The sequence below is a fragment of the Pecten maximus genome, chromosome 13 (genome assembly GCF_902652985.1).
Source record: "Pecten maximus chromosome 13, xPecMax1.1, whole genome shotgun sequence".
NCBI lineage: Eukaryota > Metazoa > Mollusca > Bivalvia > Pectinida > Pectinidae > Pecten > Pecten maximus.
In genome coordinates, this window is record NC_047027.1 from 26,009,100 (window position 1) to 26,065,596 (window position 56,497).

The following is a 56,497-nucleotide window of genomic DNA, read 5'->3' on the forward strand; positions in this document are numbered from 1 at the left end:
CTCCCCTAAAAAATCCCTTTATGTTTCCCTCTTCTCTCCTCCCTTAAACATCCCTTTATGTTTCCCTCTTCTCTTCTCCCTAAACATCCATTTATGTTTCCCTCTTCTCTCCTCCCTAAACATCCCTTTATGTTTCCCTCTTCTCTCCTCCCTAAACATCCATTCATGTTTCCCTCTTCTCTCCTCCCTAAACATCCCTTTATGTTTCCCTCTTCTCTTCCCCTTAAGAATCCCTTTATATTTCCCTCTTCTCCTCCCTTAAACATTCATTTAATTTTCCCTCTTCTCTCCTCCCTTAAACATCCCTTTATTTTTACCTCTTCTCTCCCCCTTAAACATCCCTTTATGTTTTCCTCTTCTCCTCCCTTAAACATTCATTTATGTTTCCTCTTCTCTCCTCCCTTAAACATCCCTTTATATTTCCCTCTTCTCACCTCCCTAAACATCACTTTATGTTTCCCTCTTCTCTCCTCCCTTGAACATTCATTTATGTTCCCTCTTCTCTCCCCCTTAAACATTCATTTATGTTTCCTCTTCTCTCCTCCCTTAAACATCCCTTTATGTTTCCCTCTCCTCTCCTCCCTAAAACATCCCTTTATATTTCCCTCTCCTCTCCTCCCTAAAACATCCCTTTATTTTTCCCTCTCCTCTCCTCCCTAAACATTCCTTTATTTTTCCCTCTTCTCATCTCCCTTAAACATCCCTTTATAATTCCCTCTTCTCTCCTACTTAAACATCCCTTTATATTTCCCTCTTCTCTCCTCCCTTAAACATCCCTTTATTTTTCCCTCTCCTCTCCTCCCTTAAACATCCCTTTATTTTTCCCTCTTCTCATCTCCCTTAAACATCCCTTTATAATTCCCTCTTCTCTCCTACTTAAACATCCCTTTATGTTTCCCTCTCCTCACCTCCCTTAAACATCCCTTTATGTTTCCCTCTTCTCTCATCCCTTAAACATCCCTTTATGTTTCCCTCTTCTCTCCTCCCCTAAACATCCCTTTATGTTTCCCTCTGCTCTCCTCCCTAAAACATCCCTTTATATTTCCCTCTTCTCTCCTCCCTTAAACATTCATTGATGTTTCCCTCTTCTCCTCCCTTAAACATCCCTTTATATTTCCCTCTTCTCCTCCCTTAAACATCCCTTTATATTTCCCTCTTCTCTCCCCCTTAAACATCCCTTTATATTTCCCTCTCCACTCCTCCCTTAAACATCCCTTTATGTTTCCCTCTTCTCCTCCCCTAAACATCCCTTTATAATTCCCTCTTCTCTCCTCTCTTAAACACCACTTGATGTTTCCCTCTTCTCTTCTCCCTTAAACATCCCTTTATGTTTCCCTCTTCTCTCCTCCCTTAAACATCCCTTTATGTTTCCCTCTTCTCTCCTCCCTTAAACATCCCTTTATGTTTCCCTCTTCTCTTTTCCCTAAACATCCCTTTATGTTTCCCCTCTTCTCTCCTCCCTTAAACATCCCTTTATGTTTCCCTCTTCTCTCCTCCCTTAAACATCCCTTTATGTTTCCCTCTTCTCTTTTCCCTAAACATCCCTTTATGTTTCCCTCTTCTCTCCTCCCTTAAACATCCCTTTATGTTTCCCTCTTCTCTACTCCCTAAACATCCATTTATGTTTCCCTCTTCTCTCCTCCCTTAAACACCACTTTATGTTTCCCTCTTCTTCTCCCTTAAACACCACTTTATGTTTCCCTCTTCTCTCCTCCCTTAAACATCCCTTCATATTTCTCTCTTCATTCCTTCCTTAAACATCCCTTTACGTTTCCCTCTCCTCTCCTCCCTTAAACATCCCTTTGTTTCCCTCTTCTCTCCTCCCTTAAACATCCCTTTGTTTCCCTCTTCCCTCCTCCCTTAAACATCCCTTTATGTTTCCCTCTTCTCTCCTCCCTTAAACATCCCTTTGTTTCCCTCTTCCCTCCTCCCTTAAACATCCCTTTATGTTTCCCTCTTCTCTCCTCCCTTAAACATCCCTTTTTTCCCTCTTCCCTCCTCCCTTAAACACCACTTTATGTTTCCCTCTTCTCTCCTCCCTTAAACATCCCTTTGTTTCCCTCTTCCCTCCTCCCTTAAACATCCCTTTACGTTTCCCTCTTCTCTCCTACTAAAACATCCCTTTATGTTTCCCTCTTCTCTCCCCCTTAAACATCCCTTTATAATTCCCTTTTCTCTCCTCCCTAAAACATCCCTTTATGTTTCCCTCTTCTCTCCTCCCTAAACATCCCTTTATAATTCCCTCTCCTCTCCTCCCTTAAACATCCCTTTATATTTCCCTCTTCTCTCCTCCCTTAAACATCCATTTATGTTTCCCTTTTCTCTCCTCCCTAAAACATCCCTTTACGTTTCCCTCTTCTCTCCTACGTAAACATCCCTTCATGTTTCCCTCTTCTCTCCTCCCCTAAACATCCATTTATGTTTCCCTCTTCTCTCCTCCCCTAAACATCCCTTTACGTTTCCCTCTTCTCTCCTACGTAAACATCCCTTTATAATTCCCTCTTCTCTCCTCCCTTAAACACCCCTTCATGTTTCCCTTTTCTCTCCTCCCCTAAACATCCCTTTATGTTTCCCTCTTCTCTCCTCCCCTAAACATCCCTTTACGTTTCCCTCTTCTCTCCTCCCTTAAGAATCCCTTTATAATTCCCTCTTCTCACCTCCCTTAAATATCCCTTTATGTTTCCCTCTTCTCTCCTCCCTAAAACATCCCTTTATGTTTCCCTCTTCTCTCCTCCCTTAAACATCCCTTTATTTTTCCCTCTTCTCTCCACCCTAAAACATCCCTTTATAATTCCCTCTTCTCTCCTCCCTTAAACATCCCTTTATGTTTCCCTCTTCTCTCCTCCCTTAAACATCCCTTTATGTTTCCCTTTTCTCTCCTCCCTTAAACATCCCTTTATGTTTCCCTCTTCTCTCCTCCCTAAACATCCATTTATGTTTCCCTCTTCTCTCCTCCCTAAACATCCCTTTATGTTTCCCTCTTCTCCCCTCCCTAAACATCCATTCATGTTTCCCTCTTCTCTCCTCCCTAAACATCCCTTTATGTTTCCCTCTTCTCTTCCCCTTAAGAATCCCTTTATATTTCCCTCTTCTCCTCCCTTAAACATTCATTTAATTTTCCCTCTTCTCTCCTCCCTTAAACATCCCTTTATTTTTACCTCTTCTCTCCCCCTTAAACATCCCTTTATGTTTTCCTCTTCTCCTCCCTTAAACATTCATTTATGTTTCCTCTTCTATCCTCCCTTAAACATCCCTTTATGTTTCCCTCTTCTCACCTCCCTAAACATCCCTTTATGTTTTCCTCTTCTCTCCTCCCTTGAACATTCATTTATGTTCCCTCTTCTCTCCCCCTTAAACATTCATTTATGTTTCCTCTTCTCTCCTCCCTTAAACATCCCTTTATGTTTCCCTTTTCTCTCCTCCCTAAAACATCCCTTTATGTTTCCCTTTTCTCTCCTCCCTTAAACATCCCTTTATGTTTCCTCTTCTCTCCTCCCTTAAACATCCCTTTATATTTCCCTCTTCTCACCTCCCTAAACATCACTTTATGTTTCCCTCTTCTCTCCTCCCTTGAACATTCATTTATGTTCCCTCTTCTCTCCCCCTTAAACATTCATTTATGTTTCCTCTTCTCTCCTCCCTTAAACATCCCTTTATGTTTCCCTCTCCTCTCCTCCCTTAAACATCCCTTTATATTTCCCTCTCCTCTCCTCCCTAAAACATCCCTTTATTTTTCCCTCTCCTCTCCTCCTTAAACATTCCTTTATTTTTCCCTCTTCTCATCTCCCTTAAACATCCCTTTATAATTCCCTCTTCTCTCCTACTTAAACATCCCTTTATATTTCCCTCTTCTCTCCTCCCTTAAACATCCCTTTATTTTTCCCTCTCCTCTCCTCCCTAAACATCCCTTTATTTTTCCCTCTTCTCATCTCCCTTAAACATCCCTTTATAATTCCCTCTTCTCTCCTACTTAAACATCCCTTTATGTTTCCCTCTCCTCACCTCCCTTAAACATCCCTTTATGTTTCCCTCTTCTCTCATCCCTTAAACATCCCTTTATGTTTCCCTCTTCTCTCCTCCCCTAAACATCCCTTTATGTTTCCCTCTACTCTCTTCCCTAAAACATCCCTTTATATTTCCCTCTTCTCTCCTCCCTTAAACATTCATTGATGTTTCCCTCTTCTCCTCCCTTAAACATCCCTTTATAATTCCCTCTTCTCTCCTCTCTTAAACACCACTTGATGTTTCCCTCTTCTCTTCTCCCTTAAACATCCCTTTATGTTTCCCTCTTCTCTCCTCCCTTAAACATCCCTTTATGTTTCCCTCTTCTCTCCTCCCTTAAACATCCCTTTATGTTTCCCTCTTCTCTTTTCCCTAAACATCCATTTATGTTTCCCTCTTCTGTCCTCCCTTAAACATCCCTTTATGTTTCCCTCTTCTCTACTCCCTAAACATCCATTTATGTTTACCTCTTCTCTCCTCCCTTAAACATCACTTTATGTTTCCCTCTTCTCTCCTCCCTTAAACATCACTTTATGTTTCCCTCTTCTCCCCCCTAAACATGCATTTATGTTTCCCTCTTCTCTCCTCCCTTAAACATGCATTTATGTTTCCCTCTTCTCTCCCCCTTAAACATCCCTTTATGTTTCCCTCTTCTCTTCTCCCTAAACACCCCTTAATGTTTTCCTCTTCTCTCCTCCCTAAACATCCCTTTATATTTCCCTCTTCTCACCTCCCTAAACATCCCTTTATGTTTCCATCTTCTCTCCTCCCTTAAACATCCCTTTATGTTTCCCTCTTCTCCTCCCTTAAACATCCCTTTATGTTTCCCTCTTCTCTCCTCCCTAAAACATCCATTTATGTTTCCCTCTTCTTTCTCCCTTAAACACCACTTTATGTTTCCCTCTTCTCCTCCCTTAAACACCACTTTATGTTTCCCTCTTCTCACCTCCCTAAACATCCCTTGATGTTTCCCTCTTCTCTCCTCCCTTAAACATCCCTTTATGTTTCCCTCTTCTCCTCCCTTAAACATCCCTTTATGTTTCCCTCTTCTCTCCTCCCTAAAACATCCCTTTATATTTCCCTCTTCTCTCCTTCCTTAAACATCCCTTTATGTTTCCCTCTTCTCCTCCCTTAAACATCCCTTTATGTTTCCCTCTTCTCTCCTCCCTAAAACATCCCTTTATATTTCCCTCTTCTCTCCTTCCTTAAACATCCCTTTATGTTTCCCTCTTCTCCTCCCTTAAACATCCCTTTATGTTTCCCTCTTCTCTCCTCCCTAAAACATCTCTTTATGTTTCCTCTTCTCTCATCCCTTAAACATTCATTTATGTTTCCCTCTTCTCTCCCCCTTAAACATTCATTTATTTTTCCCTCTCCTCTCCTCCCTTAAACATCCCTTTATGTTTCCCTCTTCTCTCCCCCTTAAACACCACTTTGTGTTTCCCTCTTCACACCCTTAAGAATCCCTTTATGTTTCCCTCTTCCCTCCTCCCCTAAACATACATAAATGTACCTTTATGTTTCCCTCCCCTCGTCTCCTTAAACTTCCCTTTCTGTTCCCTCTTCTGTCCTCTCTTAGACATCCTTTGATGATTCCCTCTTTTCCACTCTCGTAAAAATTCCTTTACGTTTCCCTCACGACGCTTTCCGTAAACATCCCTTTGAATGTCTCACCTGTTCACCCCTGTGACGGGGATCATTAAGACAGGTACTGTGATCAAAGATTAAATTTTAATAACGACAACTAACCATTAAGTTATTTAACCACGGGATTTTAGCTATAGGGGTCGTTTAGATGGCTAACTTTCCGTGTAAGAATATCGCTGTTTTACCTCAGCAGTTTTTATACATACTGTAAACGTACATATTTTAGCGGTAATTTTATTTTAGCGCTTTTCGCGCTGGAAGCCTTGCGCTAAATTATGATTGCGCTAATTACTTTTTGTACGTTCTATTACTATAGAAAGTTATGTGGATGCGCTAATTCATCATTGCGCTAACTCGCTTAAATCTGCAAATGCGCTAAAATTTGACTGCGCTAAAATAAGTACGTTTACAGTAATTATAATGGAGTTATTACTGTCAGGTGTCAGAGTAGAGTGACTTTTATGTCGTTCTGGGTATTTAGATATTGTTAGGTTTGAAAAAAACACCTCTTTTTAGAGGTTTGAGTGAGTGGTAGTATTTATATTCTGCTTTCCTAGGTTTATGGTGCAAAAACAAACAAACAAGGCATCGAAACAGATTCAGATCTTAAACTCCTGTTCCAACATCTTACATGTACACTGGAGAACAGCTTTCTACAAGATTTTCTTTAAAAAAAAGAGTTGCTATGATCTTCATGTTGAACATGGCACCTTGAAACACGAATTTTTGTTTGTGGTATTCTCATACATGATGTTCCAATGCGAGGAAACGAAGAGTAAACGTATTTTCGTATGAACTGTACGTTTTATTCTCCCCTCGATTTTAATGCAAGGAGATGATAAAAAGTTGAAGTGTAGTTTGAATACAAACGCTTTGGAGATACATAAAACCAAGGTCATAAAGGGGCAGACGACATGAGACGATCATGCGGTTTCTTCCCAGGCCTGAATCTATATGTTAAACACGCGTTTGACGGCACAATACATTTCACCTCATTGTCAACATCCAGGTTTGAATGGCGACAAGACATTTCAAGGTCAGAATGTATACCACGGTGTCAACTTTCAAAATGCATTTAGTTTGTATTGTGCTGTAATGACGGCTACGGTACTACGCTACGTCATAAAAGCGCATACCATTGTACGGCCTCATAGTTCACAGCCTACAATACTATCAGCACTGCACTGACTTATCATTGTCACGCTTTTTGCTTTGTTTGAAAGTCATTTTTTACATCTTTAAGTCTTTTAATTTTCGTCTTATCTAGCCACCGGGCTGAATCAATTATTTGATATGTACTTTAGATTTTTTTTCTTACAAAAACAAAGCAGTAAAGGGCTTGCGCAAAACACAAACAACATATCAGTAACATTAAAAAATAACTTGCGAGTTAGTTACATTAGAGCCAAAATGAAATACACTGCATCACAAACAGAGGTTTCATCCTTCTATGTCTCGTCAGTGATGCTAGGAACGATATACGTATGATGTGTCCCTCTAGGATTCGTCAGTGATGCATGGAACGATATACGTATGATTTGTCCCTCTAGGACTCGTCAGTGATGCAAGGAACGATATACGTATGATGTGTTCCTCTAGGACTCGTCAGTGATGCTAGGAACGATATACGTATGCTTGCTTGCGATGTTAGTTACATTAGAGCCAAAATGAAATACACTGCATCACAAACAGAGGTTTTCATCCTTCTATGTCTCGTCAGTGATGCTAGGAACGATATACGTATGATGTGTCCCTCTAGGACTCGTCAGTGATGCATGGAACGATATACGTATGATTTGTCCCTCTAGGACTCGTCAGTGATGCAAGGAACGATATACGTATGATGTGTTCCTCTAGGACTCGTCAGTGACGCTAGGAACGATATACGTATGATTTGTTCCTCTAGGACTCGTCAGTGATGCAAGGAACGATATACGTATGATGTGTTCCTCTAGGATTCGTCAGTGATGCAAGGAACGATATACGTATGATGTGTTCCTCTAGGACTCGTCAGTGATGCTAGGAACGATATACGTATGATGTGTTCCTCTAGGATTCGTCAGTGATGCAAGGAACGATATACGTATGATGTGTCCCTCTAGGATTCGTCAGTGATGCATGGAACGATATACGTATGATGTGTCCCTCTAGGACTCGTCAGTGATGCATGAAACGCTATGCATATGTTTCGTTCTAGACTCGGAAGTGATGCTTGGAACACTCCACGTGCTTCATCCCTCTAGGACTCGTCAGACATGCAATAGAATAACAATATAGAATATCGCTGCAGTTGTTGTCCTTTTCAAATAGACTGTCCTTCGATGACCTGAATATTTTAAACCGCAACAACAAAAATGCTCAAACAAACCATTGCGAGTATAAGTATGCAGACAGGGGGACCACAAACGCAATAACATCCTCAACGGGGCGTTATATAATTGATATGATCAGTAAATCTATCCATAGTCTACACACAGGATATAAAGAAGTTATAGAGATTCTAAGGCAAAAGGAATCTTTGCTGACGTCATAGTCTATGTAAGTGAGATACCTTTCAAAACGAGAGGACAAAGGGTGCACCTCTATATGGCTGTCAAAATGTCTTTATTATTGAATAAACAGCGACACAATCACGATTCTACATATCTAGTGAATAAACATTTTCAGCAAGTGTCAATCTGAAAGCAAAAAAAAAAATGTTGGCGAATATTTTGGTTAAACATTGAAGTTTCACCTTAAAAGTATATTTCTGTACAGTTATCTTCGCTATTTTTTAAAATCTGATTAAAACGATAAATTAGCACATATTCTTAGACGATTTTCACGAAATCTTTTTTCGGTGAAGCTTTTACTATTTATAAATGAGGCCCACTGAAATGCTATCATGGTTTTGTAGACGGATTGGTCGGTTTCTGCCAACTCAAGCTTAAAATGTAGAATTGCAGAAAACAGCGAGTTAAAGGTAGTGCTGGTCACATTGTCCCAAATAGGATCAAAGATAAATTGTCAGATAGCTTCTGTTTAAGAGGTCCCAGTAGTAAGACGCATGTAAGGACGATACAAAGTCAACATAGCAAATTTCAATATAACTTGGAAATAGACGTAGAGCTGGTTCGTTCTCCTAGGACTCGTCAGTGATGCTAGGAACGCTATGCATACGTTATGTCCTTCTAGGACTCGTCAGTTATGCTAGGAACGATATGCGTATGATGTGTTCCTCTAGGACTCGTCAGTGATGCAAGGAACGATATACGTATGATGTGTTCCTCTAGGACTCGTCAGTGATGCTAGGAACGCTATGCATATGTTTCGTCCTTCTAGGACTCGTCAGTGATGCTAGGAACGCTATGCATATGTTATGTCCTTCTAGGACTCGTCAGTGATGCTAGGAACGCTATGCATATGTTATGTCCTTCTAGGACTCGTCAGTGATGCTAGGAACGCTATGCATATGTTATGTCCTTCTAGGACTCGTCAGTGATGCTAGGAACGCTATGCATATGTTTCGTCCTTCTAGGACTCGTCAGTTATGCTAGGAACGATATGCGTATGTTTCGTCCTTCTAGGACTCGTCAGTTATGCTAGGAACGATGTACATATGTTTCGTCCTTCTTTGACTGGTCAGTGATGCTTAGGACCTTATGTGGCCATAGATGGCAACCAAACACTCGACACAAGTCAAAAGAAATGTAAAAACCGATATGGGGATGCAAAAGATCCTTCGTTTCGACGAGAAATATATTCCATAATGTTCAATATAACTTTTCAATTGCACAAAAACGTAAAAAGCAGGTAACGATAAACGTCGGGGATTTAAATAAAAATTCACAAGCAATGTCTACCACCTGTAATCTCAAAGGGTGGTACAAAGGACACACAAGTTGAATACAGTAGAGACAAAATGATTGGATTGCCTCATACAGCTGTTTCTTCCTTCCTTGATAAAGACCAAAGATGCAAAAGACAAAAAAAGAAAGACGCTTAACACTGGAATATGTTAAGATATATAAATATATATTTTTTTTGGGGGGGTGGGGGGGGGGGGGGGGGGGGGGGGGTTGAAGCACCACGGAAGAAAATATACATATTTCAGAACAGAATTTTGATTTTGTTAAGGCTAAGGCACAGGAATGGTAACTGTTGTTTCTAATATGTTTCATTTAGTATTCTGTTTCTCCTATTTTGTTTGACCTTGGAGTTCGTCCTCAGATAAAAGCTTAACGTTTGGTCCCCTAAGCGAGTTATCAAATATTACAACTATCCGATGATTCCCGAAAGAATTTCAGCACGTGAACGGAATACATAACTGACCCAACCTGTTTTCGGTATAATTGACAGATAGAGATGTCACGCCATTGCACACTCGGCAGATATGCAGTGTAATACCAATATAGAATATCGCTGCAGTTGTCCTATTCAAAAAGAATGTCCTTCGATGACCTAAATATTTTAAATGGCAACAACAACCATAACCGAACAAACCATTGCGAGTATAAGTAATTATCTATTATTATTATATATCATTGATATGATCAGTAAATCTATCCATAGTCTATACACAGGATATAAAGAAGTTATAGAGATTCTATAGAAAAGGGAATCTTTGCTGACGTCATAGTCTATGTTTAAAACTGAGAGGACAAAGAGTGCACCTCTATATATTTACCATTGTATGGCACTGCCACTATATAAACCTGCCAATTCAGTTGCGAGTTCACCAGCTTATGAACTGCCAACTGAAATTTGAATTTGAAAATTTCAAAAAAAAATCGCACGACAAATAAAAAATCGCAGATGGTAAATATATAAGCATTGAACGGCTTTCAGTTGTCATTCATATTCAATATGAATGCCAACTGAAAGCCGTTCAATGCTTAAATGGCTGTCCAAATGTCCTTATTATTGAATTAACAGTGACACAATTGCGATTCTGCATATGTAGTTAATACAGTTTTCAGCAAGTGTCAATCTGAAAGCAAAAACAAATAATAATTTGGGGGATGGTTTGGTTCAACATTAAAAGCTTCACCTCAAAAAGTATATGTCTATACAGTTATCTTCGTTATTTTAAAATATCTAATTTCACTTGAAACAATAAATTAGCAGAATTTTCACGAATTTGGTTTACCGGTGAAGCTGTTACGATTTTACAATGAGACACACAGCAATAGTTGACAGCAATGGTTTTGTAGACGGATTACTTGGTTACTGCCAACCCAATGTTATTGAAGAAAATATCTACTTCAAGGTCCTGGTCAAACTGTCCCTCCCAGGATCAATATAGATTCTCAGATAGCTTTTATTTTAGAGACCCAAGAAGTAAGACGCCTTTAAGGACGATACAAGGTCAACATAGCAAATTTCAATGAACTGGGAAATAGAGTTGGTTCGGCCTTAAATAACTCGTCAGTGATGCTAAGATATGTTCGTATGCATTAACGTCATAGACGAGTCATATATCCTTTTTAACTGCATTCAAAATACATGTTTTTAATGTCAAATGAATTGCATCAGTTTCTTAATAATATTCCATGTACATGTATTCTGGAGCTGAAGATCTTGGATGAGTGCCAGAATTGAGTGTTTAATCATGTCTCGAAACTCTTATCAACTTCATTCACTAAAAGGCTGCATATCTCTTTTAGTGCCCACATTCATCATCATATAGCTACATTATATTTTCATAACATAAATATGTATTATCATTTTCACAGGATGTGAGTATACAGTCGCTTTACCATATTGTTTTGTGATAAATTGAGCTTTAAAGTGAAACCTGTCTAATCCGACACTGTACCGTATTTCCGTGATGCAAGGTGTAGTCAAACAAATACCTGACTTTTGCGAAACCCTGTCTAATCCGACCAAAAGTGTCACTCCCACATGGTGTCGGATTAGACAGGTTTCACTATATTTCCAATGCAATCGTTTGTACCTTACCTACTACATTAAAATTCAGATGAGAGCGACATCAAACAGTTTAAGTGTGCATGATGAAAAAATCCCGTGTAAAACTTTCCAATTGACCGAGAGGGTGGAATTTCCCCCACACGTTTGACATTCAGACTGGGAATATTTTTTTCGTTTCCTTTATTGGGCTTTGATTACATCCAAACAATCAAGAAAAGACATTGTTACAATTGAGAAACAAAAAATCAACACTTCCTAAATTCTGTGTGGGTTATTTTGATAGAGGTTTGTGTGTAACGAGTGAAGGATTGACGAAGGAAAGTAGTTATAAAGAGTCATGTAAAAGTAAATATAACCCTGGAGACGAGATATCTCCCTAGAGACAAGATATTACCCTAGAGACGAGATATCTCCATAGAAACAAGATATTACCCTAGAGACGAGATATCTCCCTAGAGACAAGATATTACCCTAGAGACGAGATATCTCCCTAGAGACAAGATATTACCCTAGAGACGAGATATCTCCCTAGAAACAAGATATTACCCTAGAGACGAGATATCTCCCTAGAGACAAGATATTACCCTAGAGACGAGATATCTACCTAGAAACAAGATATTACCCTAGAGACTAGATATCTCCCTAGAGACAAGATATTACCCTAGAGACAAGGTATTACCCTAGAGACGAGATATAACCCTAGAGACGAGATATAACCCTGGGTATATTACCCTAGACACAGGATATTACCCTAGGGATATTACCCTAGAGACAAGATATTACCCTAGAGACGAGATATCACCCTAGAGACAAGATATTACCCTAGAGACGAGATATTACCCTAGAGACAAGATATTACCCTAGAGACGAGATATCACCCTAGAGGCAGGATATAACCCTAAGGATATTACACTAGTGATAGGATATTACTCTACATATATTACCCTAGAGTCATTACCATAGAAACAGCATAGGGACAAGATAATACCCTAGAGATATTTCCCTAGAGACAAGCAATTTCCCTAAAGATATTACCCTAGGGATATTATCCTAGAGACAAGATATTACCTTAGAGACATTACCCCAAAGACAAGATATTACCCTATAGTAATTACCCTGGAGATGTTACCTTAGATACGGGATGTTTACGTACATACATGAATGAGTATATCAGATACCTGTGACGATGATGACAACACATACTGAAGTATCTGATATAAACTTCAGTGTTGTACTACTATAAGACCCACAATGACATACTGAGGACACACAAACTTGCCTGGTATATATCGGTAACGACTTTAAACAAACATTTTTAATATCGAGTCATTCTAACATCTTGGAAGAATTCCAAGAAATGTGTTCTTAACCCTGTTTCAAAATTCTGGTAAGCTTACTCAGTCAAGAGGTTTGCCGTTACACTGGAAAATCTGAGTTGCGCCGATCGAAGATACCAACACGTTCAAATTTAAATGGGAACACCGACATGCCATTATAAAAATAGCATATTCATCATAATCGTAGGTTGCTAAATTCTAGACCACATAAATTTGGCTCTCTGCATGTTTGAATAGTCAGGACGGGAGAACTGAAGGATGATATGTTTCTAATATACATAAATTCTTGTCTTTTGCATAATTCTTACGTAAGAGATGAATACCCTCAAACGCTTTAAAGTATCCGATAAAACTACCCCCTGTGTCCTTTGATACTTAATTAAGCATGTGTTGATGCATGGAATGCAATTTTATGCGTTTTATCATATAAACAACATCTGATGTACACTCGTATATCTACCCTCAATGAAGGCCCTTTACTGCATAATTATGTAACCCGAGAGAAATTGTCACTGCAAGTTTTTAATTTCTTAAACCCGCCATACTAATTAATATTCATCCAAATGTTTGAAAAACATAGTTAAAAGTAAATCTAAATGTCTTTCATCTTTAGGTAATTGTATTTTATCTCGTTGGCAAAATGCTAAATCTGGGTTTGTACAAAATCCTAACTTTTAAAGCATTTCTCCTATCGAACTCACCCAAGATATCTCCCTTCACAAGACATTTAGATCAGAACATTTTCGAAACATCAATACAATGTCTTCCAATCATGCTATGTGATATCAACTGTTTTAAATTTGTTCATACTTTTGCCGTGGTCATTTGTGGTTGACCTTTTGGCACGTTTCCTTTTCGTCTAGGCGGCCCGGGTTCGATTCCCCGACCGGACGTGAAAAGGTATGGGGTCACCAGCCTGGCCACGTTGGTTTTGTCCGGGTACTTTCAGTTTAAACACAAATCTCATTCCATTCGTCTAATAATTACTTAATGGTATGCCTGCTATTAAAATTCAATGTGTTTGATGCCGACTGGTTTCTGCACATGTCGAAATACTAGTTACTGTCAAAATAGATTTAAAAACCGGTCTTTCATGTCAATGTCACTGTGGCAAACCAGTCGAATAATTACATACAGACAAATTATAGGCTTTAAAGTTACCCACAATCAGTAGATAACGTCCTTGCTATAGAGGAAGGTGTAGAGACGCGAGTGTCATGTTCGTCAATGACTGGATTGTTCATGCACAACGCATTATTACCTATACAGAAGCGAAGACCAGTATCAGTGAATAAAATATCATGACGAGTGAAAATAGAATGCTGTGTCTTATTTTTGATTTGTCAAAACAAATATGCAGCTTCCCGGTTTTAATGTCACACAACAAGATCGCAGCGTCCAACATATAATGTGTCAAAACAAGAATGTAGCGTCCAACATTTAATGTGTCAAAACAAGAATGTAGCGTCTAACATATAATGTGTCAAAACAAGAATGTAGCGTCCAACATATAATGTGTCAAAACAAGAATGTAGCGTCCAACATATAATGTGTCAAAACAAGAATGTAGCGTCCCGCATTTAATGTGTCAAAACAAGAATGCAGCGTCCCGCATTTAATGTGTCAAAACAAGAATGTAGCGTCCCGCATTGAATGTGTCAAAACAAGAATGTAGCGTCCCGCATTGAATGTGTCAAAACAAGAATGTAGCGTCCCGCATTGAATGTGTCAAAACAAGAATGTAGCGTCCCGCATTGAATGTGTCAAAACAAGAATGAAGCGTCCCAAATTTAATTCTTAAAACTGAAATGCAGCGTCCCAATTATTTGCCACTTATGGTAGACCTACGTATAAACATTGTTATATTTGTAATGGTCCATCTGTTCAGAAAAACGTCAATAAGTCATGATAAATGGTGAGAAACGAATGCAGAGAAATAACATCAAATTCACTTCAACCGAAAATGCGTAATACTAAATGAGCGTACTTCAACAATGATGAACAGATAAGATAGACAATTCAAATATTTACTTCAATAAACGACTAGATCGATAAGATCAAGCCAAGACCGTTTCATATGCATGACATCATGACGTCGACATGACGTTTGTACTGAAATTCGCTGCCAAGTAACTCTTGAATATCAAAACAAGAGTTTTCAAACACACAAGAAAATGAAAAAGAAATTACAAAATTCCGTAAAATTACAAAAAAAAATTAAAATAATAAGAAATTACTTCAAAGGACTATGAAATCGGTATAGGAAATCTGCTTCCATTATTGCGCGTCCCTTAGTAATTCGTATTTAAGTAGGCCTACATACGTATCATATATCTTTTTTCGGTGAAATCTTATATATTTCTTCCGTGTTGAGGAGAACAACCAAAAAATAAACAAAAATATTAATCATTTCAGTTCTCGGTCACACCGAGGTAATTACACTGATATTATAGAATGATTCGTGTGGACGAATAAACATCTACTGTATCGTATACAATGTCGTTTGTACGTCACCTTGTGTTGATTACAGGACGACAACGTCACGCGGTCTCTATTGTTGATATCTCCCGTAACTGGAAGTAAAGTTTGTCCTCGTAAATAACTTTTTTCTCTCCATTCTTTACTGTTGCTCAGCTATCCAGAAAACACACGAACATTATAATTTGTGTGATTTTCTGTAAAAATAAAAATGATGGAAATAATAAAAGATATACAATACAGATAGGAAAATTAGTATTATTCTTTAACATATACACTGAAATAACTTCGACTACATACCGGCATTTCCTTTAAACTTTTTGTTGCGTGTTATTAAGTGAACATATTTACATGCATAAGGTTTTTCACACAATCAGCCTGTTACCCAGTGAATTTGGCCATTGGATATTGTTGTATATGTCACTTGTGTAATATACCATGGAGCGTTTTCATTGGCTGTGCCAATGGGAAATCGATTGTGACGTCATCCTTTGGACAATGACATTACGTCATGAATGGGCAACGTCTCAAAATTGTATTTTTGCTCGCCAAGACTCACAACAAAGACCCCAATCGACGCAGAAACAAGAAACCGCGAAGAAAAGTATGGTTCTAAAAAACAAAAAGCCCCATTTAATCAAAATAACCTCAATTTGTTTTTATTGCATTTGATATGTCTCGCTGGAGATCTTGCCCTAGAGTATTGGCTTACGACGTGAAAGAAGCAATGACCTTCCCCTGACCGACATGTTTGTTTCATTATTATTATACTGATACGATTCTAGCTTTACCAAAGAAATGAAACAGTGTCCTGTTGCGTTAGGAAGTTTGAGGTTATGATCTTCCTGCTGGTTTTGTCTTCACCATCCCGGTTCTTATCACGAGAACATGACATTACATGTTTTGGTGTTGTTGTTTTCTTGTTTTTTTTTCCTTATGAATGATTTCATCAACGGAGCAGAAGCTGCTTATTCTACTAGAACATCTGCTCTTTCCATATTAGTTGCCGCTGTGTCAATCAAAATATAATTTGTTATTATATTTTTCCGTCAGTTTTTTGTTTTTACTGTTTTCCGACAACACCCCCTTCTTGATTTAACAGTGACTTTCAAGCTTCGCATCACAAGGAGGAGCCGATTTCTTTATTTAGGTCGTTAGTTTCGTCATGGCGTCCCTTTAAGCATTGAACGGCTTTCAGTTGGTATTCATAGTCAATATGAATGCCAACTGGACAGAGGCAAATTCCATGAAGCGCGCTAGCGCTTCATGTTGAGTTTGCCTCTGTCCAGTTGGCATTCATATTGACTATGAATGCCAACTGAAAGCCGTTCAATGCTTATATTTACCATCTGCGATTTTTTATTTGTCGTGCGATTTTTTTTTTTTTTGAAATTTTCAAATACAAATTTCAGTTGGCAGTTCATAAGCTGGTGAACTCGCAACTGAATTGGTAGGGTTATATAGTGGCAGTGCCATACAATGGTAAATATAAAGTGATGTTCGCCAGTACGTAATGAATCGGTACAGACAATAATAATTTTGAAATAAAATATTAAACATTATGAAATGTATTGAATGAAGGTTCTTTTTCACCTTCCCGTCCGAATTTTGACATTTCCCCCGATTTTTAGTCGCATCCTACGTATCAACACTTTGGGCCCTTGGCGAGTTCTAGAAGGACGACACAGCTGTATGATGTCCCTAACATCACTGACAAGTCCTTGAAGGACGACACAGCTATATGATGTCCCTATCATCACTGATGAGTCATTGAAGGACATTACAACTGTAAGATGTCCCTAACATCACTGACGAGTCCTGGAGGGACGAAACAGCTGCATGATGTCCCTAACATCCCTGACGAGTCCTTGAAAGACAATACAGCTGTATGATGTCCCTAACATACCTGACGAGTCCTTGAAGGACAATACAGCTGTGTGATGTCCCTTACATCACTGACGACTCCTAGAAGGGCGAAACATCGGTAGGATGTGCCTAGCATCACTGACGAGTCCTAGAAGGACGAAGCAGTTGTATTATATCCCTTAAATCGCTGACGAGTCCTAGAAGGACAAAACAGCTGTATGATATCCGTTACATACCTGACGAGTCACAGCTGTGTGATGTCCCTAACATCACTGACGAGTCCTAGAAGGACGAAACAGCCGTTTGATAAGCTTATAATTTAGTTTGGCTCTACTGTTTAACTCAATTTATATTGAAATTGTCCAACACCTCATGTGTCTCTTTACCATCCACTTTATGGGCGTGTACAACGTAGCCTGAACATATCCATTATATACGGGATACCTACTAACTCATTCTAACAATGGGCAAGATTTGAACAACAACAATGGAAAGGCGGGTTACCCCGGTACACACCTATACTAGTTTATCAGAAACTCATCAACCAATACCCCGTCTGACCTACTTTCCACCTCACTAGATAATAATTTTAGTCGATAGGTTTTTACACACACGTACAATATGTACCCGCTACGATTAACATTGAAGTTTAATGGGGAAATCTGTATAGCGTACTTTGACCCCAAAACTTAGCAAGGTCAACGATCTAGTCATGTCCATCACCTGTTCTATAATGTCAACACAGCGATGGAATCAGATTCGTATTGTTATAAATTAACGCAAAGATTTTTTTATCTGAATGTTTTTTTTTCTCTTAATCGTTTGTTTTGTTGAATAAAAATGGACAATTCATAAGAAACATTTTAATTAATGTTATAGTATTGACAGCAAAGACTATTTTCTGCAGTACATACAGGTGAATGTTCGCGTGTCACAACAATTTTTTTGAAATGATGCTGGTGTGCGTTGGTTAAATAAAGAAGGTGATGATGATTCATTTAGTTAGGTATAATCATTTGAAAGTTTATCGTCACAACTGAAGCAGAACATTTTAGGTATGTTTCAAAGTCAAGCATGCATCAGCATGACGAAAAGCTCACAGTGTAAACATATTAAGTGATACAAGATTTGAAAAGCATCACAAGAAAACCTTAAGGAATTAGACCTTTAATACTGATATGTATTTTCACAGGAACGTCTTCATTTGATTTAATGATGCGTATTTAAACAGGTTTTTGTTTCTTCAGGGAAATATTTACATTTTCACTTCGCTCCGCCTCAATGAACATAGAAAACTCAGATCACTTCATTTCCCGTTGAAGATTTTGGGTCGCGTGCTTCTGTTCTGAGAGACGAATCACTTTCTTACCGGCGTGTGAATACATTCACTGAGTTTACAATGGCGATCGAGTTCTGTACCGCCTCAGACTTGAATGCACTTTTACTTTGTGAATTGTGTTACATTGTTATAAACGTATATGAACACAAGTGGAATAGACGCTTTATGTGCTAATAAAAATGCCAGTATAATGCAGACAGTTTAGAAAACAGGATATGACAGAACACTGACACTCTCGATAGCACCGAGCTCATGACCTACGTAGCGCAGTAGGTCTAACGTTAGCTGTATCTCGAATGCCATGCTTAATACCGTTTCAGTGGTCACAGAAACTAAACCTCAATTTAAACACTATTTAACAACACAAAACAGACTGGTAGCAGAAGTATGCTATATCGAGAACAGGGACACATCATTGTCGTAATTTGACTCAATCTAAACATATGGAGGACACAAGTTTCCGGCCGTCGAATACCGCCAATTTTCAAATCAATGTTTCTTAACTTACTTTTATTAGAATCTATATCCCAAAACGCCAGTACGACAATGAAATCCAATATTTCAAGAACACCATGTACATCACCAGCTAACCTGCGACTAAAATCCACATTGTTACACTTTTTCTCGAGCTCTGAATATCCCGGCTAGACTGCATCACATCATTTGTTTAACCGACTCCCTGTGTCTCGAGTGACCAAATCACACACATATTATACTGTCAACACTGCACTTTAAATTCGTATTTATATGGGTATTGCTAAGTTTTTATTATACAATATCATAAATATTTGTTATAAATGAATATTTTACCTTCGCAGTTCACTTCATTTGCACGAGGTTCACTTCCCTTCATCAGTCCATGCAAGCAACAAAATTGACAATCAATCCTTAAATAACTGCTTGTCTGTTCAGTGACAAGAGAAAATGTTGGATATAATGATGAGTTAGATTTGAAAGTCATTAACCCGAATGACTAAACTACATGTAAAAAATTAATTGATTTTATGTTTTGGAAAAGGGGCCGCGATAGCTCAGTCTGTCAGAGCACCAACCACGTAACCAAAGAGTGAATATCCGATTTGGAGCGCCGGTCACGTAACCTCAGTGTAAAGATCCGAGTTAGAGCGTCAGTCACGTGACCTCAGAGTGAAGATCCGAGTTACAGCGTCGGTCACGTGACCTCGGGGTGAAGATCCTAGTTAGAGCGCCGGTCACGTAACCTCAGTGTAAATATCCGAGTTAGAGCGTCAGTCACGTCACCTCAGGGTGAAGATCCCAGTTAGAGCGTCGGTCACGTGACCTCGGGGTGAATATCCGAGTTATAGCGTCGGTCACGTCACCTCAGAGTGAAGATCCGAGTTAGAGCGCCGGTCACGTGACCTCGGGGTGAATATCCGAGTTATAGCGTCGGTCACGTCACCTCAGAGTGAAGATCCGAGTTAGAGCGCCGGTCACGTCACCTCGGGGTGAAGATCCGAGTTAAAGCGCCGGTCACGTCACCTCGGGGTGAAGATCCGAGTTAGAACGCCGGTCACGTCACCTCGGGGTGAAGATCCGAGTTTGAGCGCCGGTCACGTAACGTACCTCGGGGTGAAGATCCGAGTTAGAGCGCCGGTCACGTGACCTCAGGGTGAAGCGCCGGCCACGTAACCTCAGAGTGAAGATCCGAGTTAGAGCGCCGGCCACGTAACGTACCTCAGAGTGAAGATCCGAGTTAGAGCGCCGGCCACGTAACCTCAGTGTGAAGATCCGAGTTAAAGCGTCGGTCACGTCACCTCGGGGTGAAGATCCGAGTTGGAGAGTCAGTCACGTCACCTCGGGGTGAAGATCCGAGTTAAAGCGTCGGTCACGTCACCTCAGTGTGAAGATCCGAGTTAGAGCGCCGGTCATGTAATCTAAGGGTGAATATTGGATGTGCGTGATCCGACCCTACCTACCCGTGTCGTTTTTTTTGTTGATCGGGACGCTCAGAAACAGGCTGGTCTGTGTCGTCGAGGTTATGTCAATCGGCAAGACACTATACCGGTAGTTGCTCTGGATCACATGCGACATGCCTCCAATATGTTTCTCACTGAGGTGGTAGGCACCAACTACTACAAGGAGACCCCAACTCAAAATGACCCGGGCTGTTCACGGGGCGATAAACCGAGCAAACAAACAATATTGACAGCCGCACATTTCTCATTTGCATATGAAACCCGGATAACATTCAATGATGACGTAATGACCCCCAATTGACCCCGGCACATCATGAAGGAGTGTACATGAAACATATAAGAAATTAAAAAAACAACAACAATTATTAATTGTGTTTCCGTATAGATAGATTCAGTTAACTGATACCGTACCTCCTAACCAATAAACATTTACTTGCGACAGCAAAACCACAATAAGCCGTCAGAAATATTTTAAACACACTGAAGTTAAGCTATAATGATATTTATTCCTAATCAGACACTCGCGTCTACCTGTGTGGGTTGTCCGTAAGGAACACATTGTTGGTTGATGTCGCATACGCTTCATCAATTTGTATCAAGCTTTAAGTGTATAATACTAAGCGTATACATCTAGTTCGAACACTATCTGAATAGCAGGGCTAACGAATGAAAGCCTTCCATATGATACGTAGATCTTTAAAGTGAAGCCATGCCTGTCTGAAAGGATTGCCATTTTATGTGTCTCGCCCATATGTGCCCATACCTATTGGAAAGATTTTTGACTTTTTTTTGTGTGTACGTGTGTGACTGAGTGCGACAGGGTATATATATACCCGGACGTGTGTCATAAACCAGATACTCGAATCACGCCCTGAGAGACGGCGGAGAGGTACACGGATTTATTATAACTAACATGACATCGAAAGAGGTAGGAACATTTTATACTTTTTTAATGTACAAGCTGTTCTTTGGAATGTTTAATTTTTTTAACATAGATATTTAATATCTTTTATTTTTTATTGCTCAAATTGAATTAGAAACTCTACGCTAACCAGCAGGCAGTTTTCGGAATGTCGACAGCTATCACTATGTACTAGTATCTATGGAAAAATTCGCTGTTTGTAAATGACAGAAAAAAACAGTTATAGAGGAAATTTTCTATACACAATAACTATTGCAAGAACTGATAAATAAATTCATTTCGGAATTAAGAATTCTAGACAAACAAATGAAAAATAAAACTTGTATTTAAGTTTAGATACATAACGTTAGTTTACCTGAATACGAGAGTACAATAGCCCCCGGCAAACAAAGGCTGGCTGTGACGTATTACAATAGATTTACATAACTATCTGTCATATTAAGATGTCAGGTTCATATATATTTACGGTAGATATGCAACCTAGACGAGAAATGGGATGTATCATAATGATACATGTTGTTACATAATGACATTCATTACAGCATGAACAGCATACCATATCCTAAGCTACAAAAGAAAAGGCAAAACATGTTTGATTTAATTTCCATAAATTTATGTTTTGACATCTTTTCATATCCTTTTTTACAAATAAGAACAATTACAATATTTCTTTTCCTACGACTCATGCAGGAGTTTTGCTGTAAATGTATCAATATTTTTGCTGTAAATGTATAAACATGTTTATGTTAGAAGGATAAAAAGCTAAATGATCATTTCATATTCACCATGTGACGTACAAAATGTAACTGTACTCTTTGTATAACAATGGTTGTTTTGTCCTGCATTCCCGAGTTATTACCAAAGACCGTTTGATAAAGTAAAAGGAAAATGAATCTAATTCTAAATTAGAAAATATCACCCTGATAAAATTTATCAGTATGTAAACTACAATGGTTATCATTGTATATAAGTACGGGTAAGTCAAAGCGACCACAAAGTCACAGGACAAAATAATTCTTCACTGACGCATTGCAATAAAACTTCTTCACATATACACTATACCAGGTATTGAAATCCTGTATAAAATCACATCTTCTATGACTACGCCCAAAAGAAAATAAATTTTGCAGTAAATCTTTTTTTTTTTATATTTTGACATGAAGTATTCATTAAGTTATGACTTTGTGAACAGTAGTTTATATATTTTTATATCAATAAAAATGTCGCTATGATTTATCTATGTAATAATCAATTATAAAATCCCCACCTGCATTTTTAACACGCCGAACGACGTATTCAATAGGTAGCTCTGGGAGACCGTGTTAAGAAATGTAAGAACACTTTGTTTGTATTCATGGAAACTTGACTTCTCTCATATTTTTTAATTTTGCTAAGGATTTGGGATAGGTAGTTAACAATGCCGCTTTGTTCTGTCTACGTAACATGTATGTTGTGGGAGGCATCTACAAAATTCATGCCGACCTTGTCTGTCCTCTAAAAGTGACTCCCTACAGTAATGGCGGATGTGGTGTGGGTGGAAAAACTTTTCCTTTTTTACCCCCAGACACATCCATGTTACGCTTCATTTACGCGCAACTCGGTTTGGCTAACACGCATTCATTTAACCCGATAACACATCTCCACACATTCAATAGCAATGCTATCGGCGATCGTAGACCTAGGTAATATGCATCAATATACGTTTTTCTCAACTGTTGCTTTATGTTGTTTTTATTTCTCTCTCATGGCTATCCGTCTCATTCGAGCTTGTTTCTTCATGTTGGTTTAATGGTATCCCTTCGTTTGTATTTCCCGTTATCTTCTCACATCTGACCTATTTTTTCTGTCTTTTCCTTACTTTTCCATCCTTCCCTTCATAGGCCATCACATGACCTTTTTTTCTGTCTTTTCCTTACTTTTCCATCCTTCCCTTCATAGGCCATCACATGACCTTTTTTTCTGTCTTTTCCTTACTTTTTCATCCTTCCCTTCATAGGCCATTACATGATCTATTTTTTCTGTCTTTTCCTTACTTTTTCATCCTTCCCTTCATAGGCCATCACATGATCTATTTTTTTCTGTCTTTTCCTTACTTTTTCATTCTTCTCTTCCTAAGTCATCACATGACCTTTTTTTCTGTCTTTTCCTTACTTTCTCTTCCTTTTCTTCCTGACCTAGTTTTCATGTAATGGATCCTCTCTCAAACGACATCAGTTGTAATGTAACATGACCTAGTTTTTATGTAATGGATCCTCTCTCAAACGACATCAGTTGTAATGTAACATGACCTAGTTTTTATGTAATGGATCCTCTCTCAAACGACATCAGTTGTAATGTTTTACAGTAACATGACCTAGTTTTTATGTAATGGATCCTCTCTCACACGACATCAGTTGTAACGAACATGACCTAGTTTTTATCAAATGGAGATATCCATTCGATTCCCTCTCCCATAGCGCCCGTTATAACATGGTCTAGTTTTTATCAAATTGTGATGTTTCGTAGATTCTCTGTCACATTGTTAAAATACGACCTAGTTTTTATCAAATGATGATATTTTGTCCATTCTCTCTCCAATGACTCCCGTTATAACATGACCTAGTTTGTATCAAATTGTGATATTTGGTCCATTCTCTCTTCCATAGCGCCCGTCATAACACAAACAATTTGATTCTTTCTCACGTGGCACAATCGTGATATGACCCATATACAAATGTATGAATCTGTTTACTGGTGTTGATTTCATTTTCGTTATTCCTCCCTGAAATATTTGATCTGTCTTCTCTCTCTCCCATGACGACAACCATTTGATCGACATGATTCCTCTCTACTGTATTGAAGATATCCTTTCCTTTATAATAAGGCCCCATTTATTTTGATCCTGGTTGTGATAACCTTTCTTTTCTCTCTACAATGACATTGGTCGCCATGTGACCTAGTTTATTTCGTTTGTTATTGTTTCCTGTTTGTCACTGCTGTCACGTGATACTATATGACCTCTAAATCGTCTACAGATTGTCTCTCTTTTCTGTATTTCTATAACACTTTTGGTCATCAAACAAAATAGTTTTGTAGCATTTCCTTATTGTCTCCGTAATCACATAAAATGTTTCTTCTTCTTGTATCCTCTTGTATCTCCTACTACACATGCAATCGTATGGTTCTTCTGTTAGAGTATCTCAAACTTGATCTATTTATGACTATGACCCCATCAGGGCAACTGTAGGTAAACCAATCTATGTGACCTGTTGATAGGGTCGTTTGATGGTAGTCTCCGAAGGGTCAGTCACCCTCACATTTAGTCCGGTAAATACAATTATGACACCGTACCCAGGTGGGCTGAAAATCAGTCTTTTCTGTTCCACATGGATAGCTTCATTAAGCATCGCATGACCTGCTTGAGATGAAATTTAAACAGGTATAACCCACCATTTTGCCACTAATATCACTATTGAATCCAAGAATGACGAACCTGCAGATTTTTAATAACAATTTGACATATGCTTAACTATAAAGTCACAAAGGTGCAATTATCTTGCGAGTCTTTTATTCAACCCATATACGCGTAAAGTATGGACTTTTGATGGACGTCGTTCACGATGAATTAACATGGACAATCAACTTTGATGCGTTGTGGAGAGGACTTTAATAGAATTTGCCTGATGTCCCATCCTGTTGTCAATAACTTGCTTTGAAATGAACATTGAAATTGGACTCCTTTGCGATTGCAGACCAATGTGCCTTCGTCTCATTTTACTTTTGGCCTTAACGTTGACTTTATTGCAGACACGTGAAATGATGAATCGTTTATTTTGATTTTTGTATTTCTAATACAACTTCCATAACTTGTTATCAAGGGAGCTTTTCAATGAAGTTTTATGCGCGCTTACTACATATTTTTATTTTGAGAACAATATCGTTACCATGCTATTCAGTGAAGAGAGTTCAGAGTAAAACAAAAAATGCTAAACGGAAGTTGTTACTCAGCTGTGAACGATATAGTTGTGATATACAAGTGCATTTAATCTTATTCCTTTAAAATCTTTTATTTGACATTTTTATTTCATAAAGATATATGATATGCACCTGAAGTAAGAGTCCTTTGAAAGCACCGCCATTTTATATTATGTTTCTGCGTTACATTAGATTGTGATTCGTCCATGAACTTCATTTCAAATGTCGTATCGATTGAGGTTACAGTCGACATACTGCACACATCTAAAATCTTTTTCAACATTCCTGTTCGTTTTTGCTGCATTGAAAACCGGTTATATTGGAAGCGGCACTGCCATAGCATGAAATGAAAGGGCGTTGGTTTAAACAACCTTTGATAGATGTCTGGCTAAATACGTTATTAACATTTAAATTTCTGCTGAACTATTTCTCCTTTAAAATCCACTTTTGTAAGCATAATAGTCATGCAGAATTTTTCTTTTCACTACCATGTTTTTTTCGTGCAGAGCTTATCATAATATTATATAACTCGTCCAGGAGCAGAATATGAATACTATATTTCAATGCGTGGCATATGCGACGACAATTTTTTTCTGCCCTGTCTATTCGGGAGTCGCTTATCAGATTTGGTTTGTTAAATATTACAGAACCCACACAATACACTGTCGGTAGATTTCTATTGGAACCTCTGCTTTAGGATATGTACTAGAACAAAATGTATCTGCCGACCAAATAACAAAATTTCTTATTTTCTTAATTTTTTTATCGTTGACTAGACACCCAACCTACATACAGCTCATTTTTGTGTAGACGTTCAAATCCAATATTGAAAATTGTTTTTTAGAATGAATTTTTTGTTTGTTTATTTATTTATTTTTTTTATGAGACTTTTTCACGTCTTTGATATTTCTTTCAACCTTCATTTAGTTTTCCCGTTACCTCTTAAGTGTCACACACTATGTATTTAACATCATTGACGAGTCCTACAACGCAACACAACGTATAATTCAAATACAGTAGAGCCAGTGTTAATTCTTTACCTGTATTGTGAAGTACTAATATCACGTGTGACTTTTGTACAAGTCAAGACAACTGCCTCAGTATGTCGTATTGAACAAGTACATATAAACATAACAATTCACCTCGTAATAAACTCAGAAACAACTTCCATTCAGCGATGATATACAGACAAATAAAGTCATAAAAACAAGAATGTCTGCGTCAACAAACAAACCACGTGACCAAACACCCCTCTTTGTGAAGATTTAACCTTAGCGACGTTTGCCATTAAAGCTGTTGGGTATATTTCTGTGACGCGGTTGGGGTATAAAAGTGTATACTCGATATTTAACTTGTGTTATATATGCCCAATCAAACAATAACTGTGAAGACTAGTTTCAAGATAAGACACCACTGTACACTAAAGAGACAATAGCATGCTGTATAATATATGAAGCATAATCAGGCTCTGCATGAACTAGAAATCGTTTTAATGTGTTAAACCATTGTGTCGTTGAAGACGCAGAGTAAAACTAGTAAAATCATGTGATCTTGTTTTGAAATTATTTCATACAATTTTTACAATACTTCAAACAACATATATGGATGCTTGATTATGATGGCCGACTGAATTCGAAAACAAATTTGTAAAATTCCAATATTCCACTTACAATAAACTCTAAGTAAACCATTCCTAATTTAATTCATTCAATTTTTATCTTAACTGAACGAAATGTGTCACTTCCTTGTAACGTGATATAAAGTAGAAATAGACACAGGAATAGATTTTAAACCAATAAAATGTTCTAAATATATATAATAACATTCGTCAACTCCTGATATAACCATCTGTCTCCCAAGCTATTCATTTCTCAAGGAAAATTTGTAAAAGCATTTATACATAATCTTACTACCCCTGGAGACTTACATAACCTTGATATAGCTACACCGTGACTCAATTTACGAATTACATTGTCATCTACTTCATTTTTAAATGTTATATTGCATTTTAAAAGCTGGAGAAATTTGACGAGTATACAACCTCTATGTACACATTAAACAGTATACAATATCATATTGCTAGAAAAAAAAATGTATGATTTAAATACCGGGAGTTTTTATAATCGGGACAAAGAAGGCAATGAAATATTATGCAACGACTACTGACATGCAAATCAAGTTCAAATCTACGGCATGTAACTATTTCCAAATAAAATTTCGGATTGTGAAAACTCATTATAAAATGTATGCAGGCCATAATGTCTTAAAGGACTTCAATGTTCCTAGTTGTCATAATAAAGATCCATAGAGGGTTTTAACAAATGCATAAATCAGCTTGTGGGACATACCCTATCGACCAATTCAGGCCAGTTTGACCTAAATACATTACGGGTCACTCTGATAAATATTCACAAAATAGTTGCCGCGTATGTGAATATGATAATGGAATAAAAAAATGTTTTATTTTCGAAACCTACTACTATACGTAAACTCGCATTTTCCTATATCGTGTATTTAAAGGCTGGTTATTAATAGAATTATACTTCACTGTCTATACGATGAACCTGATAGCCAGGTTAGATTTCCATACTATCACAAAACAATCTTGTCCTATTCGTCATTCAAGTAACCGGTTTGGTAACTCAATTTTCTCCTGTGTTATATGACGCGTTTACCGGTTTTTTGTTGTCTGTAGGGGTATTCATGTGTTTCTGTGGTCTGTAGGGGTAGTGATGTGTTTCTGTAGGGGTAGTGATGTGTTTCTGTAGGGGTAGTAATGTGTTTCTGTAGTCTGTAGGGGTAGTGATGTGTTTCTGTGGTCTGTAGGGGTAGTGATGTGTTTCTGTAGTCTGTAGGGGTAGTGATGTGTTTCTGTAGGGGTAGTGATGTGTTTCTGTGGTCTGTAGGGGTAGTGATGTGTTTCTGTAGGGGTAGTGATGTGTTTCTGTGGTCTGTAGGGGTAGTGATGTGTTTCTGTAGGGGTAGTGATGTGTTTCTGTGGTCTGTAGGGGTAGTTATGTGTTTCTGTAGTCTGTATGGGTAGTGATGTGTTTCTGTAGTCTGTAGGGGTAGTGATGTGTTTCTGTGGTCTGTAGGGGTAGTGATGTGTTTCTGTAGTCTGTAGGGGTAGTAGTGTGTTTCTGTAGTCTGTAGGGGTAGTGATGTGTTTCTGTAGTCTGTAGGGGTAGTGATGTGTTTCTGTATGGGTAGTAATGTATTTCTGTAGTCTGTAGGGGTAGTCATGTGTTTCTGTAGTCTGTAGGGGTAGTAATGTGTTACTGTAGTCTGTATGGGTAGTGATGTGTTTCTGTAGGGGTAGTCAGGTGTTTCTGTAGTCTGTATGGGTAGTGATGTGTTTCTGTAGTCTGTATGGGTAGTAATGTGTTTCTGTAGTCTGTATGGGTAGTAATGTGTTTCTGTAGTCTGTAGGGGTAGTAATGTGTTTCTGTAGTCTGTATGGGTAGTAATGTGTTTCTGTAGTCTGTAGGGGTAGTGATGTGTTTCTGTAGTCTGTAGGGGTAGTGATGTGTTTCTGTAGTCTGTATGGGTAGTAATGTGTTTCTGCAGTCTGTAGGGGTAGAAATGTGTTTCTGTAGTCTGTATGGGTAGTAATGTGTTTCTGTAGTCTGTATGGGTAGTGATGTGTTTTTGCAGTCTGTAGGGGTAGTAATGTGTTTCTGTAGTCTGTACGGGTAGTAATTTGTTTCTGTAGTCTGTATGGGTAGTGATGTGTTTTTGCAGTCTGTAGGGGTAGAAATGTGTTTCTGTAGGGGTAGTGATGTGTTTCTGTACTCTGTAGGGGTAGTAATGTGTTTCTGTAGTCTGTACGGGTAGTAATGTGTTTCTGTAGTCTGTAGGGGTAGTCATGTGTTTCTGTAGGGATAGTAATGTGTTTCTGTAGGGGTAGTAATGTGTTTCTGTAGTCTGTAGGGGTAGTAATGTGTTTCTGTAGTCTGTAGGGGTAGTCATGTGTTTCTGTAGGGGTAGTAATGTGTTTCTGTAGTCTGTAGGGGTAGTAATGTGTTTCTGTAGTCTGTAGGGGTAGTGATGTGTTTCTGTAGGGATAGTGATGTGTTTCTGTAGTCTGTAGGGGTAGTGATGTGTTTCTGTAGTCTGTAGGGGTAGTGATGTGTTTCTGTAGTCTGTAGGGGTAGTAATGTGTTTCTGTAGGGGTAGTGATGTGTTTCTGTAGTCTGTAGGGGTAGTGATGTGTTTCTGTAGTCTGTAGGGGTAGTAATGTGTTTCTGTAGTCTGTAGGGGTAGTAATGTGTTTCTGTAGTATGTATGTGTAGTGATGTGTTTCTGTAGTCTGTAGGGGTAGTGATGTGTTTCTGTAGTCTGTAGGGGTAGTGATGTGTTTCTGTAGTCTGTAGGAGTAGTAATGTTTCTGTAGGGGTAGTGATGTGTTTCTGTAGTCTGTAGGGGTAGTAATGTGTTTCTGTAGTCTGTAGGGGTAGTGATGTGTTTCTGTAGTCTGTAGGGGTAGTGATGTGTTTCTGTAGTCTGTAGGGGTAGTAATGTGTTTCTGTAGTCTGTAGGGGTAGTAATGTGTTTCTGTAGTATGTATGGGTAGTAATGTGTTTCTGTAGTCTGTAGGGGTAATTATGTGTTTCTGTAGGGGTAGCAATGTGTTTCTGTAGTATGTAGAGGTGGTAATATTTTTCTGTTTTTATATCTTCCCTTTTTATGGCTATGATTCACTGTTTTTTCTACACCACCTTTAAGTCCTTTAGAGCGATTGTGTCAATAGCTATACAATACATTTACAGTTCAATTTATCTTATTTAAGTGTCAAAAACGTAATACAAAGTAATGAAAATTCGTAATATATGCAAACATAAAATTGATATCAAGCCGATTTCGGCGTATTAGACACTAATGTTGAAGTATGATCTACAATATGATAATGTTTATGGTCATAAAATAATATTATGTCGGTATCATGTATTAAATCAGCATAAAACACGCTTAAATGAAATGTTAAAAAAAAATAAGTTAACTAAGATTAATCTAAAAATAAATGTGTATTGGTATATGACTGAATGCCGGTGCCTCGCGGTGCGTCGATCTAGAGCTTAGAACTCATCCCTTTTCATAATCTTTAACGCTATAAAAAACTAAACTGCACATTTTAGCACCTTTCATATCTACTAGGACCAGAATTTTGTGAAACAAAAAACAAAAAACAAAAACAAAAACACCCGGTTAAAGAGATAGTAGTGAGTGACAAAATATCAGAAATCATAATGGACCTCTGTGTGGGTCGCAATGAAGATGAAAGAGCTCTATAATGCTGTTTCTTCATTATTTGTCCATTTTTGTGTCTAGCAAAGCTGAAGAGCACTTTATTTGTTCATGAAATAAGTTAGGTAACATATTCCCGTTTTGAAATTGTGACGTAACCCAGATTTGACCTAGATTTATATGACTAGTGTCGTCCATGAAGAAGAAGACGCTTAGACTGCATGGCCACCTGGGTCTATTGGTTCAAAAAGTGATTATGCTAATTATAGTTTAGCAATAATTTTAAAATCTTGATAAAATCGTTTCTGGTACACCTGACACATTGAATACACTTGATTTTTTTTTAAATCTTTCCTCCCTGTTCCTTCATATCAAGCTGGAAGCAACCTCTGCCTGCCTACTTGCCGCCTGTATCAGGTTCCTCCGGTCTGCTCCTATGGCTCCTAATAGTCGTAAAACTAGCCTGACAATTACTTAAAAAAACTATTTCACTTTTCAGCCTTCCTACCAGCCTAGTTTTAAGGAATAAACTAAATTTAAAATGGGACACAACAATGATACTTTTACTAATCTAGTTATTTAGCCAATCATTTTTTAAACAACAGGACCAGACCTTTATCTTATTCTACTCATACTGTTTTATGAGCCTCCATGCAAATCTATATTTTTGCTAATATTTTACTCTGGTGTTATCAATTTTATTTCGAATCATGATTTCGTTATTATGTCGGTATTCTCTAATACAAGGATACAATATATTCTGGACTTCGTTATAAAACTTCTTAGTCGATGGTGATAGAGGCAAATGAAGATGACCCGTTAATAATTTGTTTTACATGTGCTATTTACAAAATCATATTCATGGTCATGGACCCAATATAAAAGGCACTGTATTTTTAAAGTTTTTTACTTAAAGGGAAATTCTATATATATAACTTTCTGCTAAATTATCAGCCAAAAAAATAATTTTGTATCGTATTTCAAATTCTCGCTTATTGGAGCATGTATACCAAGCACCAAACTCATTTCAATGTGTTTTACTACATTTCATTTCAATGAATTTTTTATTTATTCGTGTCATGTTAAATCTATCATATATAAGATCACGGTTACGCTGTATATATAATCCGCTCTAGATTTTCACTTGGTATGTGGGGTTTTTTTTTTCGACGACATGCTAAATAAATGGCAACAAATTATCAACATATTTTATTAAGTCTAGTGCATTTAATCAGTCAACTATCAATAATGTTCCAGGTGTAATTAACAAACACTAAACAGGATGCTTTAATGAAATATAAATCCATTCTGTTTCGCATGTTTGCACATTTACGTTCAGTCCTACGGGGGCGTGAACTACCGTCCTCAATGTGAGTTTCTAAGTTGACTGGTAAGGGGGTGACATATTGGACTAGGTGAGTATTTTAGTTGACTGGTAAGGTAGTGTCATTTTGGACTAGGTGAGTATTTTAGTTGACTGGTAAGGGAATGACATATTTGACTAGGTGAATTTCTTAGTTTACTGGTAAGGTAGTGTCATATTGGACTAGGTAAGTTTCTTAGTTTACTGGTAAGGGAATGACATATTTGACTAGTTGAATTTCTTAGTTGACTGGTAAGGGAATGACATATTTGACAAGATGAGTTTCTTAGTTGTCTGGTAAGGGAATGACATATTTGACTAGATGAGTTTCTTAGTTGACTGGTAAGGGAATGACATATTTGACTAGATGAGTTTCTTAGTTGTCTGGTAAGGGGGTGACATATTGGACTACATGAATTTCTTAGTTGACTGGTAAGGGAATGACATATTTGACTACATGAATTTCTTAGTTGACTGGTAAGGGAATGACATATTTGACTACATGAATTTCTTAGTTGACTGGTAAGGGAATGACATATTTGACAAGATGAGTTTCTTAGTTGTCTGGTAAGGGAATGACATATTTGACTAGATGAGTTTCTTAGTTGACTGGTAAGGGAATGACATATTTGACTAGATGAGTTTCTTAGTTGTCTGGTAAGGGGGTGACATATTGGACTACATGAATTTCTTAGTTGACTGGTAAGGGAATGACATATTTGACTACATGAATTTCTTAGTTGACTGGTAAAGGAATGACATATTTGACTACATGAATTTCTTAGTTGACTGGTAAGGGAATGACATATTTGACTACATGAATTTCTTAGTTGACTGGTAAGGGAATGACATATTTGACTACATGAATTTCTTAGTTGACTGGTAAGGGAATGACATATTTGACTACATGAATTTCTTAGTTGACTGGTAAGGGAGTCACATATTCGACTAGGTGAGTCTCTGATACTTACCAATGTCTATATACAGGACAATACCCTTGCTGTTAGGACAGGCCTTTGACGTTTATATGAATTCGTTCTTGCGTAAATGTAATATTACCCTTTGTACGTGAAAGGGTATATCAAATACTATAGGTCCATCAGAACACAACCTTACCAAGATAATATTCTCATCTCTCTGTAGCATTAAATAAGTAGAATTAGGAATCACCCCTAGCGAGGCTATCTGCCCAACATATACCTTTAGTGTAAAGTGCGAGATACAAATGTATATCTACACACCAGTGAAATATGTATGTCGTATGTGACTAGTACGTTATATATCATACATCTACAAACACGATGACATTCTTATTACATTGACCTGTATCTACAAAAATTCACGGGTTTAAAAACCTACATAGTGTTCTTTTAAAATAAGTAAAATTCAAATATTCACTTGCTGTGGGCTGATTTGAAGATTTGAACATAAAGCATGCATTTACTTCGGTTCAAAACGTAGAAATAGTATTTGATTCACTGATTTCAATATCCATATTAAATGTACATGGAAACATAAAATCAAGTATTCTAAAAGGATTACATGCTTCATTAATGGAGGGAAAGTATCATGGAAACTGGACACACGCTTAACATGTTCGTGGGTACTTGTTTTCAATCCTTATACGATTCCTGCCTATAAAGGTGCTTTGATGTAAACATCGAGGTTTATTTACCAAACTTGTTACATAAGCATGTTTGAGGTAAACAAATATTAACTGACTTTATTATAAGTTTGACATTACAAAAAAAAAGATAATATTACTTTTGTCTTTGCTAGTCTCTTAAAGCCGTCACTAATACCTTTCCATACCTGAAGTACAAAATATAAAGATATCGTGAAATCGTTTTAGATTCTTCATACATCTTTGACCATTATCATAGACCTAATCGGCGACAATATAAAATCCACCAAGCGTAAAGACTTAATAGTATTCTCATATTCCAAGTGAAATCTACGATTATGCGTAAATGACTACACTCAAAATTTCAAAACATGTTGATTCAGTCGACAAAAACATCAACAACAGGACGTGTTTGTCGTAAATAAATAGAATGAGTCATCCACGGACATGACTTCACGGGTGAGTGACTCAATAACACGGAGTAAACATTTACTTAATGTAGTTTTTACGGCACTGATAAATGTTTTTGTCGAACACCATCATCATGTCACCGCTGACCTTTATAACAGAATTATGTTCTGCTGACACGGATTTTGATTTTATTGTAAAGTAAAACAATATATTACCTTTCTTTAATTTAAGGACGACGATGCGACTCCAGAGCGCGGGAACTGGACAGGGAAGCTGGACTTCATATTATCCTGTATTGGATACGCCGTGGGTTTAGGAAACGTATGGAGATTTCCTTACCTATGTTACAGGAATGGAGGGGGTGAGTACACATAATGTAATCATTCACTTAACGGAGGGTGAGTACACATAATGTAATCATAGACTTAACGGAGGGGGTATCTACATATAATTTAATCATAGACTTAACGGAGGGGGTATGTACACATAATGCAATCACAGGCTTAACGGAGCATTAATGCTAATAATGTAATAACACAATAAACGGAGGGGGTATGTACACATAACGTAATCATAGACTTAACGGAGGGGGTATGTACACATAACGTAAGCATAGACTTAAGGGAGGGGGTATGTACTAATAATGTAATAATGCATTAAACGGAGGGGGTATGTACACATAATGTAAGCATAGACTTAACGGAGGGGTTATGTACACATAATGCAATCATAGGTTTAACGGAGTTTGTAAGTACTAATAATGTAATAATTCATTAAACGGAGGGGGTATGTACACATAACGTAATCATATACTTAACGGAGGGGGTATGTACACATAATGTAATGATAGACTTAACGGAGGGGGTATGTACACATAATGTAATGATAGACTTAACGGAGGGGGTATGTACACATAACGTAAGCATAGACTTAACGGAGGGGGTATGTACACATAATGTAATGATAGACTTAACGGAGGGGGTATGTACAAATAACGTAAGCATAGACTTAACGGAGGGGGTATGTACACATAACGTAATCATATACTTAACGGAGGAGGTATGTACACATACTGTAATGATAGACTTAACGGAGGGGGTATGTACACATAACGTAAGCATAGACTTAGCGGAGGGGGTATGTACACATAATGCAATCACAGGCTTAACGGAGTGTTAATGCTAATAATGTAATAACACATTAAACGGAGGGGGTATGTACACATAACGTAATCATAGACTTAACGGAGGGGGTATGTACACATAACGTAAGCATAGACTTAAGGGAGGGGGTATGTACTAATAATGTAATAATGCATTAAACGGAGGGGGTATGTACACATAATGTAATCATAGACTTAACGGAGGGGTTATGTACACATAATGCAATCATATACTTAACGGAGGGGGTATGTACACATAATGTAATGATAGACTTAACGGAGGGGGTATGTACACATAACGTAAGCATAGACTTAACGGAGGGGGTATGTACACATAATGTAATGATAGACTTAACGGAGGGGGTATGTACACATAACGTAATCATAGACTTAACGGAGGGGGTATGTACACATAACGTAATCTTAGACTTGACGGAGGGGGTATTTACACATAGCGTAATCATACACTTATCGGAGGGGGTATGTACTAATAATGTAATAATACATTAAACGGATAGGGTATATAAACATAATGTAATGGTATACTAGTACTTAGAGATGGGGGTAAGAAGACGCAATGTAATCACGCTCACCACAGAGGTGAAAAACACTATGCTTTGGTGTCAATGAACAGCGAAGGCATTGTATCGTAATAATATTCCCTAGTAACATTCAAAACTGAAGGAAGGGAGGCAACACAAACATCGTAATCCCACTCACAAATGAACGAAGGGAGGCAAAACAAACAACGTAATCACACTCACAAATGAACGAAGGGAGGGAACACAAACACAGTAATCACACTCACAACTGAACGAAGGGAGGGAACACAAACATCGTAATCACACTCACAAATGAACGAAGGGAGGCAAAACAAACAACGTAATCACACTCACAAATGAACGAAGGGAGGGAACAAACAACGCAATCACACTCACAACTGAACGAAGGGAGGCAACACAAATACCGTAAGCACACTCACAATTGAACGAAGGGAGGGAACACAAACATCGTAATCACACTCACAACTGAACGGAGGGAGGGAACACAAACATCGTAATCACACTCCAACTGAACAGAGAGAGGGAACACAAACATCGTAATAACACTCACAGCTGAACCGGGTGATTAAACAGGGACACTTACTTGTTTTGACGTTAATAGAGGCAATGACTACACATATAAATCTTAGTCGTAACAGGATGGGAGCTGAGTTTACATAAGTGATATAAATTAGTGCTAGATAGACAGTTTGAAACTTTTAATTCAAAATAAATCTACAATCAATTAATAGAAGCCGTTTTCAATTTCTTTGAATAAACATGTCCATACAAATCCTATTCTAATCCTGAAATCAGACACGTCATCAAAGAGACAGAGTAACTTCATATGTATGTTATGCATCGTGGGAATATTTTAACATTGATTGTAGAACAAAATTAACCTGACAAGAATAAATGTTTGTAAATAACTTATCAAACGGTAACACGATTTCTTTATTACGCTATTGCCGAATAGAGTCGTGCTTTGATTTATTTAAGGATTGAATAAAGTTATGTTGAGGTGTATGGGGGTATAAACCTCAATAGGTCTTGAGACAAATTCAATGAACTGCGAAGCAGTTCATAATAAATTTGTCTCAAGACCTATTGAGGTTTATACCCCCATACACATCAACATCACTTTATTCAATCCTTATATTTATATTATTTGATAGTTTGTATAATATTTTGTCCTTGACAAATAGGGACTTGTGCAAGTCTACCACGGAACTTGCCGAAATGTACGTCATCACTCTTCGTCTACATATGATTATTACTTTCAGGATTTCTTTCAAGAACAAACTTGATAACGAATTAAAACAAATATGACTTTTTATGTAATTTATTTCATATAGATATGATAATGTTTGAAAAGGAATTAAAAAATATAGTCCAAGCTCGACAAATGTATTCCTACGCCGGTCTGAATTAAGTGGAAATATAAATATAATAGCATGACTGCCGCGCGATGATGATGAGTACAATTGCTTTATCGATAACTTTGATGTACGATTTAATAAGCAAAACAATTTAATTTAAGAAAATACTAAATTAATGTATATCTACCCAGCTTCTACCTATTGGTAAACACCTACCACTTATTATACTGTTATCGAATTGATATCCCTCCTATCAAATGAGCATGATTAACAGATACGAGAAGTGCATAAATCCTCATTTTGGATTATATGTGCTGATTAAAAGATCTTAATGCCGTAGTATAAACCGGAAAACATTTAATGCTTTTTGAAAAACTAAAATGTAATTATTAGAAAAAGTTTGATGATGACAATAATTTATTTCCAACAGAATATATTAAAAATAAAATGAGATTGTGTCAAACCTTATGAAGTTCCGAATAAATTTATGTGAATATAATGGCGCGAAAACTGTCCTGATTGTCCCATTAATATGGCGCCACCTAGCGTATAAACTACATACTGATATTAATGTATGTCCTTCTCTCCACAGGAGCGTTCCTGGTGCCGTACGCCATAATGTTGTTCGTGGCTGGACTACCCCTATTCTTTATGGAACTAGGACTCGGACAATTCTGCTCCCAGGGACCGGTTACCGCATGGGCGATCAGTCCTTTCTTCATGGGTACATCAATTATGCTATATAATTAGCAAGTTTAATTAATTATGTTAATTTATTTATATATATATATTGCGTATGGTACACGTACGAACTACAATGTATTATAATGTATAACCTAATGATATTGAAAAGACGTCACAGACAACCATATTGTTTCTTTCTGTTTATATCAAGACATCATGATAAACGATAGTTATATATGTTGCGGACAGACTATTACTTTTATACATGTGATCTTAATAATTCCTGCAAAAAAAATCTTATTTATGCGATGAAAAGGACACGATCTTGTCAATAAAGTATGTGTACATGAAATAAAACTGTCATAATTTCAATGTGTGACTGATCTTCATTTACAGGTATCGGCTGGGCCATGATAATGATCAGCGCTATGGTGTGTACATACTATAACGTCATCATTACCTACGCTGTTTACTACATGTTTGTATCATTCGTCAACCTTGACGACGAGTTACCATGGCAAAAATGTGGTAAATCCTGGAACACTGAAAAATGCCGAGACGAGCCCTACCCGAGCATGGACAACATGAACGAGACCAGCAAGGTTGACGCCATGTTAGGTAAGATTGACTTACCTCCCGCTTGTCATAACTGTCATCTTCTTACCAAAAACAATTAAGACTATCGACATAATAATGAAACCGTTTTAAAATCAAGTTATATATGGTATATCCAATAAATAATTAAAGGTTTTGTTATTTAAATATCAATATCATCGTCAATATACCTACAGCAAATAAACATCAGGGGGCAGATGGAACAGCCAAAACAATGTCCATCAATTGATGTTTTTCTTGGGGAGGGAAATTCATCAGCTGCTGGTGATCTAAATCAGCGCAGATATTTGACTTTTAAATGAAAACACAGTTTCGACAATAAGCATTAGCTATTGTTTTACATTACTAGGCCTAAATAAAGTGTGAAAAGTTTAAAGTGTTACGTTCACATCACTGAGTAACAGGAACTATTTTCATCAGCGCATTGATTTCACTAAAGGAAGTCAGCTTTCTGAAATGATGGCAGCTATGTCTATAGCCAGGCCTGAATAAACAGTAAAGCATCCCTACTTCCGCACTAGTTATATCGCACCTATATCATAAAGGTAGCACAAAAAATAACAAATGTTATATAAGAGATATACAATGAATGAAGCTCACTTTGAAAAATTCCAAAATCCTTTCCCTTTAGAGCATTCATTTTACATAATTTTCATGTTATATGCGTACGTAGTAGCGATATAAGAAAAGCTTTATTTCTTAAAAGAATATAGTGTATTTACTAACTAGTTACTAGCTGAAAGATTCTACGGGTTGCCTAGCAAAATGTTTTTTGCTCTGTGTTCCATAGCAAGGAACAACTTACTCCTCTCCTTTTTTTTTTTTTTATATATGTAATACATACCTTAAATGTTTTGTTTGCTTAATATACAGATACCAATGACACAGAATCATGGCAAAATATATGCTATATATAGGCTATGTAAGATTGGTGACGTGAGCAAAAATGTGTTTGTAAAACTTTTATTTCATGACTTTTTTCTGGATTTCGACACTTGGTGACCCATGGAATGACAGAAGATGAATACTTCAAGAAAATACATAATCTATTATTGAGTTCATATAAGTACTTTTTCTGTATAGGTCTTAAAGATCAGACGTGCGTGACTGGATTGCTTGCAAACATCAGTGCGATCGCTAATCAGACATACAACGTCATCGCAGACCTCAACTCGACTCTTCTCACTAAACACACCGAGAGCTGTGACATCAAATTCACTACGCCTAGTGCTGAGTTCTGGAAGTAAGAATGTTGTGTCACACATATTCAAACCGCATCCATGCATTTAGAGTGATATGTTAAAATTTCTAATAGTAAAAAAACGATTTGCGTTTGAATAAGGTGTCTCGAAAGTTTACGTTCTTCTGCTGAAGGTAAGAGATCGCGGCCTTGAATTAAGACGTTCTCGATTTTTATGTTTCCCAGCGGTATTTGGGTATTTTTTCTTGCGCATATTGCGAGTAGGTGTATTTTTATATAATTTGAGAAAATAAAAACTGATACGAAATAATGATCTAGAATTTTACTATCACAAACATATTTTAAAAAACTAACTTTCCTTTTGTTTTGTGAATGTAAACTATATTTTGACAATAACGTAGATCAGAAATCAAACTTATATAAAATACTAAATGAATTTTGTGCATTGCAGTCGTTATGTACTGAGGTCAAACGAAGCCGACGGCCTAGAAGATGTTGGCGGTATTAGCCTGAAGCTCATCCTCTGTCTCCTCCTCTGCTGGGTCTTCATTTTCTTCTGTCTCATGAATGGTGTAAAGTCTTCAGGAAAGGTGAGTTGACAAAGCCATCAATGAAGATTGCTACTGTTTTGTACTCAGACAGAATATGAACAAGAAATAATTTCTTCTTTAAATCATATACAATCCACATCGTTGGATACCCACGGTTGATTGCAAAACGCCACGCTACAATAAGTGTAGCGTGGCGTTGTGCAGTCAACCGTGGGAATCCGAAGATGATACCGTTACATTGTTTGAATAAGTCGGTATGTAATTGTTGGATCCTAGGAACACACCAAAAAAAGAAATTTTGTAAAATTTTACTTTTTAATAAAACTATTCATATTTTTTTGAAATGGTGGTTCCACTTACGTGTTTGACGTGACAGTATTATTCGTATTAATTGTTTGACGTGACAGTATTATTCGTATTAATTGTTTGACGTGACAGTATTATTCGTATTAATTGTTTGACGTGACAGTATTATTCGTATTAATTGTTTGACGTGACAGTATTATTCGTATTAATTGTTTGACGTGACAGTATTATTCGTATTAATTGTTTGACGTGACAGTATTATTCGTATTAATTGTTTGACGTGACAGTATTATTCGTATTAATTGTTTGACGTGACAGTATTATTCGTATTAATTGTTTGACGTGACAGTATTATTCGTATTAATTGTTTGACGTGACAGTATTATTCGTATTAATTGTTTGACGTGACAGTATTATTCGTATTAATTGTTTGACGTGACAGTATTATTCGTATTAATTGTTTGACGTGACAGTATTATTCGTATTAATTGTTTGACGTGACAGTATTATTCGTATTAATTGTTTGACGTGACAGTATTATTCGTATTACGTGTTTGACGTGACAGTATTATTCGTATTACGTGTTTGACGTGACAGTATTATTCGTATTAATTGTTTGACGTGACAGTATTATTCGTATTAATTGTTTGACGTGACAGTATTATTCGTATTAATTGTTTGACGTGACAGTATTATTCGTATTAATTGTTTGACGTGACAGTATTATTCGTATTAATTGTTTGACGTGACAGTATTATTCGTATTAATTGTTTGACGTGATAGTATTATTCGTATTAATTGTTTGACGTGACAGTATTATTCGTATTAATTGTTTGACGTGACAGTATTATTCGCATTAATTGTTTGACGTGACAGTATTATTCGTATTAATTGTTTGACGTGACAGTATTATTCGTATTAATTGTTTGACGTGACAGTATTATTCGTATTACGTGTTTGACGTGACAGTATTATTCGTATTAATTGTTTGACGTGACAGTATTATTCGTATTAATTGTTTGACGTGACAGTATTATTCGTATTAATTGTTTGACGTGACAGTATTATTCGTATTAATTGTTTGACGTGACAGTATTATTCGTATTAATTGTTTGACGTGACAGTATTATTCGTATTAATTGTTTGACGTGACAGTATTATTCGTATTAATTGTTTTACGTGACAGTATTATTCGTATTAATTGTTTGACTGGACAGTATTATTCGTATTACGTGTTTGTATAACGTTGTGATAATATGTGTTTACTATACGTTTCAGTGCTGTATGAATGAGGTGTCCGTTTTCAACGTATTAGGTTTCAATATATTGAGTATTACGTATCAGTATTTTGTTTATTACGATTTAATTCTGTGTGCTTGACGTATCAGTATTGTGTGTATTACGTATCAATTATGTGTGTTTGACGTAACAGTTTCATGTGTAATACATTTTTCCTCTTCCACAGGTTGTGTACTTCACTGCCACTTTTCCATACATCATTCTCGTCATCCTTTTGATCCGAGGTGTTACGCTACCAGGATATTGGAGAGGTATCGAGTTCTATATCATCCCAAAATGGCATCTTCTCAAAAACGCCAAGGTACGAAAATTCCCCAAATCTTGATTACAATATTTGGGGCCAAACTTAGGGTTAGAGTTGTTTGTCCAACCTGTACACTGGATTTATAATCAACACTATAATTTTAGAGGGAGTAAGATTTATAGAGGTAATGTGCTTTTTCAAGACACGGCCGTTTTGACCATTTATAACACTGTATAGTTATAGTTTAATCATATTCAGGTGGGTATTAATATATTCTTACTCTATGTCTTTAGGTGTATTTTAGTATAATTAATATGTGTACCAGAGTTTATTTTACTATCCTTACTTATGTACCGATATGTATTTTACAATACTCGCTACAACATGTTTTTGTATTACAGGTGTGGGGAGACGCAGCTACCCAGATCTTCTACTCGCTAGGGCCAGCCTGGGGTGGTCTACTCACAATGGCCAGTTACAATAAGTTTAACAACAATTGTATGAGGTAATGTATTCTTAATGGCAGTAATCATTGTTATCTCTAAGATAATAGTATAATATCATATTATAATTTATAGTTATATTCCTTTACATGTTCTATCTTTTTGCATTTAAATGTCGACAAAATCAAATGGAAGCAAACGATAATTGAACCTTATGAAATGATCTTTTCAAAATTGTATCTAGAAACAGGACGCAAGAATGGAAATGTACATTTGAAATTTAAGCCATTTAATACATAATGTGAAAGCTGATATCTGATTAAAATCAGAATTCCGTTGCCATTACCAGGTTCCCGTTTTGAGAACGTATTATCATCTCGATTTGACCTGGGTTTAGGTGGTGTCAATCTTTGATGAAACAGAAAACCTACCTACTAAAGGTTATTTCGTTAGAACATGAATTCTTATTTAAAATCGATAAAAATTGGACAAAATGTAATAATATATTGTATCACTAGAAGAATATTTGAACAGATACACGAGGAATAAAATCCTGATGTTCTAAAAGGGAAATGTTTTTTTCCATTCACCAACGACACCCGCACTGTAAATCTAGTATTAAAATTACAATCATGACGTGTTCTCAAAATGAGAATCGGCGAAGCTGTTTTGATTGACATCAAGAAATCAGATAACTATTGTAGACTAAGTATGATTATAAATCACCTACATAATTAGTTACTAATTATAAGTGTTTTACAGGGACGCCTTCATTGTTTCCATTGTCAACTGTGGAACTAGCGTTTTCGCCGGATTCGCCATTTTCTCGTTGCTTGGTTACATGTCCTACGTCACCAATGTTCCCGTTGACAAGGTGGCCGATAGCGGTAAGTTTGAACAATTAACTGATCTGTTATTTAAATAGAAGAAGCAAACGAAGAAATAGGAATTATAAACAATATCTCGTTATATATCTTAAAAGAAATTGTAGACTTTATTTTTGTTGTAAAAGTTGCGAAACAAGTTATACGAACTTATATTAATCTCGCTTTTTGGCCATGATTGAATCGCGTGAAAGGTTAAACTTTGAGACGAAACCGGAGAATTCGAGTTGTAGGGGGAGGTAACCCCGTACCTTTCCTCGTCCGATCGGGGAATCGAACCCCGGCCGCCTAGGTGAAAGGCAAGTGTGTTACCACTATGCCACTTGACCGCCCGCTATATCTCTATATTCAACACAACTACAAGTAAAAATAAAAATGAAATATTTACGAATGCTTTTGGGACATCACATTGACATTCACAAGCATGGAAAAGGGTTTTGAATGTAGATTTATCGAATATCTTTTCACGATAATATTGCATACAAAGAATTGTTTTGGAATATACTTTATACATAAAATGTATATATGCATTAATCCATAACTCAACCAACAATAATGCACATCAATGCTACTAACTAATTTCGCGGGCGATTGATTATAGCGTATTCTACCACGTTTGCTATGCAACGCCAGTTTTGATTGGTTTAAAACCGTGTATTATTTGCCAGTAACCCACTCTCGTGTCAATAATACACGCTCGTGAGTCACGGCTGTTACAATGTTCCCCCTTCAAAATCGTGCATTTGTTAACAAACATGGCGGTGCCAAAACGTTTGCCAGATTGTTAATTTCGCTCAACCCAGAACAGACTAAACAATATGTTGTAAGATCAATTTCATTTCCACAGGCAATCTTTGGAGAGCATTTCTACATGAATTGCTGGCCGACATCCCCGAAAGTTCTCGTAACGTTGCGGTCAACTGGCTTGGGGTTGACGTCAGCTTTTGGATATTCATTAGCACGCGCGCCTTATCGTTTCTTGTGAATTGTAACAGCCATGTAGCGACACAATTCCCGGGGATTTTTTGCCGTTTTTCTATTAGGAAGAGATAGATCTCAGAACTAAACAGTACATGGTAGAATAGAAATAATCAACTTTGACTCGTGTATTGTTGCAGGATATACAACTCGGACTCGGATGTTTTGCAATTTTAATTAATAACTCAGGCCTGCGGCCTTCGTTATTAATTTAATTGCAAAATATCCTCGTCCTCGTTCTATATCCGTCAACAATACACTAATCATCGTTGATTATTTCTCAATTTTGCGGGCGATTCAAACTTGCAAAACTTAATCTCAGGGAAATAGTTTCAATCACTGGTACGGAAAATCTTTTTATGACTGTAAATCGCAAACTTATATAGCTGCCGCGGGAATAAGTAGGTTTACAGTGTGTATATAAAAGTCATTTCTACTGTAGTATTCCTTCCATATCTGTCGTAGTATTCCTTAGATTTTGTATATAAAAGTGAAGAATCGATATGTTGCGAACTGTTATCCTTACAAAGTTATAAAGTCATATAAAGGATTATTGTGAAACATCTTAAGCCGCTGTTTGAGTTTTACTATTCTATAATCGTACCCAATGCTGAAGCCATTTTGTTTCCTTATACAGGTCCCGGATTGGCGTTTGTAGCTTACCCTGAAGGTATTGCCAAGCTACCGAGTCCTCCCATCTGGGCATTCCTCTTCTTCTTTATGTTGTTCACCCTCGGGTGTGACTCACAGGTACGTAACGTATCGTATCACGTGATCGTCAGATGGGTACCACGTGTCACTGATGTACCTTTGTATGTATTAGTAGAGAACATGTAATATCATGTGACAGTCTTGTACATCTAAAAGTGTCACGTGATCGTCAGGTATTTACCACGTGACAATGGCGTACATTGGTATGTATTCGTTGAATAAAGGTACTACCACGTGACAATCTTGTACATCTGAATGTATCACGTGATCGTCAGGTATATACCACGTGACACTGGTGTACCTTTGTATGTATTAATTGAGTACAGGTATTACCATGTCACAGTCTTGTACAGCTGAATGTATCACCTGATCGTCAAGGGTGTGATTATCCAAGCTACAGTAACGTTCTCTTCTTTGTTTTATGCTTCGATTGTTTTTTTTTACAAATATTTCTTTCATGGGAAATTACAATTTTAACCAAATCTGTCTATAATCAATTAATATACAATGTATGGACGATCAGCATTTGGTAATCGGTCGATTGTTATCTTTCAATATCGTTTGTCATCAAAACAGAAAATGACTTATTGCGAAAATGAGTGAATATCTAACTTGTCCACGAGGTACGCTATCAACAACTTGATGAAGCGTACAGTTCCTATAGAGCATTCGACCACGATACTACTTAATCTATGTCAATAACCGCTGTTAATCCGAAATGGAAATGGAAATTATGGATTGTAAATATGTTAATCAATTGAAAACGTTAAACGTATTAAACAAAAATGTTTAGTTGTTTCTTTAAATTTTGTCAACAATACTAGTGTCTTAACGTAGATTCACTTGAACTATATTATCTTTGCAATCACGGCTGCCGAAGTTACCAACGTCACAACATCTCACTTCTATTATTTTCTTCGTACGGTATTTCAACGATTTGTTTGATGAAAATGTATGCATTGAACGGTGTTTTATTGTGTTTACGGTGATATGAACGCAATGGGATACATGCATATGCAATATATATCCCGTTATGGGATAGACATATTCAATATAAAGCGCGTTAGCGCTATATATTGAATATGTCTGTATCCCATTGCGTTCATACCACTGTAAACGCAATAAAACACCGTTCAATTTCTATATGATGGAAACAGTACTCATTGGTATTGATATGTTAACAGTTCGTTATGATGGAGACGGTACTCAGCGGCATTTCTGACGTCTTTCCTAAACAACTCCGGAAGAGGAAAGTGCTGTTCACATTTGTCGGTTGCATGATTGGCTTCTTACTTGGAATACCTCAGACTACCAAGGTAAGTGACTCAACGTGTCATCGAATGAGGAGTAGCATCTCTAAACGTAATACTTGTCAGTAGTAACACATCGTTATACCATCCCTCACTTCGCAATATACAGAGAAACTTTAATACATACATGTATTATAATGTCCATTTGTTTCCGCTTGATAGAAAAACTCCAATGCCATATTTTTTTCAATACACAGAAAACATTTATACATTTAAGCATTGAACTGCTTTCATTTGGAAGTTATGGGCTGATGACTGCCAACTGGACAAAGGAAAATTTAATGAAGCGCGCTAGCTAGCGCTTCATGTTGAATTTGCCTTTGTCCAGTTGGCATTCATCAGCCCATAACTTCCAAATGAAAGCAGTTCAATGCTTATATTTACATTTGACAACGAATTTGAAAGACTATATCCTGGAATTTTACCCTGATAATGAATAAACAAATTATTATCGTCAAAGATGGAACAGCCTTTTCAACAGCCATCTTTCGTTATCGCCGACGTTACAATTATGACGTCACTATAATAATGACGTCATAATAAAGATTTGGAAGTTTATTGACTCATAACTTCCAGGTGAGCTTGGTAAAGTTATATAGTGGGGCTGCAGTGTAAATGTAAATATATTATAATGTCCATCAGTAAAACTCCAATACCTTATTTGGTCAATACCCAGTAAAACCTTCATACGTATTATCATGTCCATCAGTAAAGCTCCAATGCCTTATTTGGTCAATATCCAGTAAATTATTGTGTTAATCAGGAAATTTCCAATACCTTATTTGGTCAATATCCAGTAAATTATTGTGTTAATCAGTAAAATTCCAATACCTTATTTGGTCAATATCCAGTAAATTATTGTGTTAATCAGGAAAATTCCAATACCTTATTTGGTCAATATTCTGTAAAACCTTTGTACACTGATTTCCCTTTGTCTTCCATTTCATACTGCGTAACACCAATTAAGTGCTCTTTGTTTTCTTCCACACAATTTCATTTCTTGGAACTGTTTTCTTGTCCGCCACTTACAGTAAAAGAAATCGCTATACCGCGTCTGTCACTTACAGTAAAATCCGGGTATAACCTTCGTTAACTGCCAACTTTACAGTAAAATCCCGGTATAAACTCCCTTAACTGCCAACTTTACAGTAAAATCCAGGTATAACCTTTCATAACTGCCAACTTTACAGTAAAATCTCGGTATGACGTCAATGTCACCATACCATGAACCTTTGTGCCATTCCTTAGAGCTATCTGTTGTTTATTTACAGGGCGGGATATACCTACTCACCCTAGTGGACTGGTACTCTGGCAGTTATAATCTGATGATCGTCAGCTTCTGTGAGATTGTCTGCATATGTTACGTTTACGGTAAGTTACATCATATTTAACTTCTTTTTAATTCATTAACTTAATTATTACTAATACACCTCATCGCTTTTTGATATGCAAGAACGTTATTGATACATACCGAAATACACACAAAATCGACAGATTTTACCCTACTTTTCAATATCTTAATTTTTTTTAAATGCATGAATAAATACCAATTTCCTCTGTATCAGTACGTACTAGTCTTACTCAAGTCCGACAATTTTATTTATTACATTCTAGTAGTATTTGTTGCAATGGTGTATATCGTACTGGTTTATCTACAGTGGTGCAGCACATTATTAATTAGTGTTACGTTTCCGGTTAAGGAGAGAGAAACACTATCATGTCCTTTTGGCGAAAATATAATGTAGTTTATATGCTAATGAATTCAAGGAAATTATCGAAACTATGAAGATAGAAGGTAAATGTCTGTACGTGAACCTCGAGTTGAGTGCTGATCGTTACCTAATATAGATTTCAGGGTTCTTGTATTAAAGATTAAATATACTTTTTTTTTTTAAAGGAAAAAAAGGAAAAATAACACTTTATAGGTTTTTTCTATTTTCAGCGTTAGAGTTGAGCAATTTTGCTTAAAATTGTCATTTTTTTTAATCCCTTTTTTCTGTTTATGAAATAAATCATCAATATTTCTTAAGTATAGCCATATAAGCTATCAACAACATCAGATGTATGTTGACAATGTGCCTTGGATTTTGAAGTGCTGTTGTGACATTTGATAACACGATAAGAAGCCTGTATATGGATGTTGTTTGTAAACATCCTCCTCCTTATTGATCAACAGGAGGTAAATATTGGTGTTTTAATTCATTACCGGCTTTTATTAAGGTGAAGTATTACATAACTCGATTATTAAATCAACAATACAGGTGTAATATATTTATTTATTTATTAAATGCTACAATGTATCTTTCTAGGTATCAACAACTTCCGCAGGGATGTTGAGATGATGTTGGGGAAGACGAGTCCTATCATCTGGGGTTACTTCTACATCACCTGGTTCTGTATCACACCCATCGCAATTGCAGTAAGTACATCTAATATATGTCACGTGATGTCACGTCCATCGCTACTGATGTAAGTACATCTAATATATGTCACGTGGTGTCACGTCCATCGCTACTGATGTAAGTACATTTGATATATGTCACGTGATGCCACGTCCATCGCTACTGATGTAAGTACATCTAATATATGTCACGTGGTGTCACGTCCATCGCTACTGATGTAAGTACATCTAATATATGTCACGTGGTGTCACGTCCATCGCTGTCGATGTAAGTAGCTGTCACGTGCTGTCACGTTCATTTCTATTTATGTATGTGCAGCTGATATGTACCACTATTGCCATAAGTACCTCCAAATGATATCACGTTGTCTTGTGACATATTTATTGTAATTTGTGAATCTTTTCCAAATATAAGCGCGAAGTGCTGTGTCAAAATACGTTTAAATAATGCCACGCCATGGTAATATGCGGATCTGAATATCAATCTGAACAATATCGCAACACCATTTTAGTTTAACGTGATATTATCTATTTCAGTTTATCGTACTCATGATGGCCATCAACTATATGCCTGCCTATCTTGGTGATTACACCTTCCCGTCATTCGCCGAAGCGCTCGGCTGGCTCATGGCGTTATCCCCTGTTCTGCTCATCCTCATCGGATTTGTAGTCCAGTCAATCAGAAAAGGCGGGGTAAGTCTCAACAACAGTCAAATATATCCGGAATAAATTTCCAGTAACACCGGTCACTCCGATATATAAAGAGGTAATTTCCGGTAGCAATAATCCATCCAATCAAACAGGAATTAATTTACGGTAACACCGGTCAACATAATCAGGACGTATATATTCAGTATCACCGATCAACATTCAGACGAGTTATAATGAGCTAAAGAACAGTAGTTTAAGTTTATATATATATTATATATACTAGGAAGAATCCATAACCAATAGTTTTTGTTTTTATGGCGGATATTGTTAATCATATGTCCAAAAACTATTGAATGAATTTAATTCGTGACATGTTCAGAATATACTCATGTACTCAATTTTCTTTTCAATTCAATACTGAAAATTATGAAATTTTGAAAATCATTTTTAAACAAAATATATCTTTAAAAAAGATAAACGACATAGTTTTAATGCTGTTGGTAATAATGTAAAACTGCTGGTGAAATAAATTAACGAACTAATGCGTTTCAGCACGGATAACAAAATCATATCAGTTTGAATTATTTTTGGTGAAAATAAAACTGCATTTGAATCAGGAATATAATTTTATTAATGTGACATTTGAAAAGATACATCCACTTATTCAGTTGCATTGAATCTTAACTTTGTTTCGTTTTTAACTACATGTATATATCTGCATTTTGCATTTACCGCTACATTGACCAATCACATACTTCATCTGGCGCCAATGTATCTTACCCTGTTTTTCTTTTCTTTTTTTTTCTAAATAGTGTTTATACTGTTTTTTTCTTTAATCCAGGTTCGTAATGCTCTGAAAAGCGAACCTCATTGGGGCCCTGCTGCAGACGAGGACCGCACTGGGATTTATTCCCCTCTCAATGGCAATTTCTCGTCAATCAATGGAGATTATCCTACTAAAGTCGGATACAATAGCGGGAAGGACAACCTCACTCTTGGTACCGAAAACATGGCTTACCATGGGGAGAAACTGTAACTGTAAACAACTTGGAACCATTAGCAACGGGAACAGTCATCACCATGGTAACAGAACCATCAAGTTGCAAATACGAAACTATGGATATATAATATAGTTTCAAATACGAAACTATGGATACGTCAGATAACTGGAAAATTCCTCGTGCAATATTGGAATTAATTCATTACTTCGAATGGAATCAATAATGAAGACGTATTTTTTGTATTGTATATAAAGGTATGGTTGCCAAGGAGATGAAGTTTATACCATACGAATTCGATCTAAAAGTGTGTAAATATTAATGTGTTAATCAGATAGTGGTCCTTAAAGTCATCAAATCTGGTTCACGGACTACTGTGTTTAAGTTTTATTTAAACATCTTCAAAGTGTTACCAGAATATAGACATTGATGTACCTATATAAACAGCTGGATGAACGCTCAGAACAGACAATTTTATCTATCATAGTGATCCATATAGTAGCGTTCTTCATTGTATTAAAGCTCAAGTGAAAATTCTCCCCGGTAAATATCTTCGACCTGGCAAGCGTTTGTTATGTCTCAAAGAGGGAAGCTAAAAACAAGAAAGGGACTTTTTACCAGGAGTGCCGATAAACACCAAAATTATATTCTTCAGTTTTTGGAGCCAGAATTTTATGACGTAACCACGAGAAATAACGCTGAAAATCCATATTTTAAGCTTTTTTATTTGTTTAATTTATATCGCCTTTGTGTAATGTACTTTGAATTCAAATCCAATACAGTGATTTTACATCGAAAATTAAAATCAAGGTAGTTTACTGATAACAATTGTCGCGTATTGAGATAATCCTCTTTGTTGTTTTGGTGACAGATACACATGTGTTCACTCCGTCATAAACTCTCAAAAGAATGCTATGAATACCTGGTATGTATATTAAAAACGTCAAAAAATATGTTACAAGAAAAATAAAACTATTGTTTCGATGATGTCAAACATATGATATACACAAATATTACGGATTAAGATATCATATTTCTTAAAATATCAAAAGGAGTTTACCCTCTGACGACAGAAAATTGATGTCAATTTGTAGTTCATAAAACCTCAATAACTGTGATATAGCAAATTAATAAATGAGAATCATCGTACAAACAAAAATTCTTTTTTTCTTTCCATTAAAAATGTGATTTATTATCAGTGTGACATTACTTTCAGGGCATACTTTATTGCACAATTTTGAGCAAATGGGTTGAGAAATAAATGTAAATGATCATTCTGAAGAAGAAGTACACAAAAAGCAGTTGTATAATCATTTATTATGAGAAAACCTACATCTGTCTGTTATTCTAAGTACTGATAAATATTAACAAGACGACAATGCTAAAATGAATTAAAATAGACACAGGAATTAAAATAAAAAGTATGATCTTTGACCTTTGTTTATCCATGTTATGCATGTATGTTAACGATATGTGTATTACACTGCTGTTTATAGAGAAAATATCTTATATATAAATATATTTTCATATTTTACATTTTTACCTTGATTGTTTCATCGTTTACACCTATTGTCTCCCATTACAATATGACAAATGATGGTTTATATTTATTATGTCGTTAGAACTAATATAGAATCAAAACAGGGGAATTTGAACGACCAGATGTTTTCTCTACAGCATAATTTTAGTGTGTACTGGTATGATATCACACGAAAACCAGTCATATAGTTGAAATCTGCAACTTGGATAAAAAGTCTACCACCACATAATATTGAATTGTTTGTTATAACTTTGTCTCTGTCAATGTCTATCATAACAGTTCCTCTCTATGTGTCAACGTTAACCCTTTACCAATATTTATCATATTGGACTTCAAAAGATAAATGAATAGTAGAGTCCAATAAAGTTTCTTAGGGTTGAAAGGTTGAAGATTACATACAAAATGTACAATATTCCTCAACATTGTCTGCTATACCTTTAGGGATACGTTTATAAATATGATTTATATATATGTTTCTATTTCTGCTGTATGATGAATACAAAAAGGATATTCTATTTCAACAAATGTTTAACAAAATTTTGAAAGCCAGTCGTTTTGAAAATAAGCAAGTATCATACTATTATCAAGCAGTTTCGTAAAATTCTAAAATCTAGCTGAACACGGAGATCGAATAAAAACAAAAGTTCGTGTTACAATGAAATTTGTTCCGTATTTGTTTTTATGTTTTATTTTAATTGTCAAAATATTGGTCACTGATATCAAAACTTCTTGGTTTTAAGTAAATATATATCTCGTTAAACAAATGGATCAGAAATCAGGGTTTTGTTTTGTTTTTAATTTGAACGAAGTCCTTTCCCATGCATTGTGATATTATTTCATTGATGATTGATGAAATGTACAGATATGTGAAATATAAATCTATTTTTATATTTTTATTATTTTTCCAGCAAACAGAATATTTTGTATCAATTAACGTACTAATTAAGTTCATTCTTATTAAATATGCTCACTTCTCTCACGTTGTCGTTTATTTTGTTACTTGATACATATACTTAGCATTTACCCATACGTGCATTGCATTGTATCATAAGAGACAGATAAATTAAACAATAAAAAACTGTATGAACTAATATAATAAAAACCCAAAACAGATATGGGACAAATGGACAAACAATGAAATGACTAGACCATGGGAGATACTGTTAACGTCCATATTTTAGCGTACTCAAAATTTAGCGGATAATAGAATTTAAACACGTTCTTGAAATGATTGATAAGAGCAATAATAGCACTTGCTATTGAAAACAACGTTTATAAGGTTCAATTAACACCACAATAATTTTACGGAAGATTTTCAATGCGAAAACTGCTAAAATATAATACCGCTAATATATTGACGTATACAGTATACCTGACATAGTACAATAATAGGTTGGATAATGAAAACATGTCATCACAAGAGACATTCAATATTGTAAATGTTCACGGTAGATTTACCTAAACAGTCGATGTGAACTGTCACCATTTAATTATCACTATGAGACATTTATTGGCATAAATATCATAAAAACATGTAAATATAGAGAGTATATACATAAGTTCATGTCGCAAATTTACGCCCCTCCTTATTATAACGCACCAGAGGCAAGTTAAAAAAGTATTACTAAAAAATCATATAAATATAGATATTACATTTTAGAATTTTCTAATAAAAGATAAAAGGATGTGTCTGGATATATACTCAAATACAAAAGAATAGATTTTAACAAATTCATTTCACACCTAAAATTAAGTTACATTTTATTGCGTGAAAGTAATTGTTTTTAAAGATCTAAATCGTTATTTTTCTACAAACAATATCAATGGTATATGTTCAATATGGAATCAACTATCTGGTATTGCAGGTGTTACTGATAAACAAGAGGCCCAATGGGCCTGTATCGCTCACCTGGCTCTACAGCAACTTTGAAGTTGATTGAGGTCAGTTCTACAGATACTATGCTGATTACCTCTTTATTAAAATATCATAGTAAGCTAGGTTTATTCATATTAATAAATTTTCTAGTCCTTCATTCCAGCATTCTATTGGCCTAATATCAGGTCTCGGAGGCTCTTGGCTATCGCAAAATTATTGCTTACAGATTTAAGCCGATTTCACCCCTGTGACCTTGAATGAAGGTCAAGGTCATTCATTTGAACAAACTTGGTAGTCGTTCACCCCAGCATGCTAAAAGCCTAATATCAAGTCCTTGGGCCTCTTGGTTCTTGAGAAGATGTCGTTTGAAGAGTATAACCTATTTGACCCATGTGATCTTGAATGAAGGTCAAGGTCATTTATTTGAACAAACTTGGTAGCCCTTCACCCCAGCATGCTACAGACCCAATATCAAGTCCCTGGTCCTCTTGGTTATTGAGAAGAAGTTGTTTGAAAATTATAGCCTATTTAACCCATGTGATCTTGAATGAAGGTCAAAGTCATTTATTTGAACAAACTTTGTAGCCGTTCACCCTAGCATGCTACAGACCCAATACCAAATCCCTGGGCCTCTTGGTTATTAAGAAGAAGTCATTTGAAGATTATAGCCTATTTGACCAATGTGACCTTTAGTGAAGGTCAAGGTCATTCATTTGAACAAACTGGGTAGCCCTTCACCCAAGCATGCTACAGACCCAATATCAAGTCCTTGGGCCTCTTGGTTCTTGAGAAGATGTCGTTTGAAGAGTATAACCTATTTGACCCATGTGATCTTGAATGAAGGTCAAGGTCATTTATTTGAACAAACTTGGTAGCCCTTCACCCCAGCATGCTACAGACCCAATATCAAGTCCCTGGTCCTCTTGGTTATTGAGAAGAAGTTGTTTGAAAATTATAGCCTATTTAACCCATGTGATCTTGAATGAAGGTCAAAGTCATTTATTTGAACAAACTTTGTAGCCGTTCACCCTAGCATGCTACAGACCCAAAACCAAATCCCTGGGCCTCTTGGTTATTAAGAAGAAGTCATTTGAAGATTATAGCCTATTTGACCAATGTGACCTTTAGTGAAGGTCAAGGTCATTCATTTGAACAAACTGGGTAGCCCTTCACCCAAGCATGCTACATGTGATCTTGAATGAAGGTCAAAGTCATTTATTGAACACACTTTGTAGCCCTTCACCCTAGCATGCTACAGGCCCAATACCAAGTCCCTGGGCCTCTTGGATATAAGAAGAAGTTGTTTGAAGATTATAGCCTATTTGACCCATGTGACCTTTAGTGAAGGTCAAGGTCATTTATTTGAACAAACTTTGTAGCCCTTCACCCCAGCATGCTACAGGCCCTATATCAAGTGCCGGGGTCACTTGGTTATTGAGAAGAAGTCGTTTCAAGATTATAGCCTATTTGACCAATGTGACCTTTAGTGAAGGTCAATGTCATTCATTTGAACAAACTTGGTAGCCCTTCACCCCAGCATGCTACAGACCCAATATCAAGTCCCTGGTCCTCTTGGTTATTGAGAAGAAGTTGTTTGAAGATTATAGCCTATTTAACCCATGTGATCTTGAATGAAGGTCAAAGTCATTTATTTGAACAAACTTTGTAGCCGTTCACCCTAGCATGCTACAGACCCAATACCAAGTCCCTGGGCCTCTTGGATATGAGAAGAAGTTGTTTGAAGATTATAGCCTATTTGACCCATGTGACCTTTAGTGAAGGTCAGGGTCATTTATTTGAACAAACTTTGTAGCCCTTCAACCTAGCATGCTACAGGCCCTATATCAAGTGCCGGGGTCACTTGGTTATTGAGAAGAAGTCGTTTCAAGATTATAGCCAATTTGACCAATGTGACCTTTAGTGAAGGTCAATGTCATTCATTTGAACAAACTTGATAGCCATTCACCCCAGCATGCTAAAAGCCTAATATCAAGTCCTTGGGCCTCTTGGTTCTTGAGAAGATGTCGTTTGAAGAATATAGCCTATTTAACCCATGTGATCTTGAATGAAGGTCAAAGTCATTTATTTGAACAAACTTTGTAGCCGTTCACCCTAGCATGCTACAGACCCAATACCAATTCCCTGGGCCTCTTGGTTATTAAGAAGAAGTCATTTGAAGATTATAGCCTATTTGACCAATGTGACCTTTAGTGAAGGTCAAGGTCATTCATTTGAACAAACTGGGTAGCCCTTCACCCAAGCATGCTACAGACCCAATACCAAGTCCCTGGGCCTTTTGGTTATTGAGAAGTTGTTTAAATATTATAGCCTATTTGACCCATGTGCTCTTGAATGAAAATCAAAGTCATTTATTTGAACACACTTTGTAGCCCTTCACCCTAGCATGCTACGAACCCAATACCAAGTCCCTGGGCCTCTTGGTTATTGAGAAGAAGTCGTTTGAAGATTATAGCCTATTTGACCCATGTGACCTTTAGTGAAGGTCAAGGTCATTTATTTCAACAAACTTTGTAGCCCTTCACCCCAGCATGCTACAGGCCCTATATCAAGTGCCGGGGTCACTTGGTTATTGAGAAGAAGTCGTTTCAAGATTATAGCCTATTTGACCAATGTGACCTTTAGTGAAGGTCAAGGTCATGTATTTGAACAAACTTGGTAGCCCTTCAC

At 36.7% G+C, this 56,497-nt stretch overlaps 1 protein-coding gene across 1 annotated transcript; it reads left to right on the forward strand.

Moving 5' to 3' along the window:
- The first annotated feature begins 21,158 nt into the window (after positions 1 to 21,158).
- Positions 21,159 to 52,912, forward strand: LOC117340291 (sodium-dependent proline transporter-like). Its single transcript, XM_033902058.1, has 15 exons — positions 21,159 to 21,444; positions 34,266 to 34,395; positions 37,710 to 37,841; positions 38,198 to 38,419; positions 39,500 to 39,659; positions 40,069 to 40,207; positions 41,940 to 42,074; positions 42,419 to 42,522; positions 43,223 to 43,347; positions 44,960 to 45,072; positions 46,218 to 46,349; positions 47,615 to 47,714; positions 48,653 to 48,762; positions 49,282 to 49,437; positions 50,237 to 52,912. Exons 1-15 carry the CDS (start codon positions 21,430 to 21,432, stop codon positions 50,429 to 50,431), a joined length of 1,968 nt encoding a protein of 655 aa, XP_033757949.1. The 5' UTR covers positions 21,159 to 21,429; the 3' UTR covers positions 50,432 to 52,912.
- Positions 52,913 to 56,497: the final 3,585 nt, after the last annotated feature.

Bases quoted from the DNA above. Each gene is read 5' to 3' on its own strand.
- LOC117340291 (XM_033902058.1), top strand. The intron at 46,350-47,614 runs GTAAGTGACTCA...GTTTATTTACAG, and splicing joins GAATACCTCAGACTACCAAG to GGCGGGATATACCTACTCAC. The intron at 47,715-48,652 runs GTAAGTTACATC...GTATCTTTCTAG, and splicing joins CTGCATATGTTACGTTTACG to GTATCAACAACTTCCGCAGG.